Here is a 72,089-nt window from a genome sequence, read left to right on the forward strand (position 1 = left end):
GGAAGTGTGGTGCGTGCCAAAAGGCTGGCGGAGGATTGGGTAAGTAGAGTGATTGACGGTGCGGGGGAGGCGATAAAGCTGGGACCTTGGAGGACTCGGTTTTTCCAGGGTCCTCCAGGGCGGTTTTTTCTCCCACACGCCCGCCCGTTAGGTGGGGGCTTTGGTAGCTCAGGAGGGCGGGTCTCCCAAGCTACTCTGTGCTGGGGCTCATCCCTTGGAGGGTTTTGTATTTTCTACTCATGAGAAGGCAGGATAGATGGACACGTGAGCTCACATCTTTCCCGGCAGCAGATCACAATGAAAGAAGAGTTCTCTCCTGGCTTTTCTCAGAAGACCTACAGGCTGGCGCAAACCTGCATCACGTTTTATCGATCCGCAGCTGCTTTTCCATTTTCTCTCCTCTCTCTCACCTTTCTTGACATTTTCCTGAGTGTTACAGCACTGGCAGCTTGACAGGTTTCTACTGGAGCTGGCAATCATTCTGCAGCTGCCCGGCAGAAATCATTCCTAGACTCAAAACCACCAAAGGTCTTCCGAGGAAGCCCTGCACCTGAAAGTGAGCTCCCCCAAACTCAGCCCTTTGACCTGAGAAATCTTCCGCTTGGGGGTTCTAATTCTCACAGGTGTTGAAAATTGCTAGGGACAACAAAAAGCCAGACTACTTTTGGGTTTGTGGCTCTTTCCCACGTGGCCTGGGCTAGTCCAAGGAGGGTCTGATGCCCTAGGCCAGGGGTGGGCAATGAGGGCCGGAATCAGTCGGTTTTTTTAGGATTTCCCCAATGAATATGTATGTGATCCATTTGCATACAATGGGAGGCAGTGCATGCAAATAGATCTCATGCATATTCATTGGGGAAACCCTGAAAACTGGATTCTGGCCCTCGTTGCCCTAGGCAAACCCTCAAACGGCTGTATTGCATTGTGTATACAGTAAACAATAACATCAAAGAAATTAAATAAATAAAATACATTAAAATCAGTTACAATTTTCCTTCCCCCAAAAAAAGACTCATAAGAGACTGTAAGTTGATTCCTCCATTACATTTTAACTAGCTTCTGCTCACTTTACTTATAAACCTCATTAACCCTTTCAGGACCAAGGGACATATTTGTCCCATAACTTTAAAATCCTATCAATTTTGATTGGGATAGTCTACAGTTCTAAATTTGATATGTACGGATTCCATATGATACTGCCTTTATGTAAACAAACAGGTTCCGACATTCATTCATTAGCGTCATTGCCAGATTGACGAGAAGATTCACTTGCCACACTGTCCATAAGCCAGAAGTTTGATTTAAAAAAAAAAAATAATGATATTTCACAAAAAAAATCAATTTTTTGGCATCTGCAAGCCCTTTTTACCATAAAAATGTCGTCAAAACCACAAAAATTGGCCTACGATCCTTATGGTCCTGAAAGGGTTAAAGAACCATGCTTTCAGGTCCTGAATTTTTGGAAGATACACAGGATGTGATTCAGAGTCGGTCCACCCTGGTAATAACATGCTTGAGCGAGATGGACAAAATGTTGATAATGAGACTTTACTTCAAAAATAGGTTAATGAAATTTTGTGGGGATTTGGTTAGGATTTTTCCAGATGTATCCAGGACCACTCAAATGAGGAGGAAAGAATTTCTGAAATTGAAGGATAGAGTTTTGGCCCTAGAGGCATCCTTTTATTTGAAATTTCCCTGTAAATGTCTGGTTAAGTTACAAGATATTGAGTATGCTTTTTGGGATCCTGTACAATTGCAACAATTATTAGTTGCAAGAGAACAGAAATAAGATTTTGTTTCATTTAGCTGAGAATATGAGGAGAATTAAATTAATAATATCCCATTTTAAGGAATGATTCAAGGTTCTTTAGCTTGAATCGAGAATTATTGTCCTTTATTTTCCTGAATTTATTTGATTATAAATAGCAATATGTGCTCCCCATTAATGTGGGCTTAAAAGGAATTATGTATGTATGATTTGATTATGTATTGATTTATGTATTTATCCTTTTTTTCCTTTGGAATTATTGGATATTGTAAATGTATTCAAAATTTATAAATTAAAAAAAAAACTTTGCAAAAGAGCCTCCTTCTTAATACGAGTGGTAGGGTTACCAGATTTCAGGAATGAAAATCCGGACCCATAGCCCCGCCCCCTTCCACCCGGCCATGCCCCCTTCTGCTCGCATCATGCCCCGTTCTGCCCCCAGCCCGCCCCCTTGACCCTCGTGCTCATTGAGACAGAATTTGCACATGTGCAGGTGCCGTCCTGATGTCGCTCATCGCTAGAAGCTTTTCAAAACCCGGACAAAGTGCCGGGTTTTGAAAAGCCGTCCGGACACGTCCTCGAAAAGGGGGACATGTCCGGGAAATCCAGACGTCCGGTAACCCTAACCAGTGTGTAATAGATTCCATGAGCGAGATGCCACATGGACGGAAGTAGCTCATGGGGCAATTCTAGAAAGTGTCATCCAAATTTGGGCGCCCAAATGCCAAGCTCTCAGTGTGAATTCCATAATGACATCTCGGCGCCAAAATTTCATTCTAGAACCTAGCATTCGTTGGCAACGTTTAGGGCTCCTTTTATCAAGCCACGCTAGCGGGGTTAACACGCGCGACGTTTCATCATGCGCTAACCCCCGTGCTGGCCAAAAACTACCCCCTGCTCAAGAGGGGGGCGGTAGTGGCTAGCGCGCGCTATAACGCGCATTAAACCACTGGCGCGGCTTGATAAAAGGAGCCCTTAGTAAAATATTCACTGCAAGTCAACAAATGTATTTTAGTGCTTTAATTTATAGCATCCTAATTGGACTATTGCAACGCGCTATATAAAGGTCTCGGGCAAAAAGATTTACGGTGACGCGTCAAAATTGCATTTGTCTCACTTAATGCCCTACTACCAAAACCTCCACTGGCTTCCCTTGGAAGCAAGAGTGCAATTCAAGTTCGCCTGTTTCTGTTTCAAATCCATCCTTGGCTCGGCCCCCCCTATACTTGGTACCCCATTTGATCTTAGACCGCCATCCAAGCACACACTTAAAACCCATCTGTTTAGCCATCCAACTCTAAAGGCCTGCCGCTACAAAAGATACCTGAACAGAAATCTCGCCTTCCAAGCAGGTCAGCTTAATAATTGGCTGGCCTAGAAATGCTTATATAATAATATATAATAAAACCTTATATAATAAGACCCCAGCTTTTTTATTTAGGTTACTTATCCCTTATTCTGCAAAGAGAATCTTACGATCTAACGAACATAATTTTTTATCGATTCCCTCCCTGAAAATTATTAATACGAGGAGACAATTCATCTTCTCCTGTACAGCACCGCAGACCTGGAACGCCCTCCCTATGTTTTTACGGGAGGAGAAGGAGTTTGCAAAATTTAAAAATGAGTTAAAAACTTTTCTTTTTAAAGATGCATTTGCAAATTAATCTTTTATCTTATTGCTCTGGCTTATTTTATTTTCCTCATATGTCTTATTACCCTTTTGTATTTTCCCTTGATGTTTCTCCTCTTCTTTATGAATTGTATTTCATCCCTCCTTACCTATTGTTTTTGTAATGTTAATTTTTAATATACTAATCTTATTTATTAATTGTATGTATTGTTTTGTTCCCTAATATATGTAAATTTTAAGTGTACACCGCTTAGAAACTTGGATTAAGCGGTTAATCAAGTCAACTAATAAACTTGAACTTGAAACTTGAACTTAAGCGTTACATGATGGAAATGATGGAAATATTGGAGCTTTCTGAAGAAACATTACCACCATTTACACAAGTTTATTATCTTCTAAATAAGAAACTGCAACAACAACAACAGAATATGGGACAGGACTCTATGAATTTATCTAATATTCTGGAAACATCTGATAAAGAATTGGCGGAACCAGCAACTTTACTCTTAACAGTAGCGCTCGCGCCAGATAAAAACCGGTTGTTGAGACTTTTCTTTAAAAATAAACAAAAAGAATTTTTAGGTTGTAAAATACAGATGTTTCCAGATTTGGCCAAGGAGACCCAGCGAAGGAGACGTGAATTTTTGCTAAGGAAACCTGGTGTTATGGCTCTAGGGGCTACATTTTATTTGCGACATCCATGTAAATGTGTAATTAACTATCGTTCACATAAATTTGTCTTCTTTGAGCCATCTCAACTGACAACCTTTCTATCAACTTCATGTTTGGAGAAAGATGGAACATGAGTGCTTAGTTTAAGAAAAGGTGTGTTATTTCAGTCTACTAGTATAGTTATCTAATTTAATTTTTTCTTATTATTACTTGCCCATCATCCACCTTGGATCCTATTTGAGGACTTGAGAAGAGATTAAGCTTATATTTGATGTTTTTTGATGTTTTATGTTTAATTACTAACTTTCTTGCTGGATTTCCTTTCTGTACAAGTTATGCTTGATTATATTGAAAAATTCAATAAATATATATACAAAAAAAAAATAATAATTGGCTGGCCAACATTATCTCACGCGCTTCATCCTACCTCAACTTCAGGAAACTACTAAAAACTAATCTATTTAACCGATTTATAACCTAAGACCTCTACATCCAACCTATAGCCCCAGAAAGTGGGGACAGAATCCAGCTGTTCGCCTTCCCCTCTCTAAAACTATGTCATCCCAAAAGATTCCTAGACAAAACCTTCGCCTTCCAGGCAGCTAAGCTGAACCCATGGCTAGCCCAAATGGTACTCGAGGCTCCCACATACCTCGGCTTCATAAAATTACTCAAAACTCACCTATTCTGTGAACAGGACCCTTAACCCCCCCCCCTCCTCGCACTGCTGTTCTCCTTCCTTCATGATCTCTTCTCTCTTCCTTACCTTCTATCCTCACCCTCTTGGCTCCTTGCAATTCTGATAAAATGTTGTAAATCTGCGTATCATAACGGATCTTAATTAATTGATGTGAACCGCCTAGAACTCGCTGGGTATGGTGGTATACAAGAATAAATTATTATTATTATGAACCTTTACGGTGACGTGTCAAAATCATGCGAGACAATTGCGCACAGACATAGCCGGGCCGACAGTCGCGCGCAGGACATCAGCACGCTGGATTTGAACTGAATTTTAATGCGCTCTGAAGGGATGTTGGGGGGAACCCCCCCTCACTTAACTTAGTAGTGTTGGCGCTGCTTTTAGGAGGGGGTGGGGGGGAACCCCCCCAATACAGGGGAAACTGAACTTTTTCCCTAAAAAATAGGGAAAAAGCCTGTTTCCTCTATAATGGGGGGGGGGTTCCCCCCCCAACAGCAGCGCCAACCCTACTAAGTTAAGTGTGGTGGTTTTCCCTCCCACACACACGCCCCCTTGGAGAGCTTTAAAATTCAGTTTAAATCCGGTGCACTGATGTCCTGCGCGCGATTGTCTCTATGAACCAAGATTTACACCATCTGCAACCAGGAAATCCATTTTTTCCGTTACTGTCCCCACTTTCTGGAGCAATTTTCCCTCCTCTCTACGGGAAGATTCCAAGCTCATAAAATTTAAACCCAGCTTAAAAACATGCCTGTTTAAGGACGCTTTCGAATACTAATTGACTTAGCCTTTCTGACAGGATTTTAATCCCCTCGCGGCGTTCCCGCTAAGCTGCGCTGGCGTGCGCTGGCGCACAAAATATTACATCGCAGCGCACAAGTTTCACGTCACAGCGCACACTCGAGCGGAGGTGAGAGGAAGCGGCGGCGGTCTGCCCTGATCGCCTAAGATGCAGCAGCGGCGGCATCCCCGTAATTTACGGGGATCATGAAAGGAGCCGCCGCTGCTGCATCTTAGGCGATCAGGGCAGACCGCCGCCGCTTCCTCTCACCTCCGCTCGAGTGTGCGCTGTGATGTGAAACTTGTGCGCTGCGATGTAATATTTTGTGCGCCAGCGCACGCCAGCGCAGCTTAGCGGGAACACCTCCTTTTCTCTCAAATCTTGTATTTCCCTATATATGTATCCGTTTGTCTTGTCTCGTGATTACCTTTTATGTTGAAACTGTTTTTAATGAAGGAATATCAAAGCAAACAATATTAACAAAGCCGTACTATACTTCCTTCAAAGTTTTTAAGTTTAATATATCCTATCCCCTCCCCCCCTCCCACCCGGATGGAAGATGACTTAACAATGAAGATATAAAAAAAAAATCAACTTAAATCATTAAGAATCAAACTCCGAGTTCTAGGTGAAAGTTTTTGAATATAGGGATCCCAAATTTGCATAAAAAGACAAGTGCTCCTGGGAGAGCGACGAACCTCAACCAAAAGTACATGATGAAATTGATTCCTCCAATGCCAAAGTTTTGCAGATTCTGTCTGTAACCAGTATTCATTACCTTTTATTATACCATTTTAATTTTAGATGTATGTACACCGCTTAGATACTTTTATAAGTGGTATATCCAATTTTAAAAAACTTGAAATCTCTAGCAAATGAATCGCTGGTTCCAAGAAATTTGACCTGCCCCCACCTCTTCTTAATAATAATAATAACTTTATTCTTCTATACCGCCACAATCTTGCGACTTCTAGGCGGTTTACAATCATGAGAGCTGGACATTCAGCGAGTTACAATGTACAGACAGTCAGAGGAAATACAGAGTGCAGAAACATTTAGGAAACAGAATTATAGATATACAATTTGCTGAGCGAGGGTATAAGGTATACAGATTGGAAGAAATTTACAAGTGGGCCTGTTAGGAGAAGGCCATGCAATTCTGAAAGTACAGCGAAAATTACTATATGATAATAACAAAGGTGTACAGGTAGGGCTATACAGTACTCCCCCACCCCGAAATTCGCGGGTGTTCCGTTCCAGGAATCCCCGCAAATTTCAAAAATCGCCGCAAATATGTTTTTTTCAGCGGATCGAAGGCAGGAGAGGGCAGCTGGGGCGCAGGAGGGTGCTTAAATTGTACTTACAAAGCCGGGAACATTTTCCGACCGCCTCCGCCTGGTACTAAAGCCATGGTTGCACCAATCAGGAGCTGCTCTGACACGCCACCTGGGTCCGCGATTTGCGAACCACGAATTGGCGGGGGTTTACTGTACTGCCGTCCCCCAGGACAGAATGAACGGAGAGATGAAGAAATGTCTACAGAGATTAGAAAGTCTGGCAAATTGGGCGGCGGTAGCAGTGGTGTAATAAGGGTGAGCAGCGCCCGAGCCGGTGGCGGCCCCGCCACTGTTTTCAGACACCCCTTTGAATCACCATTGTTTTTATAATGATGTTTTATTTGTTTTTTAATTGGTATAGCCAATTAATGTGCCAATGAAACCAATTAAGTTAGGCAGCAGTGAGGCGCCTACCGCCACCCAATTTTGGGCGCCCGTTTTTAGAAATGTGCCTTTACTGCCTACAAAATTGATGGTGTGAGAATTGATTGTTTGGCTCATGTGCTAAAAGTGGCCTTAGTGCTTTAGAATGACCTGCAGTGGCACAATAAGGAGGGGGAGCGAGGGGGGGGGGCGGTCCACCCGGCTATAGCTCTAACCGCTGCGCCAATCTAGAAATCAAAATGTAGTAAAAATGAGCCGATTATAGGACAATCAAGCAATTGTGACATCACTGAGGTTGGCTCTTATTGGTGGAATGAGGCATTATGATGTCACAATACCAGCTCCGGTTATCAGAGGCTGAACTTGTCACACTATTTATTTAATTTCCTATACTGTTCTCTCTAGAGGAGGTCATAACTAATTTATTCAGGTACTCAAGCATTTTTCCCTGTCTGTCCCAGTGGGCTCACAATCTATCTAATGTACCTGGGGCAAAGGGGGGGATTAAGTGACTTGCCCAGGGTCACAAGGAGCAGCGTGGATTCGAACCCACAACCTTGGGGTGCTGAGGTTGTAGCTTTAACCACTGCACCACTCTAGAAATCAAAATGTAGTCAAAGTGAGCTGAGTGTAGAACAATCAAGCCATTGTGACATCACTGATGAGGTTGACTCTTATTGGTGGAATGAGGCATTATGATGTCACAATACCAGCTCCGGTTATCAGAGGCTGAAAATCGTCACACTATTTATTTATTTATTTATTTATTTAATTTCTTATACCGTTCTCCCCGGGGAGCTCAGAACGGTTTACATGAATTTATTCAGGTACTCAAACATTTTTCCCTGTCTGTCCCGGAGGGCAAGGGATGGCCGCCACCGCCCCGGGCAACGCTCATCCTCACTACGCCACCGATGACCCGTGTAAGCACGCACTAAGGCCACTTTGTACCACAGTTTGGAGTCGCATCATCAATGAACGTCTCTCAGATTTTTCCACTCAGCTCTGAGTTCTGGGCCTGGGATACGACGTCCGGGACGAGTTCTGATTCCTTATGTCTGCAGCTCTGGTTTTCTGTGAGCGAAAATAAAGGAACGGGGCAGATGGGGGATGGGAGCAAATGCCTTCGGTTTCTCCTCCATTGTTAACACGAGCTTGACTTAAGCAATTAATCTCTCCAATGGAAAGTTTCCTGGGTCTTTATAAGCAAATAGGCAGCGCAAGGCGCATTTGTACAAAGAGACAGTCATACTCTGGACAAAATTTGCTTTTATTGCTAAATAAATACTTCTGAATCCTTTCTAGCTGCCAGGTTTCCTCTGTTTCATTTCTTCGTATTTCTAGCTTATGGATGGTTTCTGTGGGTAGAAGAAATTAACTTTATCCTCCGTCTTCCTGCTACCTCTAGTCCAATATCGGCCTTTCCCCTTATCTGGCTCTTATCTGTATGTAGCCATCACTCTCATGCCTTTCATATAATCTGCCTGGTGTCTTCTCCTAGGAAAAGGCGGAATATCAATTGCATACAGCTACAAACAAATTACAGTCGGAGGCTGCAGTGTACAATATATGAGTTCAGTGTTACCTTCCATGTCCTGAAGACCCCTCCTAACTGGTCCAATTTCCAGGATAGCCACAATAAAAATGCACAGTGAGAACTGGAGACCATCTCTTATATTTTCAACTTTCTATACGGTTCTCCCAGGGGAGCTCAGAACAGTGTACATGAATGTAACATAGTAACATAGTAGATGACGGCAGATAAAGACCCGAATGGTCCATCCAGTCTGCCCAACCTAATTCAACCCAAATTTTTTTTTTATTTTTTAATTTTTCTTCCTAGCTATTTCTGGGCAAGAATCCAAAGCTCCACCCGGCACCGTGCCTGGGTTCCAACTGCCAAAATCTCCGCCGAGACCCACTCCAGCCCATCCACACCCTCCCAGCCATTGAAGCCCTCCCCTGCCCATCCTCCACCAAACGGCCATACACGGACACAGACCATGCAAGTCTGCCCAGTAACTGGCCTAGTTCAATATTTAATATTATTTTCTGATTCTAAATCTTCTGTGTTCATCCCACGCTTCTTTGAACTCAGTCACCATTTTACTCTCCACCACCTCTCTCGGGAGCGCATTCCAGGCATCCACCACCCTCTCCGTAAAGTAGAATTTCCTAACATTGCTCTTGAATCTACCACCCCTCAACCTCAAATTCTGTCCTCTGGTTTTACCATTTTCCTTTCTCTGGAAAAGATTTTGTTCTACGTTAATACCCTTCAAGTATTTGAACGTCTGAATCATATCATTTTCCTCTGTCTGTCCTGGTGGGCTCACAATCTGTCTAATGTACCTAGGGCAATGGGGGGGATTAAGTGACTTGCCCAGGGTCACAAGGGTGCTGAGGCTGTAGCTCTTAACCACTGCGCCACTCTAGAAATCAAAACGTACTAAAAGTGATCCAACTGTAGGACAATCCAGCCATTGTGACATCAATCAGGAGCTGTGTGTCAAAGCAGTTCCTGATTGGTGTAGCCCAACTTTACTACAGGAAGAGGCGGTTGGGGCAGACCCTGAGTGATTTTCTTCACCCGCCGGCGCTCCAGCTGCCCTCTCCTGCTTCCCCTGCCTTTTGACAGGCGAAAAACTACATTTGTGGGTTTTTTTTAAATTCACGGGGGTTCCTGGAACGGAACCCCCGTGAATTTCGGGGCGTACTGTATCTCTAAAGAAATGTCTTTCCCCCTGACCCTTTTCTGTATTTATTTTTAATTCCGTTTGCATCATTGCTTTCTTGACTACTTTACCAGCTTCTCATAGCTTTTCCAGATATCGTTTCCTGTCATCCTCTGCCTTGTAGTTTACGAAGGCTCACTTCTTTCCCCTTACTTTTTTCCGCTGCTTCTTTTGTAAATCATGACAGCCTCTTTTCCATCCTATTTTTACTTGCCTAACAAAAAGGTTCCTAGCCCTTAAAAAATATTTTCTTTGATTTAGTCCACTGTTTTTCTACTTCCTCCAGATGTTCCCGTCCTGCTAGTGACTGCTTGAAGGGTTCCCATCTTGACAGTTACGTAGTTTTCTTAAAGTCTAACAATCTCTCTTGAATGAGGTGACAGTGTCTCTATATCATTCTCTAGTACGACCTCATTTGAAACACTGTGTACAATCCTGAGGAGCACGTTTTTGAATGATATAAACAGGATGAAGCCTATCTAAAGGATGGCTAATAAAACAGTCACTGGCCTTCATCATAAGGCATACTTATTTGGATTTTGCTCACACCTTTTTTCAGTAGTAGCTCAAGGTAAGTTACATTCAGGTACAGTGGATATCTCCCTGTGCCTGATGGTTTACTAAGGGAGGCAAAATGCACGATTTGAACTGGGCTTCCCTAACACTGGGCTACTCTTCCAGATTTAAAATGTATACTTTGGAAGAAAGACAAGTGATACGACAGAGACATTTAAATACCCCCACGACAGGTGGGCTTCTTTCAATTGAAAGGAAGTTCTGGAACAAGAGGTTACAGGGATGAAGGTGAAGGGGGATAGATTCAGTAGTAATCTAAGGAAATATTTCTCAATGTAAAGGGCGATGAATGCACCCTTGAGGACATGGAGCCAAGATGGTACCTACAATTTAAAAAATATGGGACAAATATATAAAATCTCTGAGGAAGAAGATGGGATTGAAGAGCTCAGTAGCTGGTGTAGATGAGCAGACTATGGTCTTTATTTGCTGTTGTTTTCTGTCTTTCTATCATAGGCACCTGGTATAAATGGCTCGAAGAGGCTAAACCTCACCAGCTCCAACCAGGACCTTCCCCACCTTCCTTCTGCTGCTTCTCAAGACCAGCAGCAACGGCAAAATAACAGAAAACAGTCATGGGGTGCAGCCTCCATGTGTCCCCCTCTGATGTTGATTTCCTGTTTTGGAGGGAGAGGACCAGCAAACTTGGTCAGCTACATATATGGAGACCAAAGTCCCACACTTTATTCCTTGTTACTGTCACTGCTGGACCCAGATGAGGGTGAGGAGAGCATAAGATTCTGAGGGTGTATATGGGAGAGGAGAGAAGAGATGTTGGCTGGCAGAGGGAAAGAGAGAGGAGGGAGATGCTGGATGGAAGGCAGAGATGGTAGATGGAAGGAAGGATGGAGAGATGCTGAATGGAAGAGGGGGGAGAGGAAAACACTGGATAGAAGGGAGAGTGAGATGCTGGATAGATGGGGAGAAAGAGAGGAGATGCTGGAAGAAAGAGGGATAGAGAGAGAGATAGTGGATGGAAGGGATGGGATAGTAGATGGGAGTGTGGAAAGAGGGGGAGATGCAGGTTGGAAGGTGGGGAGAGAGGGGAGATTCTGGATGGAAGTGGTAAGAGAGAAGAGAGGTACTGGATGGAAGGGAGAAAAGAGATTTATTGAATGATTTGGGAATAAGAGGAAGGGAAATGGGAAAGCAAGTATGAGATAAAGAGATTAAAAGCTGTAGACTGATGTAATAAGAAGGAAATTGAAGACTGGATAGTAAGAATGAATGAAACCCAGACAGAGAAGCAGAAAATCAAATGGAAGAAAGCTGATAGGAAAAGATCAAAGTTGGAGCTATTCAGAGTACTAGCAGTTAGCATGTTTTTAAAAATAATTAATCTCATCCTTTATTATAAGTCAAAAATGTATTTTACCACATTGGTTGGAAGAAAGTCCACCCTCATTTTGGCATTGGAGGGCAGCGTTTCATGCTCTTATGATTATGGAAGCTAGGGCGACCCCCCAGAGTAAATTTGGGATGACCTGGGAACCTTATATACAGCAATTATCAGTCAGAGCAGGCCGTTTTGGAGTAATCAGAAAATGAAGCACTATTTATTAGTAATATTTGGAAATGGGATGGGGGAAGGGAGGAAGTCATGTTGGGAGGTGCTTTATCGTGTTTGTATTGTGATGATAATTGATTGTTGATTTCTTTGAATTTATAGATCTACAATGTATTAACTGAGTTGAGATGATATTCTTTGTAAGATTTTTGTTATGTATATTTTATTTTTAAAACTCAATAAAAATTATTGAACATTAAGAAAAAAAACTAATAATAATTCATCTCAATGAAACACAATTATTAAAAAAAACAAAACTTTAAATTGCTTTATGAGAGGTCTACTTAGCTAACAGAGATGTTAGTTTTCACAGGAGCAGAAAGGTTCCCTAGTTATAAAAAGGAATGACCACTGGTCGCTTTGCTGGTGTGATGGAAACCGCAGGACACGTGGGGCGAGATGGGGTAGGATGTACGTATTCTTCCTCTACCTGCTGAACTGTTAACATAAACTTTATAAAGTCTAGATTTAGTTCTGTTTCACTAACAAAATACCTCCAAATAAAATATTTATACAAGTGATTGAAGCATGTGTCTTTTCAACTTTTCCTTAAAACCACCGTGGTGTCATATATTATAAACATCTGACACATCCAGAAACCCTCTACTGTGAGTCTATGGAAAAGTCATTGCTAATAGTCTCAAGCGAAAACGTTTTATTTTGACTGTATTAAGTAGATTGGGACATAATAAATGTTCCATGAAACGTGCTCATGAGGTATCTGATAGAAATAATTATTGGGGTTTAATGTTAAGAAATGCATAATAGACATGAATTATATTCCTACTAGTCTTATAGCCCGTTACATTAACGGGTGCTAGAATATATATGTGTATGTCTTTTTTTTTTTTTTTTTTGTCAAAGGCACCGGTTAGAAAATTGGGTTGACGCTGAGCTTATCCCTCCTGCCAGAACTCCTCCACCCCCCCATACATCACCGGCAGGAGGGATGCCCACCCCCCCTGGACTCCCCTCCACCACCCCGGGCCCCCCAGCCCCAACGAACCCCCTACCTTAAAACGTTGGCCGGTCAGTGGCATCCTTGCTGCCTCCAGCCCACTGGCCTGCTTTCCCATGAATTGTGGGCCTGCCTCTTCCCTGTGCATCATGGAATGCACTGGGGGAGGTATCTTAGGCCCTGATTGGCCCAGGCACTTAAGGTCCCTCCCGTAGGAGGGGCCTTAGGCATCTGGGCCAACCGGAATCTTAGGCCCTATTTGCAGTGCACTCCGGGATGCACTGGGAGTGGCCTAAGATTCTGATTGGCCAGATCCCTTAGGCCACGCTTTATTCCACGTTGACTCCCACCTAGCTCTATGCACAGAAGGGAGTACTAACCTGTTATCTTGAATAGATGTTAGAGTTCTTGATGGTGAATAAGGAATTGGAAAAGAATGCAAATAATCAGGCCGTAAAGAATAGAAAACGCGATGCGCAAGAGTTAAAGCTTTAAATCGAATTCTACAATAAACAGGTAACCGATGATATTGCAAATAAAGAGGTGTTACCCTATCAAAGTTTTATTGCAGTGTTCTGCATAATTTGTAATCTTTTTATGGCACGGCAATGCTGGAAACAGACGTTCACGTGACTCTCAGTTTGAAACTTGTGCAAAGCCTGTGAAGGCTAAGTTCTCCCAACGCAAACAGTTTCAGAAACTGCCCCACTCCATTTCACTTAATGACTATCAAGCTTCGGTATACAGCCTTTTGCAAAATGTCACTTTTAAATCTACATATAAAATATTCATCAATGTTCACCTTTAAAGGATAAAAGTCTAAACAGTGCCACATTCATAATAAATGCATTTCATAATTTAAACATAGTGTAAAAGCACAGGTGAACTGCTTAGCGAGAGTTTAAACCCAAATCAAGAAAGTCATTCAAAAGCTGGCTTAAAACATACCCACTGGACATGGCCTGCAAGGAGCTCCTGAGTCTAGGCTAACATTGAGTCGAATGGCCTTCTTGCTTCTTCGAAAACAACCAATTACATAGAGGGAGAAAATTGTACCGAGGGTTGACTCGTAAGCCATGGCAACGTTTTTTTTTTTTCTCTCAAATGCGCCAGCACTGGAAATCCAATTTATACTTTTGAAAGTGTGCGACATGTACTTCTTAATGTTGCCACCAGATAACAGATGAGCGAGCGCAGGCGCCTCTGGTAGGGGAGAAGCAAAAAACATGGCCTTTGAAATCATCGTTGTATTAAGGCATACAATGTACAATGCGAACAGCAAAGTCCCTCAAAGTCATCTCCCAGGTTGTCTTGTGTGTCATCCAGTTCATGAGGGACACACTGTGAATGCAAAGTATTACGAGTCATTTCTGCAGTGCCATCTGCGTCGAGCAGTATGGGAGAAACGTCCAGAATTGTCGCACAAACGCCATAATCCCACATGCCAATGCTTTGAAGGATGCTAATAGTTAAACAGACTCGCTCTCAAGCTGATTGTGCGCTCGGTTTAGTCAAACAGCTAAACCTTTATTGCTTGTTTGTTAATAAAACGATGATTTCAAAGGTCACGTTTTTTTGCTTCTCCAATACAAGAACACCCAACAAGTTCCACAGAAAACCGATGGGAATCGAAAACGAGGTTGATGTCGAAGTTTATTATAAATAGTCTCATATCCACAGTCTGCCTCTCGGTTTTGCTTCTCCCCTACCAGAGACCGCTGGACCCATCTCTCATCTGGTGCAACATTAAGAAGTGCATGTCACACACTTTCAAACGTATATATTCGATTTCCAATGTTGGTGCGTTTTCGAGAGAGAAAAAAAAAATAGTTGCCATGACTTATGAGTCAACCCTCGTATTGAGTAAGTTCAATTCAGCAACACAATATAATAATAAACAGTTTATATACCGCAGGACCGTGAAGTTCTATGCGGTTTACCATGATTAAAAATGCTACAAATTGAATAGAACTGGCAGGTTAAAACTAGTGAATAGCGGCTCTAGAGATCAGTTATTGTGGGAAAGATTGTACAAAACAGCTGCCTAAGTACTTCAGGAACAGATAAGTTTTTAGGTGTCTCCTGAATTCCCTATAAGTATTAACAAGCAGGTCTTTACCCCATAAGTTCCAGGTCTTTACCCCATAAGTAATTGTTCCAGGTCTTTACCCCATAAGTACCAGGTCTTTACCCCATAAGTACCAGATTTTTACCCCATAAGTAATTGTTCCAGGTCTTTACCCCATAAGTACCAGATTTTTACCCCATAAGTAATTGTTCCAGGTCTTTACCCCATATGTACCAGATTTTTACCCCATAAGTACCAGGTCTTTACCCCATAAGTAATTGTTCCAGGTCTTTACCCCATAAGTACCAGATTTTTACCCCATAATGCTGCTTGATATGAGAGAAGATGTTGATGATGACTTTTGAATTTACATCCTCTAACCGGTGGCGATCCAAAATTCAGGTGTGAGCTTCTCTTATGTCTGTTGGTTGGGAAGGAGAAAAGGTCAGTTATATATTTAGGGGCTAAACCGAACAGGATCTTAAAGCAGAAACATCCAAACTTAAACTTCACAGGTGCCTCTATTGGCAACCAATGCAGGAGTCGGTAGGAAGGAGTCACATGGTCAGTATCTGTATTAAACATTTCTGCTGGGGGTCTCATGAAGGTCTTCTTCCTTATTCTCCCTCAGTATGAACTGAATTTCAACAGTCAATTAATGCAAAAGTGGTACAATATTCATGTTGTGCCTTTAATATGGGGTTTCTCGAATCATTGGCCAAAAATATCTCCTTGGACCTCAGCCAGCTGAGAGCAAGGGGTGCAAAGCACAGAATGCGATATCCTGTTTTCCGGATCCCGTGAAGAAACAGACTGCGAAACAGGTCCCCATTGGTTTCAGGATCTAAGATAAGTGTCAGTGTCCAGATTATATGTGGCATTGGGTTTGAACAATATCGATTTCAAAATAAAATTGTTTGAATGATATTGTGCATTTGGAGCTCTAATGCAGTGTTTTTCAACCGCTGTTCCGCAGCACACTAGTGTGCCGTGAGATGTTGCCTGGTGTGCCGCAGGGCCGCCGGGCCCGGAGCTGACAGGGGGCCCGAGGCAGGGGCGCCAGTAGCTCGCCAAGGCAAAGTGAGTCGATCACCCAGGACTCACTTTGTCTTGGCGATCTAATCTATCGAGCCGATAAGTCTTCTTCTCCCCGACGTCAATTCTGCAGTCGGAGAGGAAGTTCGGGCCAGCCAATCGCTGCCTGGCTGGGCGGAACTTCCTCTCCGATTGCAGAATTGTCGTCAGGGAGAGCATGCGTCGGCGTCGGCTTTGGGGCCTGTTATCCATTGGTGGGTCCTGTTCCCCGATGGCAGTGGCAGTGGCTTGGGGAACGGCAGGGAGAAAGAAAGAAAGGGGGCAGGCAGGGAAACAGAAGGAAAGAAGAGAAACAGAAAAAAAGAAAGAAAGGTCAGGGAGAGAGGAAGAAAAAGTTGGGGGAGGGAATGAGGTGTGGAGGAGAGAAAGCATACAGGCTGATAGAAGGGAAGAAAGATTGGATGCACAGTCAGAAGAAGAAATCACCAGACAAGGTAGGAAAAATGATTTTATTTTAAATTTAGCAAAGTGGAGGCAGTATTACCACAGTTTTCAAAGGAATTTGCCCAAATAACTTAATAGTTAACTGGGTAAATTCCCAGAGATGAAAACTTCCCTTCACTTACTATGCACAGTTCTGAATTTATATCTGCTGTCTATATTTTACAATATGGTCACCTTTTACTAAACCGCAATAGTGGTTTTTAGCGCAGGGAGCCTATGAGCGTCAAGAGCAGCGCTGGACATTCAGCGCAGCTCCCTGCGCTAAAAACTGCTATTGTGGTTTAATAAAAAGGATGGAGGGTATATTTGTCTATTTTTGTATGCTATAAAAACCAAATACAGAGAGAGACTGAGAGCTGTTGACGAAGAGCTACGTGTGTGTCTTTCTTTGATTCCAGCCAGAATATCAGCTTTGTGTTCAGCCAAACAGGCCCAGGTTTCGCACTGAATAAAGTATTTTATAATTTTTATAATTTTTATTTCGTAATAAAGTAATTATAAAATACTTTCTTTGTGTTTATTTGATTCCTATTCAAGAGAATTACTTTATATATAGTCAATATAGGCAGAGAGTTAAATTTTTTAACATTTTCTAATGGTGGTGTGCCTCGTGATTTTTTTCATGAAACAAGTGTGCCTTTGCCCAAAAAAGGTTGAAAAACACTGCTCTAATGTATTATTTTTAAAATTATTGTTACATGTAGAATCATGTCATTTATTTTATGCTTGTGAATTTGTAATCTGCCTAGTTGATAGGCAGAATGGAAATTTTTTAACTAAATCAATCATCCGCAAAAAGGCTAACCACACCTTCTAACCCTTCCTCAATCTCACTCACAAACATATTGAACAGAATCGGTCCCAGCACCGAACCTTGAGGCACTGGGCAGCATGGCAAGTTTTAATAAGCAATAATGCATTCAAAAGTTGACTTCTCTTTATTAATGTGTTTTGATCGTTAGCCCAAATTCAGAACAAGAAAATTGTGGCTTTTCTGCTCTTGTCCAAAACTTGTACCTGGCCCTAACAGTTCTTGTAGCCACAGATCTATAGTCCAAATCATAAAGGTCAAGAAAGTGGCAATATTGGAAAATAAAGCCTGGGAGAAGGTGTCCTTGATGCAGCCGCTCCTCAAATAATTCACTAGCGCTATGGAGCCTCCTAGAGGTTTGGAATGGCATGTTCGGGCTTTAAGTGGTGCCTGCTTTCTTTCCTTGCCTTGTACACGACAGTAGTATAGTGAATAACAGTCCAAACTTAATAATAATAATAGCTTTATTTTGTATACCGCCATACCCAGGGAGTTCTAGGCGGTTCACATCAATTAATTAAGATTACAAACGATGAAATCATTGGAGATAACAGTTTAGGAATGTACAGGTCATTGAAGTTTTCAGGAATATACAAGAGTGTACAATAGGAAGGTAATATTTATTTACAGGAAATTACCGGTCATTAAAGTTAACAGGTTAGGCGAGTACAATAAGAAGGAGTAGGTGGAGGTTCACGTGCATTGATGGGAGTTGAAGAAGTAAGAGGGTGTGTTAAGGGTTCTGTCCGTGAAATAAGTGTGTTTTGAGGTTTTTTTTCTGAAGTCAAGGTAGGTGGGGGCGTCGAGCACAATTTGGGCTAGCCATGGGCTATCCTTCCCCTCTCTAAAAGGCATTTCCCACACAGGAAAGCTAGGGACCTCCCTTCACTTCAAAATCACTGAGCTCTGGAACAACCTTACCTCCCCTCTTCGGAACTTGAGCTCTCTCCAAGTTTTCCGCAAACATCTGAAAACCTGACTTTTCTCAAAAAATGTAAGTCTCCCTCCAACTTAGGAATCAAGGAAACTCTTATCTTGGCATCCCAAGTCCTCTAAATTTTCTTCACACTTCTACCTCTAATGTAAGTGACATTGCTGAAGGGTTAGAAGGAAAAGTGTGCCTTTTTGCAGATGATACCAAGATTTGTAACAGAGTAGACACCGAAGAGGGAGTGGAAAATATGAAAAAGGATCTGCAAAAGTTAGAGGAATGGTCTAATGCCTGGCAACTAAAATTCAATGCAAAGAAATGCAGAGTAATGCATTTGGGGATTAATAATAGGAAGGAACCATATATGCTGGGAGGAGAGAAGCTGATATGCACGGACGGGGAGAGGGACCTTGGGGTGATAGTGTCCGAAGATCTAAAGGCGAAAAAACAGTGTGACAAGGCAGTGGCTGCTGCCAGAAGGATTCTGGGCTGTATAAAGAGAGGCGTAGTCAGTAGAAGGAAGAAGGTGTTGATGCCCCTGTACAGGTCATTGGTGAGGCCCCACTTGGAGTATTGTGTTCAGTTTTGGAGACCGTATCTGGCGAAAGACGTAAGAAGACTTGAGGCGGTCCAGAGGAGGGCGACGAAAATGATAGGAGGCTTGCGCCAGAAGACGTATGAGGAGAGACTGGAAGCCCTGAATATGTATACCCTAGAGGAAAGGAGAGACAGGGGAGATATGATTCAGACGTTCAAATACTTAAAGGGTATTAACGTAGAACAAAATCTTTTCCAGAGAAAGGAAAATGGTAAAACCAGAGGACATAATTTGAGGTTGAGGAGTGGTAGATTCAGGGGCAATGTTAGGAAATTCTACTTTACGGAGAGGGTGGTGGATGCCTGGAATGCGCTCCCGAGAGAGGTGGTGGAGAGTAAAACTGTGACTGAGTTCAAAGAAGCGTGGGATGAACACAGAAGATTTAGAATCAGAAAATAATATTAAAGATTGAACTAGGCCAGTTACTGGGCAGACTTGTACGGTCTGTGTCTGTGCATGGCCGTTTGGAGGAGGATGGGCAGGGGAGGGCTTTAATGGCTGGGAGGGTGTAGATGGGCTGGAGTAAGTCTTAACAGAGATTTCTGCAGTTGGAACCCAAGCACAGTACCGGGTAAAGCTTTGGATTCTCACCCAGAAATAGCTAAGAAGAAAAAAAAAAATTTAAATTGAATCAGGTTGGGCAGACTGGATGGACCATTCAGGTCTTTATCTGCCGTCATCTACTATGTTACTATGTTACTATGTAACCCTCTGTTGTAGTTCCTTCCTATTTCTTCTACTGTAAACCGCGTCGAGCTCTACGAACGTGGAGATGATGCGGTATACAAACCTAAGGATTAGATTAGATTAGATTAGATTCAGTTTAGCTGCCTGGAAGGAGAAGGTTTTGTCAAGGAACCCTTTGAGATGACATAAACTTAGGCCCAGCTAGTTTACTTCAGCTCGATGTTTGCTGGTTACCACTCCTGGTTGCTATGGAAACTTAAATCTCAAATTGGATATCAAAATCTATTAATAAGTATAATTCTTCTTTCCTATCACGAGACATTAAACTGACATGGTACTACCCACACTCTTTTTTTTCTCTTCCTGTAATTGACTTGCACTTTGAAAAGAAAATTGAAATGCATTGTTGAAGTTAGAAATACGTAGCATCAAGATTCAAACCCTGACCCCTGACCCTCTGTCTTGTGGCCGGGGATGGCTCTTTGATATCAATTATCACAATGTAATGAGCCTCAGCATCTCTCTATTTATAGAACGCTCTGAATCTGTCCAATTATTTCCCCTGTTTTGATCTTCCTTTTCTTCCTAGGAATGCTTGAAGAGCATGTTATGTAGCAAAGAGGTGGAAGTTTTGACCTCCAGACAGCGTCTGACAGATGCCTCCTATGCTCTGTGCAAATCTGTTGTCTGTGGTAGTTTTGCAATTAACTCGGAGAGGAAAAATTCTGGATGCTTTATTCATATTCTATCCTCCTGCTTACACGTGTATCTGTCTGGGGGTGGTTTACTGGCATCGTGTCCCTCTCACTTTGACATTGTCAGCCTCTGAGAGCCTGGGAGCTGCTCTCCAGGACAATATTTGCAGCAATCCTGGATATTGACATGTGAAAAATATGTGATCCTCTGAGCAGGAAGGTGATTTATTTATAGCACAAGATGGAGAGATAGCTTGCAGCTGGGACCTTAGATCATCTTCTATTCTATTGTCCTTTGATACTTTGTTTTTAGAAATCCACATGGGACCAAGTGGGAATAATCTATCAGAAAATCCGGTGGCATTATCATATGATACTGTATTATTTGGTACTTCCATGAGAGTTAAGAGTCAAATTTCATCTAATAATCATAAACTTTTACTCATTATGACGGGAGTTGCCATACAATATACGAAAAACTGGAAAAATTGGGATCGGCTAAGTTATAGTTTTTGGTGGAATTCTTTATGCCACATCTTTAAAATGGAGCGTGTAATAGCCATACAGCAGGGACATTTTAAGAAATTTAGGGATGTTTGGGAGCCATTAACAAAATATTGTAAAGAATGAATATTATTTTTCCCTTTTGAATATATACATCCAAGATGGGGGAGGGGGGAGGGTGGGGTACTTTTTGGTTCCTTGTGTTTAGAAACATAGAAAAATGACGGCAGAAAAGGGCCACGGCCCATCAAGTCTGCCCACACCAAAGACCCTCCCCCTATCTACCTCCATGAAGAGATCCGACATGCCAATCCCATCTTTTCTTAAAATCTGGCACGCTGCTGGCCTCAATTACCTGTTGTGGAAGATTATTCCAGCGGTCAACCACCCTTTTGGTGAAGAAATATTTTCTGGTGTCGCCATGAAATTTCCCACCCTTGATTTTCCACGGATGCCCCCTTGTCACCGTGGGTCCTTTAAGAAAAAAGAGATCTTCTTCCCCCTCGATAGGGCCCGTGACATATTTGAACGTCTCGATCATGTCTCCCCTCTCTCTGCGTTCTTCGAGTGAGTATAGCTGCAACTTATCCAGCCGTTCCTCATACGGGATATCCTTGAGTCCTAAAACCATTCTGGTGGCCATTCGCTGATTCGACTCAACTCTCCGCACATCCTTTTGATAATGCGGCCTCCAGAACTGCACACAGTATTCCAGATGTGAATAACTTTCGGGTAGGGAGGGGGAGTGGTATTTGATCTGAATGAACCTCGTAAGAATATTAAGGGCTCCTTTTATCAAGCTGCGGTAGGTGGTTAACGCGCGGAATACCGCGCGTTCAACCGCCTGCCGCGCTAGTCGCTAACGCTTCCATTGATGAGGCGTTAGTTTTTTGGCGTGCCGTGAGGGTCAGCGCGCAGTGAAATGTCCGAGGCGCTAACCCCCGTAGCGCACCTTGATAAAAGGAGCCCTAAGTGATGTCAAAGTGTAAAATGAATTTATCCTGTATCACACTTGTTGAAAGTTTTAAAATGAATAAAGAAATTAAAAAAAAAAAAAAAAAAGATGGAGAGATATCAACTGTGTAATCCTGCCAAATTTTAGCTGCAGGTATGGACTAATAACTTTGTCTTGAACACCCTCCAGGGATTCAAGACAAAGTTAGACAAGTTCCTGCTGAACCAGAACGGGCGCAGGTAGGGCTGGTCTTTGACCGGAGGGCCGCCGCGTGAGCGGACTGCTGGGCATGATGGACCACTGGTCTGACCCAGCAGCGGTAATTCTTATGTTCTTAATTAATGGGTCTTTTTACTAAGGCATGCTAGCCAATTTAGCGAGCCCTAAATGCTAATGCATCCGTTATATTCTACGGATGCATTAGCGTTTAGAAGGCGCTAAATCGGCTAGGGCGCCTTAGTAAAAGAGGGGGTAAGTCTTTACAAAATGTGAAACGTTAATCATTAAAAAAGTAACCCCATGTTAAATACCACCAGATTTTAGGCTGTAGAACATGAAAAACATCAAAATGATGAAATAAAAATTACTAAGTTCCATTCTGCTGACCCTACAGTACACGAAATTTTCAAAATCGAAAGTTGCCCCTCCAGACTTGTTTAGCTTTTAACTCTCTTGTTTCTAACCCCATTTCTAGAACCTTCTCGCTCAGCGGCTCACAAATAATATTGCTCGAGTTCACCTATTTAAGAAAATCAGTGCAATTTTGTAACTGGGCACGCGCAGTTACGGGTCTTGTGCGTGTAAGCAGCACCTTAAGTAACACTCCTGAGGTTGATATTCACTGCAATTTAAACGGCCAGAAAATCACCTGTTTGGGGTTAATTGGTTAGTGCCATTGAAAAGAACCAGCTACCATAAGACTGAAAAACGTCTATTTGGGGAGCATTCCGGGGACGGAGTCAGTACTTGGCCAGTTACGTTTCGATATTCAGTCCTTAACTGGCCCCGTTAACTGCATGCACCAGTGTATTTCTGGTAGTTCTGACACAGTACAAGGAGGGGAGCCCACTTCCTAAATTCTGAGCGTTATTTTGCCACTGTAGCTGAAAAGTGTTATTTTATTTTAAGTGCCAATTTGCAGAAACAAAATTCTGTGGATTGTTGTTTTTTTTTAATTATTTCAGATCATTGATTGAACCATATCCAGGTCATTCTTTTCTTGGTTGGGCTGAGAACTTTTCAACACCCCCATGGTAGTGTAAAGAGCTGAGATTATGATGTCATAATGCCTCATTCCACCAATAAGAGGCAACCTCATCAGTGATGTCACAATGGCTTGATTGTCCTGTAGTTGGCTCACTTTTATTACATCCAAGGGAGTGCTGATAAGTTCTCAGCCCAACCAACCAACTTCCTAAATTCTGAGCTGAAAAAAGTATTATTTTATTTCATTAAGTGCCAATCTGCAAAAATCAAATTCTATGTTTTGACATTGTTTCAGATCATTGATTGAACCATATCCAGGTCATTCTTTTCTTGGTTGGGCTGAGAACTTTTCAGCACCCCCCTGGTAGTGTAAAGAGCTGAGATTGTGATGTCATAATGCCTCATTCCACCAATAAGAGCCAACCTCATCAGTGATATCACAATGCCTTGATTATCTTGCACTTGGCTCACTTTCATTACATACAAGGGGGTGCTGAAAAGTTCTCAGCCCAACCAACCAACTTAAATTCTGAGCGTCAATTTGCCACTGGAGCTGAAAAGAGTGTTATATACGAAATTCTCTGTTTTGACCTTTTTTCAGATCATTGATTGAACCATATCTACATCATTCTTTTCTTGGTTGGGCTGAGAACTTTTCAGCACACCCCTGGTAATGTAAAGAGCTGAGATTGTGATGTCATAATGCCTCATTCCACCAATAAGAGCCAACCTTATCAGTGATGTCACAGTGGTTTGATTGTCCTGTAGTTGGCTCACTTTTGTTACATACAAGGGAATGCTGATAAGTTCTCAGCCCAACCAAGAAAGAATGATGTGGAGCCAGGAAACTTACACGTTATTCCACACTTTTTTTGACACGTTTCAATGATATGAAATGAAAGAAAAAGTGGGGAATAACTCCACGTCATTCTCTTCCTGGTTGGGCTGAGAACTTTTCAGCAGCCCCTCCTAGGAGCTATTTACTTATCTTTCTATGAGTGTCACCTATGACCTTTCCAGGGCTATCTAATTTAGAAAAACTGAAACGCCAAGTAACCTAAAAGAACCACCTATTAATTTTCTATAGGGGAGCTAAGCCCTTCTGCTTTCCAGCAAACGGCATATGCTGTGCATGGGTTCTGACACTGCTTCCCAGCCCCTGCCTGCAGTATGTTTGACTTCTATTGTGTCATGTATACTGCTGTTTAAATAAATGGCAGAGGTGAGACTAGCTCTGGCAGGTTTGTCAAACAAAGAACTGTTTCTACTTTCTGAAAAATCAAGGTGGAAACTTTTAACCCACACAGGGTTGATGAGGATACAGAGATTTCAATTATTCGTACAGCTCTGCAGAAAGCTCCGGTGAAAAGCTCCTTGGGACTCACATTTCTCTTGGGAGAATGGAGGAGGTGGAGGGTGATGGTGGGAGGCAGGTTGGAGTTCAGATTATATAATATGCAAATGCAAAGTTGCTCTACAAAACCTCCTCATTCACATATTGCCTTCAGTTCTTTGCGTTCTCTTTTTATTTAATGTATACTGGCTTAATGGAGAATTGCCCTTAAAACTACCTGCAAATGTGGATTAACATAACATAGAAACATGACAGCAGATAAAGGCCAAATGGCCCATCCAGTCTGCCCATCCACAGTAACCATTATCTTTTTCTCTCTCCGAGAGATCCCACGTGCCTATCCCAGGCCCTTTTAAATTCAGACACAGTCTCTGTCTCCACCACCTCTTCCAGGAGACTGTTCCCCTCATCTACCACCCTTTCCATAAAAAAGTATTTTCTCAGATTACTCCAGAACCTATCACCTCTTAACTTCAACCTATGCCCTCTCATTGCAGAGTTTCCTTTCAAATGAAAGAGGCTCGACTCATGTGCATTGAAACATCTCTTGCTATTCTTTGAGATTCTGTATGGAATGTTGCTACTCTTTGGGATTCTAGAATCTTGTTACTCTCTGGGATTCTGGAATCTTGCTATTCTTTGAGATTCTGTATGGAAAGTTGCTACTCTCTGGGATTCTAGAATCTTGTTACTCTCTGGGATTCTGGAATCTTGCTATTCTTTGAGATGCTGTATGGAATATTGCTACTCCTTGGGTTTTGGCCAGGTACTAGTGACCTGGATTGGCCACCGTGAAAATGGGCAACTGGGCTTGATGGACCATTGATCTGACCCAGTAAGGCTATTCTTATGTTCTTATCTATTCCCTAATCATGACTGGATAGATCTGGATAGGTTGGAATGGGAGCTTCTAGAGTTTAGAACAAGGCCAGTGCTGGGAAGACTTCTATGGTCTGTGTCCTGAAAAAGGCAAAGACAAATCAAGATCAAGTTTGCATATGTTATAACACATCATACTATATGCCATGAGTTCATCTTGTTGGACAGACCGTATGGGTCTTTATCTGACATCATCTACTATGCTACTATAGTTTGCCGTGTGGACAACATAAGAAATTTTTCACCAGATCCAGAGTATAGAAGGGATAGCAGAAAAGGTTTAATGCCAGTTTTGTCGACTTCTACAACCAGCCGTGCCAGCAAGTAGAAAAGACTGACAGTGGGTAACAGAACGTACGCTCATGTCAGAATAATGGGAATGCCGGTCCATATCTGTGCCTCGCTCAAATGTTATCTGATAATTGTGCACAGAAGAACAGGCCCCGATGTGTGCTAATACTTTCATTTTACGGGAAACAAGACTAAATTTGAAGTTTTGTGAAAACCCTACAATTTACAAGAATTACACGACAACCATCGCCATACACAATAAATAAAAATAAATCTGAAGTTTTGTGAAAAACCTGACTCATACCTACCTATAGACTAGTCTAAATTAAACAGTGGTTAAGTGGGGAACGACTTAAACTCGTTCAAGTTAGAGGCAGTCCTCAGGTTAAGAACGAGCTACGTTTTTAAAGCTCTTCATAAGTTGGATTTGTATGTAACTCAGAGCTTTTAAGATTCTTGCTGCTTACCTCTGCTTCCAGCTGACAAAAGGGCCAACTGTCCCTAACCAGGGTTCCCTCTAAGATACAGCAGTGATGTAGTAAGAGTGAAGGGTGCCTGGAACTGTGGCGCCCCTCCTCCGCCACATGTGTTCCCCTTCCTTTCTCCATATCTCCTTTGACGTCACTTCCTAGGCGTTGGTCCCAGACGTGACGTCAGAGAGAGTGCCAAAAAGGCATGGTGGAAGGCAAAGGGTGTGCGCAGCAAGGAGAGGAGCGGGGAGTGAGCGAGCAAGGAGTGAGTGGGTGGGGAGCGGGTGGGTGGGCACACCCCTTACTATGCCACTGTGCACAACCACACACTGTTCTTAATGTGGCCTTGCATCAGTCCTGAATCTGCTACAGGAGAAGTGTAGGAGTCGAGGCCACTGGAAATACTGCTAGGTGGAATCAAACAAAGCCGCAACCGCGTTCTTAAGTACGAGTCATACTTAAGTCGAGAGTATGTAACCCGGGGACTGCTTGTACATTATATCAGGGGGTTCTCAACTCACACCTCAAGACACACACACAAAGACAGTCTGGTTTTCTCGATATTGTACCCACAATGAATATGCATGAGATAAATTTGCATGCATCGCCTCCGTCATATGCAAATCTGTGTCATGTCGATTTATTGTGGGTATTCCTGAAAACCTGAGCATCTGAGTGTGACCCGAGGACCAGGTTGAGAACCCCTGAATTTTTGTGATTTATATGACTCTGCCCATGTACACAGTTCTCTGCATCTTCTCCGAAGAGCTAAAAATACACAGACTCCAGCCCAAAGAGGTTCACTAAGAACAAAGTCACAGATTGTGCAGAGGAGAGGGAAATCAAATCCAAATTTTCAGATTCATGCTCTGTGTGCTGATAACTGCCTTGCAATATCATTGATTTTGTTTCTACAATGGCCGTCTTTCACTAGTTCATTCCTGTAAGTGCCTTTTGGTTTCACTGGGGCGTACTATTCACAGGAGGGTCCCCAGTGGAAACTACCACTTTGAATATCCACATCAAATATTCATTTTTAGAAGGTATATCTTCCATTTACCCACTGGCACTTCTTCATAGGTGCCATTGACTCATGTCTGAGTCCTACCGACTTGAAACCTGAGGTACAGCTGTACGATGGGAGGGATGTTATTGACTGAGAGTACCCAAGAACGAGATTTGGGGGTAATAGTGGACAAGACAATGAAGCTGCTAAGAGAGCGAATAGAATGATGGGTATAATCAAGAAGGGTATTACAACCAGAACAAAAGAAGTTATCCTGCCATTGTATCGGGCAATGGTGCATCCGCATCTGAAGTACTGGCCGCCGTATCTTAAGAAGGATATGACGATACTCGAGAGGGTTCAGAGGAGAGCGACACATTTGATAAAGGGTATGGAAAACCTTTCATACAGTGAGAGACTGGAGAAACTGGGGCTCTTTTTCCTGGAGAAGAGGAGAATTAGAGGGGATATGATAGAGACTTACAAGATCATGAAGGGCATAGAGAGAGTGGAGAGGGACAGAAAGAGAGAGAGAAAGGGAGACGGAGAGAAATATATAGAGAGATAGAAAGAAAGAGAGAGAAATAGATAGAGAAAGATTGGAAAAACTGGGTCTCTTTTCCCTGGAGAAGAGGAGACTTAGAGGGGATATGATAGAGACTTACAAGATCATGAAGGACATAAAGTGGAGAGGGACAGATTCTTCAAACTTTCGAAAACTACAAGAACGAGAGGGCATTCGGAAAAGCTGAAAGGGGACAGATTCAAAACCAATGTTAGGAAGTTTTTTTTCACCCAGCGAGTGGTGGACATCTGGAATGAGCTTCCAGAGGGCGTGATAGGACAGAGTACGGTATTAGGGTTTAAGAAGGAATTGGATAATTTTCTGAAGGAAAAGGGGATAGAGGGGTATAGATAGAGGATTACTACACAAGTCCTGGACCTGTTGGACCGCCACGCGAGCAGACTGCTGGGCACGATGGACCTCTGGGTCTGACCCAGCAGAGGCCCTTCTTATGTTCTTAGATCTAAAAAGAAATCGGCTTTGTGCCAGTCCAGTAAGGTTCTCCAGCTTCATCCCCCATGGTTGTTTTCAATGTTTCCGGCCATCTGATTGCAAATTGCCCTCTTCACCTGGTTCCTTTGAGCTTCCTAAACGTGATGCCCTTCTCCAGGGATCTGTCTCTTCTGACAGTGTGACCACAACAAGACAGTTGTAACTTCATTTGAGCTTCTAGTGACGTAGCTGGTTTGATCTCTTCCAGACTTGATTTGTTAGTTCTTCTGGCGGTCTACGGCATGCATAAAATCCTTCTCCAGTACCAAAGCTCAACTGAGTCAGTCTTATTTCCGTAGTGTCCAGCTTTCACATCTGTGATTAGCACTTAGACATACAAATTATACACTGAATAGCTGAATATCACCCTTGCTGGATACTTAAATCTGAATTTATGCTGAATTCGTATTCCCTCTTGCTTACTATGATCGGTTGACCAAGGCCTGTTGACAGTTCCATCGGTTTGACATGCTAGACACTTCCATCTTTTGGAGACGCTAACATGATCCCTTTCAGACACTGGCCCTATTTTCTGGAAGAAAATCAATGAGAAGAATCAAACTTTCCTTTATTCACTCTTCTTACTTCGGGCCTGGATAGTGCCTTTGAATATCCTGGTCGGCTGTACTTATCCAGGAAGCAGGTGCTCTTTGATATTGACCCAAATCTCTCTACGCTTATAGAGGGATCTATTTGCTTTTTAAAGTGCTGATTCACCTTCCATAGATAATGAAGGGGGGGTGGGGAACCCGGAACCCAGTAAAGCTGAGATGTCTAGGCAGAGAGATACACACCAAGAAGGTGGATTTTAATATGCTCTCGGCTGCTGGAGAGAAAAAGAGACAATAATTGCTCTGAGTAGGAGGAGTACTGTGTCATCCAGCAGAGAAATGTCCTATTTGTTATTTTGCTTCTTGAGCATTATAGGGGGGGGGGGGTTTAAACTCTGCGACTTGTAAGAACAGACACGCACATTTTCAAAAGGAAACTCCTTGCAGTTTCTCGCTGAAACTTTAGAACAGGTGGCACTGTGGATAGTTTTGTTCCTGTGGGCCCGGAATCTTCTTTGCAACAGGGGCGACATAGGAGCTATAAACCACGTGCAGAGGCTACCAAATAAAATACCCATGCGTTGTATTTGCCAACTGCATCCACACCTACCTCATGGCCAGTGGCGTAATAAGGGGGGGGTGCGGTCTGCCCTGGGCGCCTTCTTGGTGAGGGCACCAGCACCCCTCCTCCTGTCCACCCTCCCGCTCCTTCCCACTCCTTCCCCCCACTACTCATGTGTCTTCACGTCCTCCCCCACTGTACCTCTATCTCTTCGCCGGCGCGAATGGCAACTCCAACCTGCTGCTTGCGCTGGCGTCGGCTCTCCCTTTGGCGTCACTTATGGGTCCCGCACCTAAGAAGTGATGTCAGAGGGAGAGCCGACGGTGATGTGGGCAGCAAGTTGGTGATACTGCTTGTGCCAGGGAAGTTAAAAGAGGTATGGGGTAGAGAAGGGGTGCACGCGTGCAGTAGGGGTGGGTGGGTGGGGAAGGGGCGCCACTGCCCCAGGCACCGTTCACCCTCGCAATGCCACTGCCTTGGCAGTACAGCTACTTTTATTCAAAGAAGCATAGGCAGTCTTCAGCCAATGATTTTACCGAAATAACTCATAGTAAAATAACATATTAACATAGTAGATGACGGCAGATAAAGACCCGAATGGTCCATCTAGTCTGCCCAACCTGATTCAATCTCAAAATTTGTTGGGGGGGGGGGTTGTTTCTTTTTCTTCTTAGCTATTTCTGGGCAAGAATCCAAAGCTGTGCCCAGAATCCAAAGTTAGGTTCCAACTCCTGAAGTCTCCGTCAAAGCTCACTCCAGTCCATCCACACCAGGGGTCTCAAAGTCCCTCCTGGAGGGCCACAATCCAGTCGGGTTTTCAGGATTTCCCCAATGAATATGCATGAGATCTATGTGCGTGCACTGCTTTCAATGCATATTCATTGGGGAAATCCTGAAAACCCAACTCAAGGAGGGACTTTGAGACCCCTTCCCCTTGGAGGGTTCCCATAGAGCAAGGGTGTCAAAGTCCCTCCTCGAGGGCCGCAATCCAGTCGGGTTTTCAGGATTTCCCCAATGAATATGAATGAGATCTATATGCACGCACTGCTTTCAATGCATATTCATTGGGGAAATCCTGAAAACACGACTGGATTCTGGCCCTCAAGGAGGGACTTTGAGATCCCTGATCCACACCCTCCCACGCTTTTTTGAACTCCGTCACCGTTTTCCTCTCCTCCAATTACCTGAGTAAAATGATTGAAAATGAACCTTTCCCTAGAGAGAGAAAAGTGCACACACAAAGATAAAGATATATTTCTTTATTTTTACTATTCATAGACCACTTACAGTCTAAGTGGTTTACATTCAAGCACTGATGAAAACAAAAAGCCGTGGATACTGATGTTCTGGAATTGATTCATTGTACACCACTCATACACATAAAAATACAATGATAAAAGTTCAAATGGACCCTACACGGTCTGTGCTTCGGCGAACACGCCTTCCTCAAGGGTCCAAAGAACTGGACTGAAAACACACCCCATAGACACGGTGGACTAAAATTCAGTACCGGTGAGTCGTACTCAGATCTGGGTGCCGAAATGTGCTCTGAGAGCCAGATTCTATAAGTGGTGCCTTACACCTACAATATAGGTACCACTCAGCGTGGTTGTCAAACAACCGCTAGGTGACACGTATAGAATCCTGCCAAGCGGTATCTAGGCATGCATAGGTGTCACTAGGCCTCTTAGAAGTAAATGCCGGTATGTTAGGCCAGGTTTAATTTGTCAACCCCACATATTCTCCTTCCCCGGCCACCCCTACTTTTTAGTTAGGCATCGGAGGGCGCTTCCGCTTAGACCTTGCTAGGCATCTTAGGAGTTTGGTGCCAAACTCTTAACTGGTTATTTTATTTTGGTTGCATGAAAACCGGCACGGTCAATTTCCACGCCAATTGAAAATGAAATAGTTGAGCACAGATTCCAAAGTCAGGCGTCACTAGAGCATCCTTGATTAGGACTGTCTAGTGACATCTCATAACTACGTATTAGTTATTATTAACAAAACTATTACCTCCTCCTCTACTAACGCGTAGTGCGGGTTTTAGCGCCTGCAGCGGTGGTGAAAGGTCACTTTGGGCAGCCACAAAGTGTAATGTAACATGCTGTATGTGACATGCTGAGGAGGATGGGAAGGAAGAGGTGCACACTCATAACTTCATTATATATTCACCCATAGCTGCATGTTAATGATGTGCTCATATGCACTTATTTATCATCATAACATATACATCATCATTAACTTGCAGCTGTGGATGTGTAAGGACAGGCTGAGGAGGATGGATGGGAAGGAAGGAAGGTGCACATATCAACATATCGTACATTTTTAACATGCATGATGCAGCTATAGGCAAGCTGAGGAGGATGGGATCATACAGATGTGTATGTTCAGATATGCGCTCAGATGTGTAGTTTTTTCTGATATATTTATTAAGCTTACAGTATTTATAAAAACACATTTAATACTTGTTACAAAAAATATTGTGCAATTGTGATCTACTTCTGGCCTACAAAGGTCAAAAGAAATCCTTAACTGAGATTTGACATTCAAAAGTGAATTATAGCTACTAGCACTATTATTTATTAGTTATTTATTATGCAGATGTTTGTTAGTTTGTTATTAGTTCAGTATTAGACATATGTTAGTTTAGAATAGATAGGTATAGATTAGTTTAGGTTAGGTTAGGGCCCTGCTGAAAGAGTCTACCTTGACGTGGTTGCAGGCTTACAAAGCTTTTGGTCAAAGAGTGCGGCGACAGAGAAAAGTATGTGTGTATTTCCCCCATGGAAGAAGGGGGGGGAAGGGGTGCGTGGGGGGCCCAATAGGATTGCTCAGTAAGGGGCCCAGAAATTTCTGATGGCAGCCCTGTCGTATGCTGAGATAGCCATAAGAAGCTAAAACACCCAGTGCAGGCAGGCTAGAACATGAGATAAGTTAGGTCTGCATTTTATTAAAGAGAAAACTTAGTTCAACACTTAGGAAAACCAGTCCCAGACTCCTTCAGTGATAACTGCTCCGAAGCTCATAGAATTCCTATGAGCGTCGGAGCAGTTACCGCCACTGCCGGCGCTAAAAGATCCCATCTCCCTCATATCCAATTACAGACTCATTGCGAACATACCCTTCTTTACAAAGTTGATGGAAGGTCTGGTCAACCAAGATTTAACAACCTACTTGGACAAATTCAACATCCTAAACGACAACCAGTCAGGTTTCCGCCCTGGACACAGCACTGAAACCATCATCGCTTCTTTGGTAGATTACCTTCACAACCTGTTCAGCCAAGGCTCAAGTGCACTAGTCCTACAATTAGATCTTTAGTAGCGCCTTTGACTTGGTTGATCATGCCATTCTTCTGGATTGTTTGGAGTCTATCGGCCTCTCAGGCAACGTGTTAAAATGGTTCCATGGTTTCCTAGGTCAACGCTCCTACCAAGTCTACAGCGACAACTCCCATTCCGCCAGCTGGGCCAACACCTGCGGAGTCTCACAGGGCTCCCCCCTGTCCCCCACGCTGTTCAATATCTACCTGGTCGCCCTAGGGAATCTACTGCTAAACTTGAAGATCAAATTCTACATCTATGCTGACAACATCACCTTAGTCTTCCCCATCTCCAACATAACCCCCGAGATAAACAACCTCCTAGCTTCAATCTTAACGCAAATCGAACTATGGATGACCGACTTCAAACTGAGGCTCAACTCAAATAAAACCAAGTTCTTCCTGGCAAGCCCAAACGACAAAATCAAAGATACCTCAATCTCCCTGAATGGCCAAGTCTTTCCCTTAACAAACTCCTTAAAAATACTCGGAGTGACTCTCGACCGCAACCTTACCTTCGAAGCTCACACCGACCTTCTGGTCAAAAAAGGCTTCGCCACCTTATGGAAGCTAAGATCCATCAGAAAATACTTTGACGCCCCCTCATTCCGCCTACTTGTGCAATCCTTCATCTTAAGTCTAGTCGACTACTGCAACATCATCTACCTAGGATCTTTCAAAAAACCACATAAAGATTGCGAATTATTCAAAACACGGCAATCTGACTGATCTTCGGACTAAAAAAATGGGAACACATAACTCCTTTTTACCACAAACTTCACTGGCTACCCCTAGAAGCAAGAGTGCTATTCAAGTTCACCTGTTTCTGCTACAAATCCATCCTTGGCCCGGCCCCCCCTTTACTTAGTACCCCATTTTATCCTAGACCGCCCATCCAAACTCACACGTAGAACCCACCTGTTTAGCTACCCTACCCTAAGGATACCGGTCACCTCTGTTATATGCAAATCTGCCTCATGCATATTCATTAGGGATATCTTGAAAACCAAACTGGTCGGGGGTCCCCCCAGGACTGGTTTAAGAACCACTGCTTTAAGCAATAATCATGATTGTTTCTCTCCCCCTCCCCGGGCTGTGAATTCTACCTTAGCAGTGTCACCAATCTCAGCTAACCTGGGGGTGCAGAAGATTCAGCTCAAGGACTGCGTCAGAGATGCTCCACTGAGCCACCAAGATGGCATCCAGTTTTATGAATGTTATTAAGATGGGAGAAAAAACTGGAAACTTTTAACAGCCATTATTTTGGAAACTGGATACCCAAAGAAGCATCAGGCAGACTTTTAAAAATGTTATTTAAATAAACTAATAAATGAATACGTTTTCATCAAAGAAAAAGTATAATAGAATCGGCCACATTTCAAAATATTGGAAATAATCTAGAGTGGAATACCAGTAAACATTAGACTATAATACAAAGGGGTGTGGGGGAGACAGAGGAGATCCAGAAAAGACATATCCACAAATTTAGGAAATTAAAAGAAAGTCTCTAGCGTATACATCTCCCCTAACACACTCATAAAGCAATGCATTACTTAAAGCCATTCAGCTGGACAAGGAACTTCCTTAGGATCTAAGAAGTCCCTGGATTGCTCAGGAAGAAAACAAAACTCCTTTGGCTCGGCCCAAAATTAGACCATTTACCCCCCCCCCCCTCCCCATCTCCTCCGGCTCCTCACTACAGCTCGAGTTCTCAAGCAAAGTTCTGGGTGTCACCTTGGACTCTTCTCTATCCTTCAACGACCATCTCCACTCCTTGGTAAAAAAATGCTTCTTCAGCCTCCATATGCTAAGGAAAGTCAGACCCTACTTTCATCAAAAACACTTTGCTGTCCTAGTACAATCCATCACCCTTTCCAGATTGGACTATTGCAATTCTATCTACCTCAGCCTAACCAAGAAAAGCCTCCATAGACTTCAGCGGATTCAGAACGCCGCGGCTAAGCTCATTTTTGCAAAAAGCAAATTTGATCACGTCTCGCCACTCCTGTCTAAGCACCATTGGCTCCCAATAATCCCCAGGATCCACTTCAAATGTGCGTGCCTAGCTTTCAAGATCCTACATGGATCTTCCTGCCGTTATTCCTCTATCCTGGAACTCCGCAACTCCTACCTCCTCCAGATCCTCCCAAACTCTTAAACTTATCTTTCCCTTCCACAAAAGGTATTTCGCATGCAGGCAAACTAGGGTCATCCCTCCCCTTTAGAATCACTGAGCTCTGGAATAACCTTATCTCCCCGCTCCGAACCTCAAGCTCCCTCCAACTCTTCCGAAAACACCTAAAAACCTGGCTATTCTCAAAACTGTAACACTTCCCCCCCTCTTTGGCTTCTCCCACCCATCCCCACCCTCTTACACCAAATCCTTAAACCCTCCATTGGAGTTCCTTTCTCATCCTAAATACTGTAAACCGTGCCGAGCTCTGTGTCTACGAAGATGGTGTGGTATATAAACCTAAGGTTTAGTTTAGTTTAGTTTAGTTTAGAGTATTAGATGATCCATTTGCACCAGTATCTCAACAAAAAGAAGCCTCCCCAAATCCTTAATCATAGCGCTTCAAGTTAGCCTTTCCTGCTCTCCAACAAGTTCACTGAACATAATTTTTCGAGCCCACCTTTGAATTTCAAGGTCCCAAAATATGGAACAACCCACTGTTATGTCTGCGTCAGATCTTTTCTTACTACCATTTCAGGAAAATGTTAAAATACACACAAAAAAAAGAGGCAAGTGAACCGAATGAGACACGTTTATTAGTCCAGCAAAAGAAGCACTACAAATTAGAATTTTTTTTTGTTTTTTTTTTAATTTATATTTTATTAATATTTGTTGCAGGAAAAGCCAACAAAGAAACAATTCAAAAAACAACTTAAAATTCAAATTAAGACTTATGCGAAAGTCCACATTAACAAGGGCCGCTCAGTACAGAAAGTAAAAATTATAAAGGAAACAATATAGTCATCCTTAACATGCAAAATGACCATACATTAGTCTTTGAAACTTTCAGTGAAACCTCATCAATCAAGAAAATCCCCCATTGTGACGGATCTACAAAAACAAATTTGAGAGTGTTTCTTTTGCTGGACTAATAAACGTGTCTCATTTGGTTGCTTTCAGACATCTCACTTGCCTCTTTTCTTGTGTATTTTGGTATTGATTTTATCGAGGCTGGTTTTGTGCTTTTCTCTGAGGAAAATGTTAAAGACATACCTCTTCTCCTTATAGCAACATTGATTTGTACTCATAAGAACATAAGAATTGCTGCTGCTGGGTCAGATCAGTAGTTCATCGTGCCCAGCAGTCCACTCCCGCGGAAACCTTTAGGTCAAAGATCAGCACCCTGAGACCAGCCCTACTGCGTATGTTCCGGTTCAGCAGGAACTTGTCTAACTTTGTCTTGAATCCCTGGAGGGTGTTTTCCACTACAACAGACTCCAGAAGAGCGTTCCAGCTCTCCACCACTCTCTGGGTGAAGAAGGATTTCCTTACGTTGGTACAGAATCTATCCCCTTTCAACTTTAGAGAGTGCCCTCTCGTTCTCCCTACCTTGGAGAGGGTGAACAACCTGTCTTTATCTACTAAGTCTATTCCCTTCAGTATCAGATGGCATACTTCCTGGATTTATTTAGGTCGATTTAACTGAATCTAGCCTTACCTGCGTACATTCTAGCTCAGCAGGAACTTGTCTAACTTTGTCTTGAATCCCTGAAGGGTGTTTTCCCCTATGACAGACTCCGGAAGAGCGTTCCAGTTTTCTACCTCTCTTTGGGTGAAGAAGAACTTCCTTACGTTTGTACGCAATCTATCCCCTTTCAATTTTAGAGAGTGCCCTCTCGTTCTCCCCACCTTGGAGAGAGTGAACAACCTGTCCTTATCTACTAAGTCTATTCCCTTCAGTACCTTGAATGTTTCGATCATATCCCCTCTCAATCTCCTCTGTTCAAGGGAGAAGAGGCCCAGTTTCTCTAATATTTCGCTGTACAGCAACTCCTCCAGCCCCTTAACCATCTTAGTCGCTCTTCTCTGGAACCCTACTGTATCTGCACTGTAAATTTTAGGAATCTTATTGTAAGCCACAATAAATCCTTTCCGGGATATAAGAAATTGTATGGTATGATATGGTTGCCGGAAATGCCTTGTGTCTCTTTTAGGTTGCGAGTCTAGACACATCCGGGTGTATTCAAGTCTTGTGCCCCATAAAAAAAGACGTATGAAACCTTCATTGGCTGCCCATGGAACAATATATTCGATTTAAAATTGATACATTTATTTTAAAATCTTTGAATAGTTATGTTTTAACTTTTTTTTAAAAAAAATTATCTATATTCCGCATATTCTATGCGTATTACAATTTATTCATGTACTAAAACATGTTGAGTTAGTCTCATTGGAATTGCAAGTATTTCTGTCAATTCTTATTTTAAATCAGCCTTAAGATTAGGATATCCTACAATGAAGAACATTTGTTTGAAATCAGTGCTAGAGCATTTTTTTTCTTCCAGGGTGCAAAAGTTTGGAATGATATTCCTATTCAGATTAGCCAAATTCAATCTTACTTCCTTTTTTGGAAAGCATTAAAAGCGTATCTTTTCTCCAATTAGATTAATAACCCCACCTTTTACAAAACCATGATAGTGGTTTATAGCGCAGGCCAGCACGCTGAATAGAATCGAGAATCTCTAAAATATAAACAGAATATTATTCAAATCTTGCTCAAAAACACAAGACACCAGTAATACTGCCCCGGGATCCTCTTCCACTATGAAACTTTCCAAAAATGCAGTTAAATTTTCCATACACAAACCCGCCTGGGATCCCAAAGAATGATCCAACTCTGAACAAGCTGAAGGTTAAAAAAAAAAATCTTATTTAAAAGAGGAATTCAATCATAGGTAAAATGAGGCACTTCAATTAAATATTTTTGAAGGCTTCTATGGGAACCATCTCTTGTGGGTTAAGAAAGTTAATGAGATGCAGATTTAAATGTCTATTGTAATTCTCCAACTGTTCAATCTTACGGTGAATCAGTCTTATCTTGTATTAATTCCAAATGAATACAAGCTACGATTGATTCACTGTAAGATTATCTCCCTTGAGCAGCTGAATTTCACCCTCCACCCGCTGCTGAAGTCTAAAGGAACCAGCAGTATTTACATCTTCTTGCTTTGGAGCAGTCGCTCAGGGCGCAAGAGAGGTGGGGGGGAGTCGCTAAAACTGGCCATAGGCTGCATCACAGACTGCCTCGCTGACTCTCTTCTGTGCCTTCCCTTTAGCCTCCTTAGCATTTTATTGCTACTTCAGCTTGTCTGCGGTGTTCTTTGCTCACAGGTTTAAAGACAATAGACTGTTTTCAGTCCAATTCTTTATATGTGAGGTTACAAACTATTGGACCCCTGAGGAAGGCGTATTCGCTGAAACACGGACCGTGTAGGGTCCGGGTGGATTTTTATCACTATATTTTTGAGCATTGTACTTTTAAAATTGAATTTTCATGGTTTTATATGTTAGTGTTTAATAAATGATCTCCAGAACATCTGTAGCCATAGTTTTTTGTTTTTGTTTTCATCGGTGGATTGTTTTCACTGTGGATCATCGGGTCTCCTCATTTTTCTTTGTTGGGCAGACTGGAAGGGCCATTTGGCCTTTATCTGCCATCATGTTACAATGTTTCTATAACCATAAAGCCCTATGACCTCACAATGCAGGTGTAAAGAGCCTTAGCCTATAGGAAGAGGAGATGCAAATGTTAAGAGCCTTAGCCAATAAGGAGAGAGATAATGGTTACTGCAGATGGGCATTTTTTTGCTTCTTCAGCTTGTCTGCGGTGTTCTTTGCTCACATGTTTAAAGACAATAGACAGTTTTCAGTCCAATTCTTTATATGTGAGGTTGCAAACCATTGGACCCCTGAGGAAGGCGTGTTCGCCGAAACACGGACCATGTAGGGTCCGGTTGGATTTTTATCACAGTATTTGTTATCATTGTACTTTTTTAATTGAATTTTCATGGTTTTATATATCAGCGTTTAATAAATTATCTCCAGAACATCTGCACCACAGTTTTTGGTTTTTGTTTCCTTCCCTTTACATTACATTAATGATTTCTATTTCTCCTCAACCTTGCAGTTCTGGGCGGATTACAAAAGAAACATCTGGACATTTCCAGAAGAGTTACAAGAAGAAGAACATTTTCAGAGGAGTTGCAAGAAGAATGGTGTAGTATAGTTTAGGGAATGGGATACAGCAAGGAGGACTGGGCTGTTCCAGTGGATATACAATTCGGGATGCTATACAGATAGGATATAGTGCAGTTTCAGCATATATGCAGTTAGTAAAGCAGTTGACAAGCTTGGGCTTTGAGGGGAAGGGTAACTGGTGAAGAAGGGAGGATGGGGGAGTCACACTGAGGGGAATCCAGGTTGGAGTTATGACATCTGTATAAATTTTTGAATAGATGGGTTTTGATTTCTTTGCGAAAAGATTTGAAATCGCTTGTTGTCATCAGCAGGTTGGAGATGGCGTGGTCCAATTTCGCTGCTTGCGTCGCTAGCAGACTGTCAAACATCTTCTTACGCTGGGTGCCTTTGAGTGGGAGGTAGGTAAATGGAGTCTTAGATCTTCTTTGTCTAGCGGCGAGATTTTGGTTCAGGCGGTTGTTTAGGTAATTGGGGGCTGAGCCATTTATTGCTTTGAATAATTTGAATTGGATTCGCGCTTGTATTGGTAACCAGTGTGAGTCTAGGTAGGCAGTGGTGACGTGGTCAAATTTTCTTAGCGAATAGATCAGTTTGAGTGCAGTGTTTTGGATTGTCTGTAATTGTTTTATCTCACAGTACAGAGTCTTTGCCTATCCCTTTCCTGCTCCCTCCCTCTTCGAGACTTCCATTTGTGGGTGAGGGACCATGTTCTGCGGTGCTCTGTGGGGCCTCGTGCTTGGGCGAGCTCCAGGCACTGATGAGTCCCGCCCCCATTGATGCACACTTCCTATTCCTGTTGTTGTGTAGTCAGGACCTGGCAATGGCTAGATGTGCTTGAGCAGGAGGCTGTGCGTGCTGGACATAGTCTTTTGCCTGTAGGTGAGGTTTGGGGGGGAGGAACATACAGAGATGCTGCATTGTGTATTTGGGTAAAGCTAGGGTTGGCAGATTTCCTCTTTGGAAAAAAGAGGATGCCTGGCCCCGCCCCGTTCCATCTCCATCCTGTTCCTCCCCCAGCCCTGCCCCCAAATCAACCTCCCCGAGCTCAAAGGCCACAATGATGTCACATGCATGCGCACGTGCATATGATGTCATCACGGTGATGGCCGTGCATCGCGGCCTCTGAGCTCAGGATTTCCAAAACCCAGACAAACTGACGGGTTTTGGAAATCCCTCCGGGCGCCAGGACAGTCCTCTACAATGAGGACATGTCCGGATTTTCCTGGACATATGATAACCTTAGGTAAGGCAAGATGGAAGTAGGGGGGCACTCTGCACGCGGTGACACCACGGTGTGTGATTGCAGGGTGCAGTTACGGCATGCTATGGCCCTGTAAAGCAGCACTAAAAAGTAGCCTTAGCTAGGGTTACCGGACGTCCGGATTTCCCCCGGCATGTCCTCTATAAGATTATCATATGTCTGGGAAAATCCGGACATGTCCTCATTGTAGAGGAATGTCCGGGCGCCCGGAGGGATTTCCAAAACCCGTCAGTTTGTCTGTGTTTTGGAAATCCTGAGCTCAGAGGCCACGATGCACAGCCATCACCATGATGACATCATATGCACGTGCGCATGCGTGTGACATCATTGTGGCCTTTGAGCTCGGGGAGGTTGATTTGGGGGCAGGGCTGGGGGAGGAACAGGATGGAGATGGAACGGGGCGGGGCCAGGCATCCTCTTTTTTTCAAAGAGGAAATCTGCCAACCTTAGCTTTACCCAAATACACAATGCAGCATCTCTGTATGGTTCCCCCCTCCCAAAAAAAACCCCTCACCTGCAGGCAAAAGGCTATGCCTAGCACGCACAGCCTCCTGCTCAAGCACATCCAACCATTGCCAGGTCCTGACTACACAACAACAGGAAGAGGAAGTGCGCATCAATGGGGGCGGGACTCATCAGTGCCTGGAGCTCGCCCAAGCACGAGGCCCCACAGAGCACCGCTGCACTGCAGAACATGGTCCCTCACCCACAAACGGAAGTCTCAAAGAGAGGGGGACTCCAGGAGGGAGGACATGTCTGGTTTTCAAAAACTGGCACTTTGTCTGGGTTTTGAAAAGCTTCCAACTCGGAGCGACGTCGGGACAGCATCTGCGCATGCAACATGATGACATCACGCGCATGTGTGCATGTGTGTGATGTTATTATGTCACACCAGCGCAGATACCCTCCCGACAAGTGAACAGTTTGAGGGGGTGGAGCTGGGGCGGGGCCATGGACAGAATGGGGCGGGGCCAGGCAGAACGTGGCAGGCCTGAGGGCGGGGCCATAGGCCTGGATTTTAGTTCCAGAAAATCTGGTAACCCTAGCTTTAGCATGCCCTTGCATGGGTCTTTCCCACACTCCAGTTTTCAAATTTTTGTATCATTAGCCATGCACTAATGTCTTACATAAGATCACAGTATTAACAATCCACAAAATTCCACTGTATATACCCTGATTAATCTTATTTTCTAATCAATTTTATTCTGCATAGAAGTTGCTTCCTGCTGCTGACTCCAGAACTCCCTGAGCATGGTCAGTTCTTGCATGAACTGAGCATGTGCGAGGATGCCCGGCGTTGGTGACTGGAGGCACGCGCCGCCAACTTCCTGTATCCCTGCAGCAGCCAAAGGTGGAGTGGAGTAGCTCAGCAGCAAATTTATTTTGCTAGTGGGACTTCAGCATATTCCTGCCAGCCATTTAAGGGGTGTACAGGCTTGTAGGGGGGGCCGAGCACAAAGTGGGGAAGCCCAGGCCCCTGAGCCCTCCCCCCCGTGGCCACACCATTGATGTGTGTGTGTATGTGTGTACATTGTATGCACTTTGATATGATGTTTTTCTTTTTCTTCACGTATGTATATAAAGAACAATTCTCGACACCAGGTGGCACGTTTCAATGCCCCTTGTACATGTCTAGAAAACTGGCATTTAGGTGTGTAAGTACACACTTACCTGCAAAAGTGACAGGGTGATGCCTATGCACTACATGGGCATACATGGGCGAGACTCTGCCACGAGTAACTTTCTGAATCCTGTAAGTTATGCACATCGGAGGGCATTTTGGTGGCTGAAGTTCTCCCAGGTCTGTGGCTGGTGGAACGCTGGGCATGTAAATGTGGGGCACCCTGATAACAGATTACACTAGTGTTCTGTAAGGGAACTTTATTTAGTCTTCTGTACTGTTCTCCCAGAGAAGCTCAGAATGGTTTACATGAATTTATTCAGGTACTTAAGCATTTATCCCTGTCTTTCTCGGCAATGGGGGGGGGGGGGATTAGGTGACTTGCCAGGGTCACAAGAAACAGTTCAGGTTTGAACCCATAACCTGAGGGTGCTGAGGCTGTAGCTTTAACCACTGCACACCACTCTAGATATCAAAATGTAGCAAAAGGGAGCTAAGTATAGGACAATGAAGCCATTGTGACATCACTGATGAGGTTGGCTCTTATTGGTGGAAAGAGACATTATGACATCACAATCTCAGCTCTGGTTATCAGAGGCTGAAACTTGTCACACTATTTATTTATTCATTCAATTTTCTATACTTTCCTCCCAGGGGATCTCAGAATGGTTTACATGAATTTATTCAGGTACTTAAGCATATATCCCTGTTGGTCCTGGTGGGCTTGCAATCTATCTAATGAACCTGGGGCAATGGCGGAATTAGGTGATTTGCCCAGGGTCACAAGGAGCAGTGTGGTTTTGAACCCACAAGCTCACGGTGCTGAAGCTATAGCTTTAACCACTGCACCACACTCTCTCCCCTCTGACGTGAGATCCCAGATGCCGTTGAAGAATAGACTCCTGTTGTGCCTCCTTGGAGCTAGAGACTGACACGGGAACAGAATTCGTCACTGTCCCTGTCCAGGAAGTCATCATGTGTTATTCTGTAGTGTCTTAACCTCAGTCCTTCTTCACAATGCAAGGCTTGTGGGTCAATCAGTGGCTGGGCCCACTCATACTCTGATTCTTCCTTTTTTCCTTAAAGAATGACATGGGGATGGTTTCCCGTGATTAACCGCTGGGACGGGGACAAATTCTGTCCCCGTGTCATTCTCTAGAAGTACCTGGCAGAAACCCAAAGAGTAGCAACATTTCAGAGCTGAGATTGTGATGTCATAATGCTTCATTCCACCAATGCCTAAGAGCCAACCTCACCAGTGATGTCACAATGGCTCGTTTGTCCTATACTTGGCTCACATTAGAACATAAGAAATCGCCGTACTAGGACAGACCGAAGGTCCATCAAGCCCAGTATCCTGTTTCCAACAGTGGCCAACCCAGGTCCCATTCTTTAGTGTATATGTCAACCTCAGTCCTTCTACACCAGAATTCTTCAATGCAAGGCTTGCGGGTCAGTGGCTGGGCCCATTCAGATTCTGATTCTTCCCTCTCTTCTTAAAGACATGGGGATGGTTTTTGGGATGAGAACGGCGATGAATTCTGTCACTGTGTCATTCTCTACGGAGCACCTGATGGAGGCACCCGGTCATAGAATTCCCTATCTGTCCCTATTTGCTGAAGACATTTTGTGAATTTCAACGCATAGCCATCTCAGCAGATGGCTAACTAATTCCTCTGATTCTGGATGAATTATCCAGCCCAGCTCTGTTTCTTTTTTTAACCACATCACATTTAGTCTCTCTGCTCATAACAAAGGTTCTAGCCAAACATTCACCACTTGCTTGTACGACAGCTATACTTAATTTCTAGAACAAAATCATGCGACGTATTCGCAAAAAAATTCAGAATGCGAGCAGGTGACTGCACGGAAGTTTACAGAGCAGGGAAAAAAACTGTAACCATTACCAATCAGTACAACAATGGGCTCAGAGGTCACGGGCAGCAGAAGTGGAATATTAATTTAAACACTGGCATTTATATTTCACCTATATATTTTGTGGCACAGGATACGAGTGTATTTTAGTATTTGCCATCAGTTACCTCTTAAGTCTATAAAGTGCTTACAGCAAAAGGAGGAGAGTGTGGTGCAGTGCTTAAATTTACAGCCTCAGCACCCTGCAGTTGTGGGTTTAAACTCACCCTCTTCCTTGTGACCCTGGGCCAGGTACATTAGATAGATTGTGAGCTCACCAGAACAGACAGGGAAAATGCTTGAGTACCTGAATAAATTCATGTAAATCATTCTGAGCTCCCCTGGGAGGAAAGTATAGAAAATTGAATGAATAAATAAATAGTGTGACAAGTTTCAGCCTCTGATAACCAGAGCTGAGATTGTGATGTCATAATGTCTCTTTCCACCAATAAGAGCCAACCTCATCAGTGATGTCACAATGGCTTCATTGTCCTATACTTAGCTCCCTTTTGCTACATTTTGATATCTAGAGTGGTGTGCAGTGGTTAAAGCTACAGCCTCAGCACCCTCAGGTTATGGGTTCAAACCTGAACTGTTCCTTGTGACCCTGGCAAGTCACCTAATCCCCCCCCCCCCATTGCTGAGAAAGACAGGGATAAATGCTTAAGTACCTGAATAAATTAATGTAAACCATTCTGAGCTCCTCTGGGAGAACAGTACAGAAGACTAAATAAATAGTGTGAAAAGCTTCAGCCTCTGATAACCAGAGCTGGTATTGTGACATCATAATGCCTCATTCCACCAATGCCTAAGAGCCAACCTCATCAGTGATGTCACAATGGCGTCATTGTCCTATATCCACCAAAGGTTAATCAACTGAGAAAAAACCTCTAATGAAGTAATTTAATTTTAATTTTTGATTTTAACAAGCAAATGAAGGAAAGAATCTCAGAATTGCCACCCCAAGGATCATAATAATATCATCCATATAAGGAATCGTGGCATGGGTATCTTTCATTGATCCAAAACCTTCATGTATAAACGTGACGTAATTTTGTCACTATTTAGATAAGTATCTTCACTACTCAATAGATTTAAACATGTATCTAACCTATTTAACTTATTCTTTTTATACTTTTTTTTACCTTAATTTATATTTTTTTTCTTTGTTTATATTTTTTCGAACTGTGCAAATAGCAAATCACAGAGTTGTGCAAATAGCATTTCTAAAGTGCAAAAAAGCAAATAACTGTGCAAAAGAGCAAAATAGATTATCTATAGCTCAAGTATAACATCAGTCGGAGCTTCAGTTAAGCACTTATCTTTTCAACTTGATGTTGTATTATGAAGCAGCGGCATACAATCTATCACCGCTGTGAAGTGACTTCCTCAGGGTTTTTTGTACGGGTTATAGCAATGACTGTAATAACAACCTGACAGTCATTGCTATAACCCGTACAAAAAACCATGAGGAAGCCGCTTCATGGCGGCGAAACGGGTTCCCGTTGGAACACACACTACGGGGTTGCAGCGGTGATAAATTGTATGCCGCTGCTTCATAATACAACATCAAGTTGAAAAGATAAGTGCTTAACTGAAGCTCCGACTGATGTTATACTTGAGCTATAGATAATCTATTTTGCTCTTTTGCACAGTTATTTGCATATTTGCACTTTAGAAATGCTATTTGCACAGCTCTGTGATTTGCTATTTGCACAGTTCGAAAAAATGTAAACAAAGAAAAAAAATATAAATTAAAGTAAAAAAAAGTATAAAAAGAATAAGTTAAATAGGTTACATGTTTAAATCTATTGAGTAGTGAAGATACTTATCTAAATAGTGACAAAATTACGTCACGTTTATACATGAAGGTTTTGGATCAATGAAAGATACCCATGCCACGATTCCTTATATGGATGATATTATTATGATCCTTGGGGTGGCAATTCTGAGATTCTTTCCTTCATTTGCTTGTTAAAATCAAAAATTAAAATTAAATTACTTCATTAGAGGTTTTTTCTCAGTTGATTAACCTTTGGTGGATCTAGTTATATGTGGTTAATCTTTCTCTTTTTCTGTATTACTTTGGATTGTCCTATACTTGGCTCACTTTTGCTATATTTTGATTTCTAGAGTTGTGCAGTGGTTAAAGCTACAGCCTCTGCACCCTGAGGTTGTGCTTCTTGTGACCCTGAGCAAATCACCTAATCCCCCCATTGCCCCAGGTACATCCACATCATTCTCTTCTTGGTTGGGCTGAGAACCTTTCAGCGGCCCCTTGTATTGTGATGTCATAATGCTTCATTTCACCAATGCCTAAGAGCCAACCTCATCGCTGATGTCACAACGGCTTGGTTTCCCTATACTTGTGCCCATTTACTAGATGCATTTGCCTCATTGAAACAAAAGGCTCCTTTTACGAAGGTGCGCTAAGGCCTTAACGCGCGGAATAGTGAGCGCTAAGTTGCCCCGCGCGCTAGCTGCTACCGCCTCCTTTTGAGTAGATTTTTGGCTAATGCGCACTAATCCGATGCGTGCACTAAAAACACATGCGCACCTTTGTAAAAGGAGCCCAAAGTGTCAAGAAAAGTGTGGAATAACTTGTACGTTTCATGACCCCACATCATTCTCTTTTTGGTTGGGCTTAGAACCTTTTAGTGGCCCCTCCTACTGTGATGTCATAATGCCTCATTCCACCAATGCCTAAGAGCCAACCTCATCGCTGATGTCACAACGGCTTGGTTTCCCTATACTTGTGCCCATTTACTAGATGTATTTGCCTCACTGAAACAAAATGTCAAGAAAAGTGTGGAATAACGTGTAAGTTTCCTGGCTCCACATCATTCTTTCTTGGATGGGCTGAGAACTTTTCAGCGGCCCCTCGTATTGTGATGTCATAATGCCTCATTCCACCAATGCCTAAGACCCAACTTCATCGGCGATGTCACAATGGCTTGGTTTCTCTATACTTTTGCCTAGTTATTGGATGCATTTGCCTCATATAAAAAAGTGTCAAGAAAAGTTTGGAATAATTTGTAAGTTTCATGGCTCCACTTCATTCTCTTCTTGGTTGGGCTCAGAACTTTTCAGCGGCCCCTCGTACGCAGAGTACGTCCTGAGTCTAGAACAGAGTCAGTTTTCTATGACACTGTTTGCTGAAAAAAACGCAGACCCCCAAATCAAATTCAAAGATGGCATTGCTTAGAGAAATGGAGATTCTAAGGCAGATCCATAGAAAATTTGTGGAGGTCAATAGCTTTTTTTTTGTCTAGTGTGTATCACAAAGTAAATTAGAAACCAGCTTGCAAACAGAAATGTAGCAAATTGAATTACAAATGGTCACACCATTAGAACCATGGAATAATAGAAATTTCATTTGAATTTTGTCCCTATCACAACGGCTTTTTAATTAAATTTGTAATGTTTGTTTTCCTACTATTATCAATTCCCCCCCCAAAAAAAAATACAGTATATATATATATATATACACACAAACAGCTGTGCAAAGTTCATCAAGCTGTGCTTGGGGCTGAGTACTAAAAGGGATTGCTTTTCTCCTTCTCTGATTGCTGTGAATGAAAATGCCCCCATGGAGCAAAGCAGAATTTTCACTCCAGAGCTCCCTAAAGTTGTGAGCTGAAAGAGCGCCCTCTGCCTTGCAATAGCAATGACCAGAAAAAAGGTTTACAAAAATAACCACGGAGGACTGTGATTTGGGCATTTTTTTTCCTCTAGTGCAAATACACTGTAGATGTGTACAGCACTGTATAGATACACATGTCTCTGCTACAAGGAGCTTCTAATTTCACAAGATAACACAGATAAAACCGTATTGTTTTCCCTTATATGTTTCTCCTGTCCTATAATCAATTGTATTTCTTCCCCCTTACCTCTCGGATCATGTCAGTTGTGTCTTGAGTTAATATGTTTATGAATTTTTTTCTAATTTATTTTAATTCCCTTTTTTTAAAAGGAATAATTTGATGTACATCGCTTAGGATTTGGATAGGCGATTGATCAAATGTTAATAAAAACTTGAAAACTTGAATAAAAGACTTCTAGAAATGTATTTATTGTATGAAAATAAGAATAGCCTTACTGGGTCAGACCTATGGTCCATCAAGCCCAGTAGTCCGTTCTCACCTGGCCAAAACCCAAGGAGTAGCAACATTCCAGAATCTCAAAGATTAGCAAGATTCCAGAACCCCAAATTGGAGCAACATTCCATGCAGAATCCCCAAAGAGTAGCAAGATTCCGGAATCTCCAGAGTAGCAACATTCCATGCTACCGATCCAGGGTAAGCAGTGGCTTCCCCCATGTCTTTCTCAATAACAGACTATGGACTTTTCCTCCAAGAACTATGGACTATGGACTTTCCTCCTAGAACTTGTCCAAACCTTCCTTAAAACCAGCTACACTATCTGCTCGTACCACAACCTCTGGCAACACGTTCCGGAGCTTAACTTTTCTCTGAGTGAAAATTTTTTTTCCTCCAATTGGTTTTAAAAGTATTTCCCTGTAACTTCATCGAGTGTCCCCCCCCTAGTCTTTGTCATTTTTGACGGAGTGAAAAATTGATCCACTTGTACAAGGTTACAATCAGGATGGCTATGAGCCTATGAACAAGGAAAACTAGGGTTAAGGATTAAGGTGTTTCCAGGTGGGATTTAGAGCTGCCCAAGGAAAAGAGAGAAGGACCAGAAGAGTCAAGGTGAAAATCACACCCAAAAGTTTGTTAGGTTGACTCAACATACTAACCCTCTTTTACGAACGCATAGCGCAGGTTTTAGTGCTGGCATCGGAGCAGTTACCTCCACTACAACCTGTGCTACGCATTAATAAAGGAGGGAGTAAGAACACTGCCCTGATTCTGGTTCAATAGAAGAATGATGAGTCTTCGGAGGAATCAATCTCTCAGTTGTCAGCTCACAATGAAACTCCTGTTGTATGTTTGATGAGTTCCGTTGTGATTCCTGGCTGATGGAGAGCTTCGCCTGTTTGTCTTGGGTCTTCTTCTGAAAGTACATCTTAATATGCATTATGGTGTAATCTGCCAAGGATAAGTTCGCTTAAGACTGGCAGAACAGAAATGAGTAAGTAGAATAATAAGCTAATATAATAATCCAGTGCTCACAACCCCCTTCTTTGATCTGTGCTGTGTATAAATTAGATCTGGCTTTGAAGGGAGAAAGGAAGGTGGTGCCACCACAGTTAAAATTGAATCCCAAGCAGATTGCCATAAATCCAGCAGGTAAAGCTGTTACAGATGGGACTTTTTGAGCAAAGACAATAGGATTGCACAAGACAAATGTTGCTAAAGCCGAAGGATTAATTTATCTGGATTCATGTTTCTATGCTCAATATAACTGAATAAATTAACTGAATAAATTATTCAATTAATAAATATTTAATTGTGTAAAGTGCTCAGACTCTACAACCAACATTGTTCAGTGTAAACACTCAACTAGGGTTGCCAACAGGACCATCATCGCCTTTACAGTCCCGTGCCTCCTTATCAAGATCGCTACTCAAAATTAAAACACCACTATCTTCTGGTAACTTATCTGGAATAGTGGTTCCAAGGCCTCTTGATAGATGTAGCAGCAACCATAGACAGAAGACTTTGAAAAGTGCTGGTGCTGTGAAAGTGCTTTAGTGGTGAAAAGTGCTAAATGCCCCTCGCCTCGAGTTTCGTATCCTTCATGAGGAGGGGTCTCTGATGATTAAAATATGGTCTCTGGTGATTAAAATGTACACTACGGGGATTCAAACAGGGATTGGATAGATTCCTGAAGGATAGGGGGATTGAGGGGTACAGGGAGAGGTAGATAGGGTATAGAAAGAGTATAGATAGAAAAATAAGGGGGCTATAGGGCTAAATCAAGAAAACCTGACAGGTCGTGGACCTGATGGGCCACCGCGGGTGCGGACTGCTGGGCACGATGGACCTCTGATCTGACCCAGCGGAGGCAACTTCTTATGTTCTTATGATATAATAAAATTATTTTAGTAAAAATGAACTAACTAAACTAAACCTTAAGTTTATATACCGCATCCTCTCCACGGAAGTGGAGCTCGGCACGGTTTACAAGAACTTAAAATATAAGAAGAGAAAGGAAAAGGTTTACATGAGCTTATATATAGAATGGAAGAGTAAGGGGGAAAATAGAATGACATGTTAGAGAAGAGCCAAGTTTTCAGTTGCTTGCGGAATAGTTGGAGAGCGCCCAGGTTCCGCAACGGGATAGTAAGGTTACGCAACCGGATAGTAAGGTTCCGCAGCGGGATAGTAAGGTTACGCAAACGGATAGTAAGGTTCTGCAGCGGGATAGTAAGGTTACGCAACCGGATAGTAAGGTTCCGCAGCGGGATAGTAAGGTTACGCAACCGGATAGTAAGGTTACGCAAACGGATAGTAAGGTTCTGCAGCGGGATAGTAAGGTTACGCAACCGGATAGTAAGGTTCCGCAGCGGGATAGTAAGGTTACGCAACCGGATAGTAAGGTTCCGCAGTGGGATAGTAAGGTTACGCAAACGGATAGTAAGGTTCTGCAGCGGGATAGTAAGGTTACGCAACCGGATAGTAAGGTTCCGCAGCGGGATAGTAAGGTTCCGCAGCGGGATAGTAAGGTTCCGCAATGGGATAGTAAGGTTCCGCAGTGGGATAGTAAGGTTACGCAAACGGATAGTAAGGTTCTGCAGCGGGATAGTAAGGTTACGCAACCGGATAGTAAGGTTCCGCAGCGGGATAGTAAGGTTCCGCAGTGGGATAGTAAGGTTCCGCAATGGGATAGTAAGGTTCCGCAGCGGGATAGTAAGGTTCCGCAATGGAATAGTAAGGTTCCGCAACGGGATAGTAAGGTCGTTCCAGAGACCTATGGTTTTGAAGAGGAGAGATTTTCCCAGTTCACCTGCATAGAGAATACCGCGTAGAGAGGGGAAGGATAGTTTATATCTTTGGGCGGGTCTGGTGGAGTCAGGACTCGAGGAGTTAAAGGATAGTGGGATTGGGGGAGAAAGGATGCCTTGAATGATCTTAAAAGCCAGGCAGACGGGCTGCGGGCACTCGAGATGAGTGCAAGTGGTCTCGCTTTCAGGACATCTGGGAGGCATATTGGCTGACCCTTCCCCATCGTGAGCGGAGTCTCCTATTGAACTGTTAGCTTATGTTGAGGTCTTCTGTCCTCTTCAGGATTTTCTCTCTTAAGGCGCCTATTACCGTGGATTCTATCTAGGGATTTCTTTCTTTCTTTCTTTCTTTCTTTCTTTCTTTCTTTCTTTCTTTCTTTCTTTCTTTCTTTCTTTCGACCTAGTCCTCCTCATTCTTATGTGTCTATTTTCGATCTCTCCCTGGTCCTTACTGTGAAAAAACAAAAATTTGTGGATGCTTGTTGTCTATTTTCAATTTTATATTTTCTATTCTTCATTTAAGTATATCACAGGTCGGGAGTGGGGTGGGGGGGGGGTTGCATTTGGTGTTTCTGATGCATCACACTGTGTGTATTGGTATTGGGGCGTTCAGTTCTGTTTTGGGGGGGCTTTAGAGGGTGTTATATGGAAAATTGTATTGAGCACATCCTGTGTTGGAACATTTGATCTTCTGTGAGATGTCATATTTTGCTCTGTATATACCCGCTAGGGTGTTTTTCGCTGGAATGCAGACTGTTCCTGCACGATGCTCTGTTTTGTGTATGCTGGTTTGCTCAATAAAGAAACATTATAATAAAAAAAAAAAAGCCAGGCAGAAGCATTGAAAATCGGTGTTGGTGGTTAGAAAAAAATGCTTGCCCCCCACTCTGTGGAATAACTACACGGTCCTGCTAACCACCAACACTGATTGTGACTCCAGTGGAGTGGTGTATTGTATGGTTTGCCCCTGTGGTCTATATTACATCGGTCACACTGTGAGGAAGGTCAAGGTCCCAGCTTTATAGTCTCGCCCCCGCGCCGTCACTCAAACTCCTGCGCCAATCCCCTTACAGACTCTTAGCGTGAAGACTCACCCTGCCCTAGCCTTCCTACCTACTGCTTCCCCTAACTTGTCCCAACGGGCGACACAAGGGCCTCCCAGCCCCATGTTACCCTATGCCCGTTGAGACAAGCTCTTGGGCTACACTTTTCATTTGGTAAAATAGATGATGTTTCAATAACTTTTTAAACGTATTTATATTTTCTTTACTTCTAATATATAAGGGGAGCTTGTTCCATTCTTCAGGTCCTATACAAGAACCCCCCCAATTCCTGCCCCCACCACACACATGCTTTCACTTCCCCCCACCATACCTCTAGCTTTTCACTAGTGCGAGTAGCAACTCCAACCTGCTTCTCATGCTAGCGTCGGCTCTCCCTCTGACATCACTTCCGGGTTCTGCGCCCAGGAAGATTCTTACTCAGGGTTTTTACAACTTTGTGCAACTCATTCCATGAGGGACTTGGTCAGATGTTCACCTGGACTGCAGAACCAAAACTGCCGTACTTTAGAGAGGCCAAAAACCAGGGGGGAAAGACCTAATTACTAAGAGTATAATTAGTTCACAATGCATCTTAAGAACATAAGACTTGCCGCTGCTGGGTCAGACCAGTGGTCCATCATACCCAGCAGTCCGCTCACGCGGCGGCCCTCTGGTCAGAGACCAGCACCCTAACTGAGACTGGTCCTACCAGCGTACATCCTTGTTCATTATGAACTTGTCTAACTTTGTCTTGAATCCCTGGAGGGTATTTTCCCCTATAATAGATTCCGGAAGAGCATCCCAGTTTTCTACCACTCTCTGGGTGAAGAAGAACTTCCTTACGTTCGTACGGAATCTATCCCCTACGAACTTTGGATAGCACTTTCATGATACCACCTCCTTTTCTGCCCATCATTACTCTATTCATTGTAGTCAAACGTTTGCAGGGAGACAGCTTGGAGGAGGAAGGGAACGGTGAGGGGAGCAGTTTGGATGCCAGCAGGGCTGGCTCTATTGATTCAGCTGAGTTGAAAGTAGGATACGATGCGAAGTGCCTTCGAAAGCAGGTCATTTCCATCTTCTCAGCAAGGAATTCTCTCTCGAGCTCCAAAGGGTCTGGCTATCCACACGAGCCGGAGAAGAGTCTCCCTCATTTTCACTCACACGAGAAAATAATCAGAGTGACGGGGGGGGGGGGATGCATGAGAATGATGCGAGTAAGGGGCACGGACTAAGGTGGGCGGAATGTGGGGGAGGGTGGGGGTGGCAAAGAATTTCATGAAAGCTTGTGCTCATAGTCCTCTGACTGATAATTGCTGTATAAGGTTCCCAAGTCATCCAAAATTTACTCTGTTTTTTATAAGATGGGGAGGTCGCCCTAGCTTCCATTTAAAGGGCCGCACTGTTGACTACGAAAAAGCTCTAAGGGCCACCATAAAGGTTTCAAGCTTCCATACGCTACTAATTTTATAAACCACCTTTGCCTGCTTGTTCAGATTGGGTATTAAAATTTATAATTGATCCTAATATCGATTCTAAAACCTCATTTCATTTTGGATTGCCGACAGTAGCAAATTCCATAAATGAGACACTTGAGATTGTTTGCGGTTATTATATCAAGTGGGCAAGATTGAAATGAATACATTTACAGGATTTGAAGAGCATTTCAGACAAATGTTTAAAGGGCGCAATGGAGGGTTTGGGGGCTTCATGTTGGAGACCCCCCCCGGGGTTGGCTCGGGAACAGAAAGTATTCTTACGTGGCACAGGAAAGAATGCCTGGCATTGAATTTTCAGTCTATTTTGAGCTGCGTTTGACATAGTTGGGCCAAATTAGGGTTACCAGATTTTACATTAGTAAAACCCGGCCCGCCACCCAGGCCCGCCCAGTTCCACCCTTCCCTGCCCTGTTACGCCCCAGTCCTGCCCTAGCCCCGCCTCAGCCCCACTGCCTGCCCGACACAATTTCGAGGAAGCTTTTCTAAAGCCAGACAAAGTGTCGGGTTTTTTAAAAGCCCAGATATATCCTCGAAAAGATGGACATGTCCAGGGAAATCCAGACATCTGCTATCCCTAAGCCTAGTCACATTTATCAGTTGATGGGCTGGTTCATAGCAGCCGAAGACAGACCTCTTTAGGCGCAGACTGGCTATGCCACATGATATAGGCAATGACCAGGATAGCTGCCGACCGTAATATTCGAAAAAACAAGGAAGGCAACCAAGTCACATCAAGGTCTGTGAGGGGGAAGCTCAGAGTGCCTAACTTGGCTCACAACTTGCAAACCAAATATAGTGTAATATGTCAAAGAACATGTCACATTATATGATGTTATAGGGCGCTCTCAGTGTGAACCCTCAGTGATAGGAGCACAGCTCCGACACTTCACTTCTGGGCCAAGGCCATAAGCCTCCACCCGCACACCATCATCAAGCGCCCTGTGTGTGCAGAAATCAAACCAATCAACAATCAAAGTGAGTAAATGAAACTCAACACAAGCAACCTGAGCGACCCCCACACAAACCCTGCCAGCCAAACCCCCTCAAAAAACTCACGCAAAATCACAAACAAAGTCAAAAACCATACCAAAAAGTGAAAAACATGTCCAAAAGAAACAATACTTATCCAAAACTGTCACACAAACGGAAAAACCGCACCAGGAGGAGAGGTTCAACCGCGCTGGTTTCGGGAGGAGCCCTTCTTCAGGAACCTGGCCTCCAACAGAACACAAGCAGAGAGGAAGGCTGGAGGGCGGGGTGCCCGGGAGGGAGAGCACACCGGCTAAAACAGATCCACAGGTGACATCATACACGAACCAACCAATCATACAGTGCCAGCACTCAACACAATCAGCACCACAGAAAAGAGAAGGAGAAGAGGGAGGGAAAAGGGGAGGGAAAAAGAAACACCCACCAATAAGAGCACCGCAATCAAAAAGAGTCCCCACCCCCCCCACACACGCAAGCACACCACACACTGCATCCAAAATCCACTATCCAAAGGGAGCCAAAAACCCTATTAAACAATGGTATTCCATTCCACACTTTCGTTAAGGCCATTCGGCTGAACAGATTGTAATTGAAAAATCCAATATTGTTCCCTGAGATTCAGGTGAGCCTGTCGATCCCCCCTAAAGTCCCAAGGGACTTGCTCAAGCACGAACCAGGATAGGTCAGTAAAACAGTGACCAAAGTCAGCACAGTGGGGTACCAGAGGGGCAGACTGAGATCCAGTACGGATCCGGCTTCTATGTTCTTGCAGTCTGACCCTGACACTTCTGCTGGTCCGTCCCACATAGCACAAACCACACGGGCAGATAATAACATAAACTACCCATTTAGAATCACACGAAGTTTGCGCTCTGAGGTGGTAAGTGCGTTGGGTCCGGGGATGTTGCCAGGTAGAAACTGACAAAGATGAATGACACATGTCACAATGTCCACATGGTTGATGTCTGCCCCCACTGTGGGCCCGACTCCTGGTAGCCAGAAGGTCCTTCAAGTTCTTAGAACGAGCAAAAGCGATACACGGGGTCTTCTCCTTCTCTTTTCTGTGGTGCTGATTGTGTTGAGTGCTGGCACTGTATGATTGGTTGGTTCGTGTATGATGTCACCTGTGGATCTGTTTTAGCCGGTGTGCTCTCCCGCCCGGGCACCCCGCCCTCCAGCCTTCCTCTCTGCTTGTGTTCTGTTGGAGGCCAGGTTCCTGAAGAAGGGCTCCTCCCGAAACCAGCGCGGTTGAACCTCTCCTCCTGGTGCGGTTTTTCCGTTTGTGTGACAGTTTTGGATAAGTATTGTTTCTTTTGGACATGTTTTTCACTTTTTGGTATGGTTTTTGACTTTGTTTGTGATTTTGCGTGAGTTTTTTGAGGGGGTTTGGCTGGCAGGGTTTGTGTGGGGGTCGCTCAGGTTGCTTGTGTTGAGTTTCATTTACTCACTTTGATTGTTGATTGGTTTGATTTCTGCACACACAGGGCGCTTGATGATGGTGTGCGGGTGGAGGCTTATGGCCTTGGCCCAGAAGTGAAGTGTCGGAGCTGTGCTCCTATCACTGAGGGTTCACACTGAGAGCGCCCTATAACATCATATAATGTGACATGTTCTTTGACATATTACACTATATTTGGTTTGCAAGTTGTGAGCCAAGTTAGGCACTCTGAGCTTCCCCCTCACAGACCTTGATGTGACTTGGTTGCCTTCCTTGTTTTTTCTAGTTTAGGATTTGTTTGGCAAATTAGGAGTGTGTTGTTGTTGACCGTAATATTCGGGCAGATTTCAAGTACAATTAATTAGATTTATGAATCGGCTGGAGCATATATCTCACAAGGAAGAAATGTTTTCCAAGTGAGGAATAACGAAACAGAAAAATGATTTTGCTTTGTATCGAGAGTCCTTTTGTCCTCCGCGTTGCTCAGTTTCTGCAGGAGCCAAACTCTTTTGTGAAGGCAGCTTGTGCTTTATTTTAGTTTGCAAGGCAGCTTGAAAGCTCAGCAATAAAAAAAAACCCTTGAGTTCAATCTGCTTCATCTCGGATTCCCAAGTCTCCCCGTGGCTTTTATTTGGATTCCGTTGTTCCCCCCACCCCTTTGCAACAGCTGATCTTCCATTTATTTCTGAATTGTATTTAATGAAGTAATTCAGTGACTGACCAATATTCAAAAATCCCGGGCTCCCATCCATTTATTTGGATACATGTTAATGCAGTCCTTTTTTAGTTCAAAAGCGGTGCTCTGTAGGGTCGACACCAAAGAAGAAACCCCAAGTGAACATTTAAAAGCAGTTGTATGGTCAGTATGTATCATTGATATTTTGGGTTTATGTACTCGTATTACATTGCAACATGATGGCAGATAAAGGCCAAATGGCTCATCCAGTCTGCCCATCCACAGTATCCACTATCTCCTCCTCTCCCTATTGGCTAAGGCTCTTAACATTTGCATCTCCTCTTCCTATAGGCTAATGCTCTTTACATCTGCATTGTGATGTCATAGAACTTTATGGTTATAGAAACATGATGGCAGATAAAGACCAAATGGCCCATCCAGTCTGCCCATCTGCAGTAACCATTATCTCTTTCTCTCTCCGAGAGATCCCACGTGCCTATCCCAGGCCCTTTTGAATTCAGACCCAGTCTCTGTCTCCACCACCTTTTCCAGGAGACTGTTCCACGCATCTACCACCCTTTCTGTAAAAACGTATTTCCTCAGATTAGTCCAGAGCCTGTCACCTCTTAACCTCATCCTCTGCCCTCTCATTCAGGAGCTACCTTTCAAATGAAAGAGCCTCGACTCGTGCGCATTTACACCACGTGGGTATTTAAACGTCTCTATCATATCTCCCCTCTCCCGCCTTTCCAGAGGCTATCATATCAAGCAGCCATATGGGGTAAAGACCTAGAAAAACTAATTGCACAAACAACTATGAAGAATTCAGGAAACACCTAAAAACTTACCTATTCTTGAAATACCTAGGCAACGAACCGGAACATCAACCCCCCTCGTAACATCATCACATACCTGATCTTACAAACTGTTAACCCCAACCCCTAATCACTAACTATGAACACTCTATTCAATTTACGGAACATTTCTACTTCTGTGCAAACAGCTTGGCACTTCCTGGCCTTGCAACACACAAACTGTTGCTAACATTATTAATATTATCAGATGTATACTGCTATACTCTTTAATCCACTGTACGAGATGTATACTGCTATACTCCTTAATTCATTGTACGTAAAGTTTCCCTTTATTGTATTTACATTTCCTTCATTGTATTCACAGTTTCTTTTATTGTAAACCGCCTAGAAGTCGCAAGATAGCTGGCGGTATATAAAAATAAAGTTATTATTATTATTATTATTTCCTCCAAAGTATACTGATTGAGATCTTTAAGTCTGTCCCCATACGCCTTATCACGAAGACAACACACCATTTTAGTAGCCTTCCTCTAGACCAGGGGTGTCAAAGTCCCTCCTCGAGGGCCGGAATCCAGTCGGGTTTTCTGGATTTCCCCAATGAATATGCATTGAAAGCAGTGCATGCAAATAGATCTCATGCAGATTCATTGGGGAAATCCTGAAAACCCGACTGGATTCTGGCCCTCGAGGACCGACTTTGACACCTGTGCTCTAGACCGACGCCATCCTTTTTATATCTTTTTGAAGGTGCGGCCTATGAGGACTATTGTAGTCGGCACCTTATAAAGCAGACACAAAACCTTAAATTCAATTTGTGCAGGAATAGATAACCAATGTAGATCTTGAAGAACAGGTGTAATATGCTCATATCTAGCCAAATTGGCAACTAGCCTTGCAGCCACATTGTGGGAAAGCTCCAAAGCATGTAACGTATATTTTGGTAAACCATGCTACATGCTGGGTTTTACTAAACCACGGAAGAGCTTCTTACTGAGGCAAATGCTCTGACACTCAGAGCAATTGAATGAGCACTGGAGCATTTAAAAATATTTATTCCATTTTCTATACCGTTCTCCCAGCGGAACTCAAAACGGTTTATATGAATTTATTCAGGTACTCAAGCATTTTCCCCTGTCTGTTCTGGTGGACTCAAAATCTATCTAATGGACCTGGGGCAATGGGGGCATTAAGCGACTTGCCCAGGGTCACAAGGAGAAGCGTGGGTTTGAACCCACAACCTCAGGGTGCTGAGGCTTTAACCACTGCACCACTCTAGAAATCAAAATATAGCAAAAGTGAGCTGTGTATAGGACAGTCCAGCCATTGTGACATCACTGATGAGGTTGGCTCTTATTGGTAGAATGAGGCATTATGATGTCACAATACCAGCTCTAGTTATCAGGGGGGCTCAGAACGGTTTACGTGAATTTATTCAGGTACTCAAAGCGTTTTCCCCTGTCTGTCCTGGTGGGCTCACAATCTATCTAATGTACCTGGGGAGAGATTAAGTGACTTGCCCAGGGTCACAGGAAGCAGCATGGGGTTTGAACCCATAACCTCAGGGTTATGGGAGGCTGTAGTTTTAACCACTGCGCCACTCTAGAAACCAAAATGTAGCAAAAGTGAGTCTAGTATGGGACAGTCAAGCCATTGTGACATCACTGAGGAGGTTGGCTCTTATTGGTGGAATGAGGCATTATGATGTCACAATACCAGCTCTGGTTATCAGAGGCTGAAGCTTTTCACCCTATTTATTTATTCAATTTTCTTTACTGTTCTCCCAGGAGAGCTCAGAACGGTTTACATGAGTTTATCCAGGTACTCAAGCATTTTTCCTGTCTGTCCCGGTGGGCTCACAATCTATCTAATGTACCTGGGGCACAGGTTTGAACCCACAACCTCAGGGAGCTGAGGCTGTAGCTTTAACCACTGCATCACTCTAGAAACCAAAATGTAGTAAAAGTGAGTCTAGTATAGGACAATCAAGTCATTGTGACATCACTGAGGAGGTTGGCTCTTATTGGTGGAATGAGGCATTATGATGTCACAATACCAGCTCTGGTTATCAGAGGTTGAAACTCTTCACGCTATTTATTGATTCACTTTTCTATACTGTTCTCTCAGGGGAGCTCAGAACAGTTTACATGAATTTATTCAAGTACTCAAGCATATTTCCCTGTCTGTCCTGATGGACTCACAATCTATCTAATGTACCTGGGGCAACGGGGAGATTAAGGCTTCCTTTTACTAAGGTGCGCTGGCGTTTTTAGCTCACGCTGTCGATTAGCGCGCGCTAACCCCCACGCTACGCATAAAAACTCATGCCAGCTCAATGGTGGCGTTAGGGTCTAGCGGGCGGGGCAATTTAGTGTGCGGTAAAACCGCTAGCGCAGCTTAGTAAAAGGAGCCCTAAGTGACTTGCAGGGGGGGGGGATTTGAACTGACAACCTTAGGATGTTGAGGCTGTAGCTTTAACCACTATGCCACACTCTTCCCTTTACTTGCCCGCCTGTGGTAAGAAGCTCTTCCACAGTTTAGTAAAAGGAGCTCGCAATGAGTTGCAACGGTCAAAAATAGGAAGTATTATTGCTACTATAGCAGAGCGAAAATTAATTATCGATAACATGATAATATGAGGACATGAAGTCTGCCAATCAAGTGGAGCAGGCTTCGTCCAAGGCAAGACAAATCATGGGCTGCATACGAAGGGGTTTCGTCAGTCGTAAGGCGGAAGTCATTATGGCATTGTATAGATCCATGGTGAGGCCCCACCTGGAATACTGTGTGCAATTCTGGAGGCCGCATTACCGCAAGGATGTGCCGAGACTGGAGTCGGTTCAGAGAATGGCCACCCGGATGGTCTCAGGACTCAAGGATCTCCCATACGAGGAACGACTAGACAAATTGCAGCTATACTCACTCGAGGAGCGCAGAGAGAGGGGGGACATGATCGAGACGTTCAAGTATCTTACGGGCCGCATCGAGGCGGAGGAAGATATCTTCTTTTTCAAGGGTCCCACGACAACAAGAGGGCATCCGTTGAAAATCAGGGGCGGGAAACTACGAGGTGACACCAGGAAATTCTTTTTCACTGAAAGGGTGGTTGATCGCTGGAATAGTCTTCCACTGCAGGTGATTGAGGCCAGCAGCGTGCCTGATTTTAAGGCCAAATGGGATCGGCACATGGGATCTCTTCACAGGGCAAAGGTAGGGGAGGGACATTAAGGTGGGCAGACTAGATGGGCCGTGGGCCCTTATCTGCCGTCTATTTCTATGTTTCTATGTTTCTATGATAAATAATAGTTCAGCCTTCTTAAAACTGTCAAACGGAAATAGACTCTAGAGACTGCTGCCTTTACCTGGGGCCTAAAGGACAGAGTAGAATCGAGAAGTACACCGAGACCTCTGCATCAATCAAGTACAGGAATAGTAACAGAATTAAAAAGAATTTCAGATGGAAACATGGTCCGTCTGTCAGATCAGCTCAAACGTAAAATCTGAGATTTACCAAGATTTAATTCACACTTGTTAATGATATTGTTATAATGTGCTCCTTGTTGGAGCACTCACATTGTTGGCTTTGTATTTTTTCTCTACTTATAAAATCAATAAAACACTTTGAACAAAAAAAAAAAAAAAACAACCTTTGCAGAGGAGAGCAACGCGACTGATAAAGGGTATGGAAAGCCTATCATATGCTGAGAGATTAGAGAAACTGGGGCTCTTTTCCCTGGAGAAGCGGAGGCTTAGAGGGGACATGATAGAGACTTACAAGATCATGAAGGGCATAGAGAGAGTAGAGAGGGACAGAAAGAGAGAGAGAGAGAAAGGGAGAGAGAGATTGGAGAAACTGGGTCTCTTTTCCCTGGAGAAGAGGAGACTTAGAGGGGATATGATAGAGACTTACAAGATCATGATGGGCGTGGAGAAAGTGGAGAGGGACAGATTTTTCAAAGTCTCGAAAACTACAAGAACGAGAGGGCACTCGGAAAAATTGAGGGGGGACAGATTCAGAACCAATGCTAGTTCTTCTTCACCCAAAGGGTGGTGGACACCTGGAATGCGCTTCCAGAAAGTACGTTACTGGGTACGTTACTGGGTTTCAAGAAGGGATGGGATGATTTCCTGAAGGAAAAGGGGATTGAAGGGTACAGATAGAGGATACTATGCAGGTCCTGGACCTGATGGGCCGCCACGTGAGTGGACTGCTGGGCATGATGGACCTCGGGTCTGACCCAGCGGAGGTACTGCTTATGTTCTTATGTTCTTATAAAGATAATAACTAAAACCTAACTGTGATAGGTACTTGTCCCTCCTCTCTCTACCTGAGGATTCTCGGCTGAACTGAGGCCCTGCCTACTACCCCTTGGGCTTGATTAAGCAGTCCTTTGGGCGGACCAAGTAGGACCAAGCTAAAACCTCTGCCCAACTTCACCCATAAGCAGCAACAGTCGCTGTTTAATTGAGGACCCATGCATCGGAGGAAATCAGTCTTCGAAACCACCTTCGAGTTTCAAGGCCCCCAAAATGTGGAACTGCCTCCTGGCCTGCTTACGTCAGACCTCCTCCTATCTTCAATTTAGGAAGGTGCTAAAAACACATCTGTTTTCATGATATTCTTGCTATGATTCATAATGTCTCTGTTGTTGACCATATTAATCTTATGCAAGCCACAATGATTCCTAGTTAACATTTGTGGGGTATAGGAAATAATATGGTATGGTACTTGGGACATGGGTTGGCTACTATTGGAAACAGGATAGTGGTCTTGATGAACCTTCGGTCTGTCCTAGTACAGCAATTCTTATGTGGAGCCAACTATAGGACAATCAAGTCATTGTGACATCACTGATGAGGTTGGCTCTGAGGCACTGGAGGAATGAGGCATTATGACATCACAATCTCAGCTCTGGAATGTTGCTACTCTTTGGATTTCTGCCAGGTACTTGAAACCTGGGTTGGCCACTGCTGAAAACATATTCTAGTCACTACATTGAAAATAATATGCTCTTTTGCACCTTCACAATATGAGTATGTTTTTCCTTCTAGTCACATCATTTTCTGCTTTCCTCTTGTCTGCCTTCTCTTTCTGTTCTTGTCATTTTACTTTTCATCTTGCTCTTCCTATCTCTATTATTTCTGTCATGACATTGATATTTTCCTTTTATCACATTATATCCCTGTTCTCTGCTTCTAAAGCTTTTCCCTATTTCTCCATCTCTTCACTCATTCTATTCTCTCACGCCTGGATCCCACTCATCTTCTATCACTCTTCTTCCCTTCACCATTTCTCATCTTCTAGTTTTCCCTGTCTCAAACCTTCATCTCCCCAACTCTTCCCTCAATCTCCCATCACTGTGTTGCTGTCATTACCACACCTACGATAAGGCCCCCTTCTCCCTCAACATCTTCCATTTCTTTGATGAGCTCACCAGTCCTCCATCATCCTCAGATTAAGTTCCTGGCTACTATTACAGTCCATTCAGTCGTGTCCGACCCTTGGATACTCTGTAGGCCAGTCCTCGCCATGCTTCCCTGTTTTCCATGGCTTCTTTCAATTGCTTGATATTCATTTCCATGTCATTCTTTATGGCATCCAGCCAACGGGCCTTTGGTCCCATCTGCTTCCTTTTATCATTGACCATTCCAAGTAGCACCTCCGTTTCTAGTGAATTCGCCCTCATCACATGTCCAAAATAGGTCAGCTTCTGTCTGGTAATCTTGCCTTCCAGGGTCAACTCTGGGCTTATATGATCAAGAACATCTTTGTTGGTGATCCTAGCTGTCCATGGGGTTTGTAGAAATCTTCTCCAGCACCACAGCTCAAAGGGGGTTCCTGGCTCAACTCCTCATGCTCTCATCCTGTCTCAGTCATTTCTTTTCACGTATGTCCTTTTATGTCTGATCTCTTACGTTATGTCATGTTGAACTGAGCTTATGTATGTCTTACAGGGTCCAGCAAAGGCTGGTGGGCTTTACCATCCGTGTCGTCACTTTGAGAAATCCATGCTACACTGACGAATCAGTTGCAAGCACAATGCTTTTAGTTTTGGTGCAGGATGGGGCGGAAGGTCCCTCGGCCACAAGAGGACATCCGCTGAAAATCAGGGGTGGGAAATTTCATGGCGACAGCAGGAAGTTCTTCTTCACCGAAAGGGTGGTCGATTGTTGGAATGAACTTCCACTTCAGGTGATTCAGGCCAGCAGCGTGCCGGATTTTAAGAGGAAATGGGATACACATGTGGGATCTCTAGGGGGATAAATTCAAGGGGGTAGGGTTGTTGGAGTGGGCAGACTTGATGGGCTGTGGCCCTTTTCTGCCGTCATCTTCTATGTTTCTATGTTTCTATGTTTAAGCAACTGAGAAACTCCTCTAAGGTCATCTGCCGTCATGAAGCATGGGCCCAGCGAAGGTAAGATGAAACATATCACCAAGATCAGGAAGCAGGCTGGCAGTGACCATTTCTTATCCCTTAGAGCCCTGCTCCAAACACATGCTTGAAAGTACAGATTCTCTCTCCAAATTGCGCCAGAGTAGGCCAAAGGCTGCCAGTGACAGCAGGCATCCTGCAGGCTTCCAATCTCTTTAAAGAAACAGCTCAAGGCCACGTTTAAAATCCAGGGTCTTGCTTGCCCGTCTCCCAGGGGATGGCTACGTGTGAAAGTTTTTCAGCCTAATTACACACTGCTTGAAGTTAGTTATGCTTCTCTGCTTTGGTTCCAATTAAATCAATCCCTGTGCTTTGGCCTCAGGCATTGCTTAAATGCAAAGGAAAATAACTGTTTACGGATGGATTAATTCCAGGATTTGCACTCTATGGGTGTGACCCAAATTCCTGCTCAGTGGCTTGCAATGACCATTACAATGCTGGGCCTAGGGCAGAGAGCATTTGATATCTATTAGGCCAACAGACCTTTATATGTCTCTCTGGTCACAGCCCAGTGGTGTCAAATTAAAGATAGGAAAAATCGTCTTTACTGTACGTTTGCCAACTGGATCCAGATTTGCCTGATAACATTGATCCAGGCTTGGGTTACCCCACTGCATGCAGGGATTTGTAGTTCTGAACTCCTCATTGCATTCCCTAAGAAAACAAACGGAGCAAGAACAAAAAGAGAATCAAACGGATCTGCAGTAAAATTACAATGAACAAAAGACAAAGAAAGGTACTGCAGACAAATGCACAAGATGCAGGTAAAGTTTATTTTAACCAAACAATTTGTTGTGTACAAACCATAGAAACATGATGGCAGAAAAAGGTCAAATAGCCCATTCGCAGCATCCACTATAGAGAGTTGCACGGGGACAGAAATCCCACCCATCCCCGCCCGTCCCTGCCAGAATCTTCTCTGTCCCCACCCATCCCCGTCAGGATCCTCTCCGTCCCCACCTATCCCCGCAAGGAATTACCTCCATCCCCGCCCATCCCCATAAAAACAGCAATTACTTCTGACAGGATCATCAATTCCACAGTTTCTTTTGCTGTTTTCCTTGTGGAATCTCTTTGGTGGAACCCTTTTTTTGTTTTCTGTTCAGGTAATTAACTTATAAACCCCCTCTTTTACTAAGGCTGATGTGTCCATTATATTATATGGACGAACCCTGGCCTTCCTTCCCCAATGGGAGTCCCATTGGCTAGAGGGGGGTCCCTGTGGGAGCCCCGTGGGCCAGAGGGGGGTCCCCGTGGGAGTCCCGTGGATTAGGGGGGATTCCCGCGATCCCCGTTCCCATGCAGATCTCTAATCCACTATCAACTCCTCTCCCTATTGGCTAAGACTCTTAACATTTGCATACCCTCTTCCTATAGGCTAAGGCTCTTTACACCTGCATTGTGAGGTCATAGAGCTTTATGGTTATAGAAACATGACGTCAGATAAAGGCCAAATGGCCCATCTAGTCAGCCCATCTGCAGTAACCATAATCTTTTTCTCTCTCTGAGAGATCCCACGTGCCTATCCCAGGCCCTTTTGAATTTAGACACAGTCTCTGTCTCCACCACCTCTTCTGGGAGACTGTTCCATGCATCTACCACCCTCTCTTTAAAAAAGTATTTCCTTAGATTACTCCAGAGCCTGTCACCTTTTCACTTCATCCTATGACCTCTCATTGCAGGGTTTCCTTTCACATGAGAGAGACTCGACTCATGCGCATTTACATTACGTAGGTATTTAAACGTCTCTATCATCTCTCCCCTCTCCCGCCTTGCTTCCAAAGTATACATATATTGAGATCTTTAAGTCTATCCCCTTACGCCTTAATAAACTTGAAACTTGACCGTTGAGAACAGAGAGACGGGGAAATGCCCCAGTTAAGTCTAACAGCAGTTGAGTAGACATAGATCGGCCAATATTGGGCACTATTTATTAGCTGGCTAGTAACAGTTCCTGGCCAGGCATTAATATTTTTATTTATTTATTCAATTTTCTATATCATTCGCCCAGAATGATTTATTTATTTTAAAAATTTATATAGTGCCTGGAGTCTCAGCGGTTTCCAAAATAACAAACATAAAAATAACAAATACGGTACATAACATTATACAATAATTCAAAGCAACTCAAGACGTGAAACCTAAAAACTCCTTGGCATCCTCCTTCACTATTATGTACATAGGGCTCCTTTTACTAAACCGCATTAGAGCTTAAACGCGTGGCTTAGCACGCGCTAAAATGCTGCATGCGCTAAAAACGCTAACACAGCTTAGTGAAAGGAGCCCATACAGTGGCATAGTAAGGGGGGCCAGGGGGGCTGTCCACCCCGGGCACCGTCTTGCGCGGGGTGCCATCACCCCTCCTCCTCTCCACACACCTTCCCACTCCTCCCCCTGCTGCATGCACGCCCTTTCCCTTTTTAACTTTGGCAGGAGCAGTTGGCCGACCTGATGTCCGCGTCGGCTTCGGCGCTCCCTCTGACGTCACTTCCGGGACCCGCGCCTAAAAAATGATGTAGAGAGCGCCGAAGCTCATGCGGGCAGTAAGTTGGTGGCTACTCGCGCCGTCGTTAAAAAGGTGCGGGGACGGGGCATCTACACGCACGGAAGGGAGGCAGGGAAGAGGGCGGGGGAGGGGCGTTTACACCCTGGTAACCGCTCGCTCTCACCACTGTTTACATAAATTTATTCAGTGCAGAATAGCAGATCGTCAGCTATCCCTGAAATTAAAAGCACTAGCTGGATATGTTTAGTGGACAAATTTAGCCTCTTAAATAGCTCTTCTATCTTTGGCTTCTATACACGTTACCGGCCAGCACTTAATATTGATTTAGCAGCCAAAAATAAATTGGATATTCAATACCGGTCTACCTGGAGCAGCTGCCAGAAAATTTGCAGAGTCGCACTCTTAGGAAAAAAGGATGCACAATTTTGGCAGGAGTGCGCATACTTTCCGGCTAGTTGTACATGCACTGACCAGTTTGCACATGCCCACTAATTCATGGATGTGCAATGGTTTGTGCATGCCCAATGGTTTCCTTGTGTGCACACAACTAGCAAGGAATGTGCCCTCTTTGCAAAATAAAATGGTACGCACTATTAAAAAAAAAAACAGCACACCATTATAGACAAATGAAAAAGCACAATATGCGCTTTTTTGGGGGGGGGGCCGATTTTTGTTAACATGTTATTGCCAATGCCAGCTCTTCCTTATCATCCTAGTATTTTAAGAACATTCAAGTTTTCAAGTTTTCTTAAAATTTGATTGAACGCCTATCCAAAATTCTAGGTGTTTGACGAAACTAAAACAGTGGACTCAGAGAATAGTTAAGCCAGAGGATGTGGTAAGAGCGGATAGCGTAGCTGGTTTTAAGAAAGGTTTAGACAAGTTCCTGGAGGAAAAGTCCATAGTCTGTTATTGAGAAAGACATGGGGGAAGCCACTGCTTGCCTTGCATCAGTAGCATGGAATGTTGCTTCTCTGGGGATTCCGGAATCTTTTGTTACTCTTTGGGATTCCGGAATCTTGCTGTTCTTTAGGATTCTGAATGGAATGTTGCTAGTCCTTGGGTTTTGGCTGGGTACTAGGGACCTGGATTGGCCACCGTGAGAACGGGCTACTGGGCTTGATGGACCATTGGTCTGACCCAGTAAGGCTATTCTTATGTTCTTATAATCAAGACATAATATTGACATACAATTAAACGAGAGGAAAGAGGGGAGAACGACAATGCGTTATAGTAAAGCTGACATTGAAGGAAAGACCTAAAGGAGGGAAGGGAGTGACCAGTTAAAAGATTGACAAGAAATGGTCACTATTCAACAGCGTCTTTTAAAAGGAAACATTTTAATCCTGCTATGAATTTGCTCGTCTCTAATATGAGTTGGCAGTGAGTTCCAGATTAGAGAATGACACGGTGACAAAATTCATCACCGTCCCCGTCCCCGTGGATAACCGCGGGAAATAATCCCATTTCATTTTGTAGTGTCTATCTCAACCTCGGTCCTTCTACACCAGCAGTCTTCATAGCAAAGCTTGAGGGTCAGTGACTGTGCTTATGTGAGCCAAGGATAATGAAGCCATTGTGACATCACTGATGTGACTGGCTCTTAGGCACTAGTGGAATGAGGCATTATGACATCACAATATCTGGATACCAGAGACTGTCATTCTGTAGTGTCTGTTTCAGCCTCAGTCCTTCTACACCAGCATTCTTCAAAGCAAAGCTTGTGGGTCAGTGGTTGTGGCCATTCATACTCTGATTCTTCCCTCTCTCTTTAAAGAATGACATGAAGATGGTTTACCATGGTTATCCGCGGGGACGGGAACTGTGATGAATTTTGTTACCGTGTCATTCTCTATTCCAGATCACGGGGGCAGTTACTGAGAAAGTTGTTGCCCGACGAGTGCTAATAATCTTTAATGAGGGCAGGTGGAATAGATGTTGGGTGGTAGATCGTACAGTTCTGGGAGGATCGTGCGAGACGTCCATCAATAAAAGCAGCTTCCTTGGTTTTTGGGGGTTTTGACTATTAGCATAGCGATTTTATAAGTTATTCTGTGTGGTATCGGTAGCTAATGAGCCTTCTTCAAAAAAGGAGTGACATGATCATATTTCGTAGAACCACCGAATATGCCATCACCCCAGACCCCTTAATGCCAGCCTTTTTCTGGATCTGCTTGGCACGACTCGAAAGGGTTGGCACAGGATGGGTTGCATTGCCTCGATGCCTTGGAACGACAGACGCCCGGATCAAAGGAGAGTGAGACGTCTTAGACAATGCTTTTCTCTAGCAGCTGGGAGTCCAATAACAGACACTGAATACGTGGCCCTGTGGGAGAGGACCTGGCGATGTGGTACAATCAAGTCAGCTCGCGCGATGGGGAACCCGACTCCATATCTCTGACAGCTGGCACTCAGTACCATCTTACATTACATTAGGGACTTCTATTCCGCCTATACCTTGCAGTTCAAGGCGGATTACAAAAGAGCTAACTGGACATTTCCAGTGAAGTTACAACAGTTTTGGGGTTTTTTGGTTACAAGGGAGGAGAGGTGCTTGGATTAATTCTGGAAGAACTTGCAAATTGGATATTAAATTGACTGTGCAATCCTCCGGTACCACCTTGTGAATGACAAAAACTTTTTTTTTAAATACAGTTTTCCATTGCAGTGGCCGGGTCAGTTCTATGAGTTATTCAATGCCCGAGTGGAAAGAGAGGGCACTAAAGCGTAAACAACAGCTGCAGCGTCTCAGTAATTAATTTCAGAGCTCTCAGAAATGTATCAGGTAGCGTTTTATCGTGTGGTTCTTGTTCTGAGGTAAGCAGGCCGACAACTTGAAATCATTTAAGATTGCAACAAAACTACCTCTTATCATTTTTATAGTGCCACCAGGCATACGCAATGCTGCACACCACAACACAGAAGAGGCGGTCCCTGCTCAAATGAGCTTACAGTCTACTCAAGACAAACTGGACAGGAAGGCGCATCGATACGCACTGCTCAGGTGGAGGAATTACAGAGGGAAGGATAGGACAGATATTTGGGGCTTAGAAGGTGGGCTGGAGTTTGGAATTGAAAGCAGCGTCAAAGAAAGTGGGCTTTGAGTCTGGATTTGAATGCTGCCAGCGTAGCAAATCAAGATTCCGGAATTTTATTGTTCTTTGAGATTCTGGAATGTTGCTGTTATTTGGAATCCTTAAAGAGTAGAAACATTCCATGAAGAATCTCCAAGGAGCAGCAACATTCCATGCTTCTACTAATCATTTCTACAGCACTTCCAGATATACGCAGCACTGTGTATCATAAGAACATAAGAATTGCCGCTGCTGGATCAGGTGCCTCAAGTCCTTTCCAAGGGACAGGGCCTGAAGAGTGTCAGCAAATCAGGGCCTTTGTGTTAGAGTAAGGGACGGGGCCTGAGGAGTGTCAGCAAATCAGGGCCTTCGTGTTAGAGTAAGGGACGGGGCCTGAGGAGTGTCAGCCAATCAGGGCCTTTGTGTTAGGGTAAGGGATGGGATCTGAGTAGTGTCAGCAAATCAGGGCCTTCATGTTAGGGTAAGGGACGGGGCCTGAGGAGTGTTAGCAAATCAGGACCTTCGTGTTAGGGTAAGGGACGAGGCCTGAGGAATATCAGCCAATCAGGGCCTTCGTGATAGGGTAAGGTTTATATCATGGTTAGGGTTCCCATAATCATGATATAAACCTTACCCTAGCACTAGATAGCAAGTTAATTTATAAAGTGTAGTGGGGGAACTCCTCCCACCCCTCAAAAAAGAGGGTTACTTTGTAACCCTCAAAAAGACAAAAAAGTATCCACCACCGCAATTGTCCTGCGTGCACTTGTCCCTGCACGCAATTGTCGGGGGCGCTTTTGTCAGAGCGCAATCGTCCTGCGCTCGTTTGTCGGGTCACCCACTTCCTACACACAGCACATGGAAGTGACGTCAGTGGGAGCCGAAGCGGTCGCGAGGAGCACGTTGAAATTGTTACTCGTGGTGGTGAACATCTAGAGGTATGGGGGAAGGGGACGCGCGTGCGGCGGAGGGAGTGGGAAGAGGCCCCACCATGATGGCGCCCGGGGCGGCCCATCCCCCCCTTACTACACCACTGGGAGTAACGTCATGATGGAAACTTTGAAATGTCGCAACGCCATTACGCCTGTCGGGAGCCGCAGTCAGTCATTCGAGCTCCAGGGACCGCGGAATCTTCAGCGCACGTAGTTGAAAGATAAGTTTGTGGCTTACGCGATTTAGGGGTTATATAAATGAGATATTGAATTTGAATTTTTTTTTTTTACATGCAGTATTTGATGCTGACAGACTTTAATATTTATTTTGAGTGTTTTGCACTTCTGAGAAATATAAATATCACACCACGGTAGCTCTATGATTAAATCTAGCCACGCTGAAAAGATACAGCAGTCAGAGGAAATTGCAGTTATAATTGGCAAACATGAGGGCTGCCTTATCATTCGGTGTTTGAAATGCTAGGAATGATTAAGAAGGGGATCACAAACAGATCTGAAAAGGTTATCATGCCGTTATACCAGACCATGGTACGCCCCCCTCCCTCCCCGGAATACTGCGTCCAACACTGGTCGCCGTACGTGAAAAAGGACATAGTACTACTCGAAAGGGTCCAGAGAAGAGCTACAAAAATGGTTAAGGGACGGGGGGGAGTTGCCATACAACGAGAGGCTAGAGAAACTGGGCCTTTTCTCCCTTGAAAAGGGAAGACTGAGAGGGGACATGATCGAAACGTTCAAGATATTGAAGAGAATTGACTTAGTGGAGAAAGAGAGATTGTTCACCCTTCCAAGGTGAAGAGAATGAGTGGGCACTCGCTAAAGGTAGAAGGGAAAAGATTCCAAACAAACGTAAGGAAGTTCTTCTTCACCCAGAGAGTGGTAGAAATCTGGAACGCTCTTCCGGAGGTTGTTATAGGGGAATGACAAGGTTGGATTAGTTCCTACTGGAACAGAACATACGCAAGTAAGGCTAGACTCAAATAGGGCACTGGCCTTTGACCTAAGGGCCACCGCGTGAGCTGACTGCTGGGCACGATGGACCACTGGTCTGACCCAGCAGCGGCAATTCTTAGGTTCTTATAGGGGACATGATTGAAACATTCAAGATACTGAAGGGAATAGACTTAGTAGATAAGGACAGGTTGTTCACCTTCTCCAAGGTAGAGAGAACGAGATAGCACTCTTTAAAGTTGAAAGGGGATCGATTCCGTACGAACGTAAGGAGGTTCTTCACCCAGAGAGTGGTAGAAATCTGGAATGCTCTTCCGGAGGCTGTTATAGGGGAAAACACCCTTCAGGGATTCAAGACAAGGTTGGATAAATTCCTACTGGAATAGAACATACGCAGGTAAGGCTAGACTCAAATAGGGCACTAGTCTTTGACCTAAGGACTGCCCTGTAAGCGGACTGCTGGGCACGATGGACCACTGGTCTGATCCAACAGGGGCAAATCTTATGTTCTTATGAAAAAATGTGTTTACGCCCCGGCTTATGAAACAAGATTTATAGTAGTCGCTACACGTTGTTCTCTAACATGGTACCTAGGAGCAAAGGCACGGAGTTTGAAGGGTGGTGACTCTCGTGGTAAAAGCCCAATTTTTACTGCATCTTGAGACTGCCCCCTACAGGTGGTAAGTACACACATAAATGTTATTGTATTGTGTATTGGTTAGAGCGGTGACGGGTCAAAAGCGCGAGAGGACAAAAGCGCGCCGACAATCCAGCGCAGACAACTGAGCACAGGGCTTGATCGCACCGAAGAAAACCCATATTTTAAAGGGTTCTGATGGGGGGGAACCCCCCCCCCACTCTACTTAATAGGGATCGCGCTGCCTCACGCTGCCATGAAGGGGGTGTAACCCCCACATTATACTGAAAACTTAACTTTTTCCCTAAAAAACAGGGAAAAAGTTAAGTTTCCAGTATAATGAGGGGGGGTTACAACCCCCCAAATCCCCCCCAACGCCAGCGCGATCTCTATTAAGTAAAGTGCGGGGGTTCCCCACCAACACCCCCCGTCGGACCCCTTTGAAATACGGTTTTTCTTTGGTGCGATTAAGTCCTGCGCTCGGTTGTCTGCGCTCGGTTGTCTGCGCTCGGTTGTCTGCGCTCGGTTGTCTGCGCTCAGTTGTCTGCGCTCGGTTGTC

This window comes from Geotrypetes seraphini, chromosome 11 (genome assembly GCF_902459505.1).
Source record: "Geotrypetes seraphini chromosome 11, aGeoSer1.1, whole genome shotgun sequence".
NCBI lineage: Eukaryota > Metazoa > Chordata > Amphibia > Gymnophiona > Dermophiidae > Geotrypetes > Geotrypetes seraphini.